We start from the raw sequence: 72,089 nt of genomic DNA, 5'->3' as shown, positions 1-72,089 counted from the left end.
CAAGATTTATTTCCCAATTAACTGCTACCTGTGAACCAATCTTCAAGTTGTTAAAGAAAGATCAGGTAATGGAGTGGAATGATGAGTGCCAGACAGCCTTTGATGAAATCAAGAGATATCTCCTAGAACCTCCAATTTTGATGCCACCAGTTGATGGAAGACCCTTGATTATGTACTTAACAGTATTAGACAACTCAATGGGGTGTGTGTTGGGGCAACATGACGAGTCTGGTCGAAAAGAACAGGAAATATACTACCTTAGCAAAAAGTTTACCGACTGTGAAACAAGATACTCACTGCTCGAGAAAACTTGTTGCGTTTTGGCATGGGCTGCTCGCCGACTAAGACAGTATATGTTGACTCATACTACCTTATTGATTTCGAAGATGGATCCAATCAAGTACATATTCGAGAAACCTGCTCTCTCCGGACGAATAGCGAGATGGCAAATGATCTTAACAGAATATGATATACAGTACACTACTCAGAAGGCCATTAAAGGAAGTGTTGTAGCTGATCATTTGGCTCATCAAGCAGTGGATGATTATCAGTCAATGAGTTTTGAATTCCCCGATGAAGACATTATGATTATTACCAAAGAACCTGGACAATATGACGGACCTGAACAAGGATCCCGATGGACTATGGTTTTTGATGGAGCTTCTAATGCACTTGGTAATGGTGTTGGTGTTGTGATCATTTCCCCTGAAGGTTGTCATACCCCGATTACTGCAAGACTTTGTTTCTATTGTACCAATAACATGGCTGAGTATGAGGCATGTATCCTGGGCATCAAAGCTGCCATTGATATGAAAATTCAGTTCCTGGACGTATATGGAGATTCAGCCCTGGTAGTGAGTCAGATTAAAGGAGATTGGGATACCAAGCATGAACATCTTATTCCCTACAGAGAGCATGTGCTGTCTTTGATCCCACATTTTGAAGAGATTACCTTTGGACACATTCCACGAGGAGAGAATCAGTTGGCAGATGCATTAGCCACCATGGCATCTATGTTTGAGATTAGCTGGGATGATGAAGCTCCCAAGATTACTATTGATAGATTTGAGAAGCCTGCATACTGCAATGAGATTGATACTGAAGGAGGAGAGGAAAATCCTTGGTTCTATGAAGTAAAAAGATATCTTGAAACTCAGGAGTTCCCTGAAGGGGCATCTGTCAAAGATAAGAAGTTTTTGAGGAGGTTTTCTGCTAAGTTCTTCTTGAGTAATGGAATTTTGTACAAACGCAATCATGATTCAACTTTGCTTCGTTGTGTGGATAAGAAGGAAGCAACAGAGATTATGGAAGACATGCATGATGGGATTTTTGGCACTCATTCTAGTGGTCATACTATGACAAAGAAGATATTGAGAGCAGGATACTATTGGTCTACCATGGAAGCTGACTGCTATCAACATTCCAGGACATGTCACAAGTGTCAAATCTATGCTGATAAAGTGCATATACCTCAGGCTCCATTAAATGTGTTGACTGCTCCTTGGCCTTTTGCCATGTGGGGCATTGATATGATTGGTGAGATCAAGCCTATTGCTTCTAATGGGCATTGTTTCATCCTAGTTGCTATTGATTACTTTACAAAGTGGGTAGAGGCAGCCTCATTCGCATCTGTTACCAAGAATGTTGTGGCTCGATTCATTAAGAATAATCTCATATGTAGGTATGGCATCCCTGAAAGGATTATCACAGACAATGGCTCTAATCTGAACAATACCATGATTACTGATCTCTGCATGCAGTTCAAGATTAAGCATCACAACTCTTCTCCGTATCGTCCGAAGATGAATGGGGCAGTAGAAGCTGCTAATAAGAACATTAAGAAGATTCTACAGAAGATGACTGTTACTTACAAGGATTGGCACGAGATGTTACCATTTGCTCTTCATGGTTATCGTACTACAATACGTACTTCAACAGGGGCAACCCCATTCTCCTTAGTCTATGGTATGGAAGCAGTTCTGCCCATTGAAGTTCAGATCCCTTCCTTAAGAATCATGAAGGATGCAGGCTTGGATGAAGATGAGTGGATTCAGACTCGACTCGACCAGATAAATTTGATTGATGAGAAGAGGTTGGCAGCTGTTTGTCATGGTCAGATGTACCAGAAACGGATGATCAAAGCTTTCAATAAGAAGGTTAAGCCAAAGGTATATCAGGCTGGTGACTTGGTAATCAAGCGTATCATACTACCACAGGGTGATCCTAGGGGCAAGTGGACTCCTACATATGAAGGACCATTTGTGGTCAAAAGAGTATTCTCAGGAGGTGCCATGATGCTTACTACTATGGAGGGTGAAGACTTTCCACAGCCTGTAAACGCAGACATAGTTAAAAAATACTACGCATAAAAAGAGACCCGCTAGGTTGACTGGCCTAGGCAAAAATAAGGGCATCCCGGCAAACCAAAAGGGTTCGGGCAAAAATTAGGGATATATATTAAAAAAATGTACACCCGGCAAGTCGAAAACCTGAAAAGGCGGCTTGGGCAAAAAAGGGTATCCCGGTGGATTGAAAACCTGAAAGGGCAATCCAGGCAAAAGTTAGGGATTAAAGCGTATGACTATGTCTCGTTTGGATCACTCATGTAACTTCAACTGATGGTGCTACCTAAATCAAGTTCAAACAGATAAAGATCAATTCAATCGTTTCTGTCTCAACAGCAGAAGATGAGATATTTGAAGATAATGGCAATAGTAGAATTGAAACTCAATAGGATCATTTTTCACATAGCTGTTTTCTTTGTTTTATAAAAAATTTACGACGAATTCCTCTTACTAGGATTTCTGTCTCCTTGTACAAACTTGCCTATGTATAGGTCACTTTGTGATATAAATAAAATTTCATCTTTGAATCCAGATTTACTTTTACTCTATTTACATAAGCGAAAACGTTCATTGGTTGTGTTTGAATGTATGTATGCTTTTGAATACGATTGATGTTTACCAGAAATGCATAAAATGCAGTAATAGTATTTACTAAGGACGAACGAGGGTAGTAGTTCAACGAAGCTTCGCCGGTTCATCCCCACTACAAATCCCCAGTAGAGCAAATCTATCTTTATAGATGCTTCGAATTACGTCTCCCCTTGAATTTATGTCCATCTCTTTTATCCTCAGTCGGGATACTCAGGAACTTATTCCTTCAATAGAAGTACGACGAACGAATACGGGAAGTGACAAATACTATACTATCAAACAAGACGGGAACGAGTTCCTCATATTCTTCAGCAACGAATCGGGATTTATTTTCCCTAGCCAGCAGTTGTTATACAAAGATATCCGGACGCTTCAGGCCGCATGATTCATACATACATCATTTACATCATACCATGGCATATCCATAAGTGCATAATACATTTACTTAGATGCACCATGCCATGCAAGCATACATATTGCATAAACTAACCTTTTCCTTGCAGGATGGTTATATACAGATAAAATACTATCAATAATTCACAACAGGTCAGAAACGATCTATACGAAGATCTAGTGCTGATACTTAATCATTACTCAAGGTGTCCTTGGATAGTAGGCAAACGGTCTATACGAAGATCTATTCCCTAGTCCAGGATGTTTTCAGGAGAGTTAATCCTGATACTCTTTTGTCCTCGGATAGTAGGCAAACGGTCTATACGAAGATCTATTCCCTAATCCAGGATATTTCCAGAAGAGATAATCATCACGAAGATTTATTTCTACTGGTCTATTCAACAATTCAAAACAGTTCAGAGACGATCTATACGAAGGTCTAGTGCTGATACTTAATTCAGAAAGAAATCGCCACGAAGATTTGGTTTTGACACTTAAATTAAAAGTATGTTCTTAGATACGATTCAGAGACGGCCTATACGAAGACCTAGTACTGATATCCAGTATCAACATCAAGATATTATCACCTCCTGATATTATGGATGGCATCTATAAGCCCATCTCCAGTTCTTCCAAGTGGCATTTTCAAGCCCACTTAAGCATATACAACCAGTCATCAGTGTTACTTTACGCACCGGCGAGTGCAAATTTTTGGGCTTTTGTGTTCAATCCCCTTCAACCTTCCAAGTCACGAATGGCACACAGGCCAATCTAACTCCTCAGGTTTCAGGAAATTGAACAGGGGCAGCTGTTGCACCCCAAAATTTTCCCTCTATTTTAAACTCTAACCAATTTTTTGTTTCACATTCATTTGCATCATCTTCATAGCATAATATTTTTTTCTGTCTTAATATTAGCCGGAATAATTTCTCGGAATTTACAAACAAACTGGTCAAATTAACTTTTTAACTGTGCCTAAAATTAGTCAACGAAAAAATGTCAAGTTTAAGTTTGCCAATGTCGGTAACATTAATCTGCGGTTCACGTGTTTTAATTTGACATGCTAAAAATATTTTTACGACTATTTTTGGTCATATGTTGATCAGTCTGAGCAGTTTAAACGGTCATAATTTTTATTTCAAAATCCGACCAAACGCTGTATTTTTCCGAGTCATTTATTTCGCGCTGATTATTTTGACGTGTTCATTTGATTTTTTCGAGCATTTTGGTGCCCGACTTTTATTTTTTTTGAGTCTATTTATTTTTATATTGGGTCTAGAATAAATAAATAGGTTAATTAGTTTTTATTTTAATTTTAACTATTTTAATTATTTAACTTTATTCAGTTTTTAATTTAATATTGGGTTTCAAAATAAACTTAGGCCCATTATCATTAACCTAATTTGTTCCTATATATATTTACTAGCATGACTGATAGAGGGGGGCCAAAGACAGAACAAAAAAGAGAAACTGAGAGTGGCTGATCTATACTATCGTACACACAGTTTGCTAATAGTTTATATATGATATATACTTTATCTATTTTGTTGATATATTTGTTACTGTGTTTCAAATACATGTTCATATGTGTGACTGTGTTATGTATTCCAGATACATGCGGTTTGGTTAAATATATCAGGATATCGCCGTTTTGCTTTTTTATGCACATAAGTATAACATGTATAATAATTTGGTTCATTGTATTATGTATTTGATGTGTTTGTTTTTATATAAGTTTTACATGTCTCATAATATATAATATAATATAATAATAATTTTGTTGTTAATAAAAATGCATATGGATCATATAATATATAATTTATAATATGTAACTAGTGTGTTAAATATATATATATTTCTATTTTATATTATAATTTGATTATGTTTTCGGATCGGATCGTGTCAATACGCCGTTTTCACATATACGTGTATGAGGCGTGACATTTGTGTTATCCGATCCAGTTGCGATGATCGCAATTTTGCGCTAGCAACGCCGTTGTTTTTTTTTAATTCATATTTTTTTATTTTTTTTATATACATATATTTAGATCTGCACATTTTTTTTCATAACTAACTACCCTGATTTTTCCTAAACCCTGACAATTTCGCCACAAACTCTAAATTTCAAACCTAAAACTTTAACCGTGTTATTTCCTCTAAACCATAAACTTTTTCTTAAACCTTAACAAACCTTATTATTATTTCCTATTTTCACTCATATTTATGTTATTCATACACTGTAACTGCTTCGCCCTTGTAATATTTTAAGTTTTAACTTGTAATATTTTCAGTTTTACTTTTCGTCATCTTTATTATGTAACTGCACCAAAGCGTTGTAATAATTAGGGTTTTATTTTCTGCCATTTATTTTCTGACATTTTATTTTTCTGCCATTTATTTTTCTGCCATTTAAATTCCTGCCATTGATCCTATATTAACTGCGTGGTTTAGTAATGTAGGGCGTGAAAACTTACTAAATTAATTATTTAATATTTTTCTATAACCTTTATATTTTTTGTAAATAAATAATAAATACTAACTATTTTAATAACTTTTTTTTATTACTTACTTATAATAATAAATCCTTATATATTTTGTAAATAAAATCTAATTGACCATTTTTCTAATTGAATAATAATAATAAACCTATTAATCTAATAATTTGATATTTTCTATAATCTTTATTTATTTTGTAAATAACTAACTTAATATTTTTCATATAACTCTTTTATTTTATAATTTGTACATTAATGTATTTTAAATTCTTTTATTATTACTAATTTATTTTAAACTCATATTTTTCTAATAACTTCTAAAAAAATCTAACTTGTTTAACCTAAAATAATTTCTTTTAAAATTCTAACCTTTTTATTATCACTTTATTATTATTGTTATTTTATTATTGCTTTATTACCATTGTTTATTTATTATTTTATTATTTCTTGCTTTTATCTATTCTATTTTTGCTTCATTATTTTCCTTATTTTAATTTTGTTTTATTTATAATATTAGGAACAAATGTATAGGTTGTAAATTTATTCTTTCTCGCCTGATTATTGTGTATCTGTCCCATAGCCATGTAATAGTTTAGGAATTTATTTTTCTTGCTTTTATTTTTGTAAATATTTATTGCGTGGTTAGTAATTTAGGGAGTGCAAAAAACTAACTGTAAATAATTGAACTTAGAAAATTAAATTCAAGACAAATATCTGAAAAATAACACTCACACACGTAAGTCGATCTTTGATCGCCATCTGTACTTCCTAGGGTATTCCTCTTGGTTGCCTTCTTTAAATGGTCAAGTCCCTCGAAAATAGGGGTGTCTTAAGCAAAGTCCCTTCAAACAGAAAAATCATCAAGTCCCTATAAACTTAAAAGATCAAGTCCCTACGAGGTTGCCTACGATATAATGATCTTGTCCCTTCGGTAAATATGATGATAGTCCCTACGAGTTGCTAAAGACACCCCTTATGTTGCCTTCATTGACCATACGATGACCCTACGCCCGTCCCTTAAATACATCCAAGGTAATGACTACCTATTCCTTAATAATAGGGACAGTCTTACAATTGAAAGAATATACGAGAACACGAAAGACTTAATCTAGGGTAGGTATCTCATAGTTACTTGCTCATCCTTTTCAAAATTACTTTTACACCTCACAATTTCTAAACTAGGCTTTGTATACACCCATACGAGGGTCATTACAAAGTACTTAAAGAAATTTTTCTAATCACACACTACACTCTTGCAAACAAACAAAGTGAGCTAAGTAACTAAGAGCCCATGGATAACCATGGATATAAAGGGTGTTAATACCTTCCCTTTGTATAACCTACCCCCCGAACTCAAAATCTTTTTAAGGTCTTTCCTGTTCTTTTATGTCCTTTCCTTTTGGATAAAATAAAAGTCGGTGGCGACTCTTGCTATCCGCAACATTTTACTAAAGTCAGTTCTCCCACCGTGTTACACTACCCAAGACACGAAAATATCATGTGATCTGACAATTCCTTCTGTGATAATACTTATGTGTATAATTACCCTTTTGCCCTTATGTCTATATTGAACACAAGGCATAGACCGTGTCATCCTTGTCTAGTTCAATATTGGGCCCATAGACATTTATCCTGTTATGAAGGATGGGCAAATTCCATCTAGGTCACTCATGTCCCTCAGCATGCTTCGTGGAGTACCCATCAACTGTCTTTATGGTTATCCAGTTACGGACAATGTTGGATCAGCAATAAAGCACTCAACTCTACATCTAGGATCCATAGTGGTTTCAGGTCGAAGAGTGGTATACACTATTATCACCATGAGAATAACTTATGACACTTTGCATAACTTTCTATATAGTATTCTCATAGCGGGTCAATCTGGTATAAATATTACTCCTAATATTCATACCTATGTTTAAGACTTGATAACTCTTTATCCATGATCCATGAGATGTGATCATCAGTCTACAAACATAATAGTCTTAATGCTTTAATGTTATCCCACTTCACACTAAAGCTCGACTACGGATACTTTAAGAATAGTGTCCTTATGTTTAATGTGTTCTCATGATTAAGTCACACTTAATACATTAAACGGACTATCTATTCCAAGGACTTTATTAATCAACCATAATAAAGAAAATGCCTTTTATTATTATTAAATAATTCGATACAAGTACCAAAAGTATTGGCCTCTAGGGCTTACACCAACACTAAGAACCTGAGATATGAGTTCCTCGATGAAGAGATGAACCGTTCAGTTATAGTCAGTGCTACCTTGAGCCAAGAGGAAACAGACCAACTCTTAGATGTTTTACGAAGATATCCCTCAGCCTTAGGATATAATATCTCTGACCTGAAAGGTATAAGCCCATCCGTATGCATGCATCAGATTTTGCTCGAAGAAGATTCAAAGACCTCCAGAGAACATCAGAGAAGAATAAACCCTATAATGAGTGATGTTGTTAAAAAGGAAGTTCTTAAGTTACTTGAGGCAGGTATAATCTATCAGATCTCGGATAGTAAGTGGGTGAGCCATGTGCATGTAGTACCTAAAAAGGGAGGCATCACAGTCGTGCAAAATGATAAAGGCGAACATGTAGTAAAACGGATAGAAGGAGGATGGCGGATGTGCATAGACTACAGAAATTTAAATAAAGCAACCAGGAAGGATCATTTCCCTTTACCATTTATAGACCAGATGTTGGAGCGTCTAGCCAGACACTCTTACTTCTGCTATCTAGATGGATACTCAGGATTCTTCCAAATGCCTATCCACCTGGAAGATCAAGAAAAAACTACCTTTACATTCCCTTATGGAACTTTTGCCTACAGACGAATGCCATTCGGACTCTGTAACGCCCCAGCTACTTTCCAACGCTACATGATGTCAATCTTTGCAGATTACCTAGATGGTATCATGGAAGTATTTATGGATGATTTCTCGGTTTGTGGATTTGATTTTCAAAATTGTCTTTCTAACCTTGAGAAAATCCTGGAGAGATGCGTGGAGGTGAACCTTGTGCTAAACTGGGAAAAGTGTCATTTCATGGTCACCGAAGGGATTGTTTTAGGACATATAGTTTCTGAAAAAGGTATTGAGGTAGATAGAGCTAAGATAGAAGTCATAGAGAACCTAAAACCACCCAAAACTATCAGAGAAGTCCGAAGTTTCCTTGGACATGCTGGATTCTACCGGCGTTTTATCAAGGACTTCTCCAAAATAACTAAACCTTTAACTGGCCTTTTAATGAAAGATGTTGAATTCATTTTCGATGGAAAATGTAAAGAGCATTTAATCTTTTGAAATAAGCGTTGATTTCAGCACCCATCATGCAACCCCCTGATTGGTCAGAACCTTTTGAGATAATGTGCGATGCTAGTGATTACGTCGTTGAAGCCGTTCTAGGACAAAGAAAAGACACAAAATTACATGTGATTTATTATGCCAGTAGAACCCTAGGCGCTGCCCAACTTAACTACGCAACAACTGAAAAGGAACTACTTGCTGTAGTTTTTGCTATAGATAAATTTAGATCTTATCTAGGAGGAGCCAAAATTATAGTTTACACCGATCATACTGCCATTCGTTACATATTAAGTAAAAAAGATGCCAAGCCCAGGTTACTCCGATGGATTCTGTTACTACAAGAGTTTGATTTAGATATCAGAGATAAAAAAGGCACTGAAAATGTAGTAGCTGATCACCTTTCTAGGCTAGAACACTTAAAACCAGACTTCGTACCCATAAATGATGATTTTGCCTATGATAGACTGATAGCTAAACTAGAAGCCATTGAAGACGATAGCCTAGGCCCTCATGAGCACTTCCAAAAATCCTTAGATGTAAGTAACGTACCATGGTACCATTGGTATGCAGACTTTGTTAATTACCTAGATGCTGATATCATACCCCCTGATCTTGACTACCACAGGAAGAAGAAGTTCTTTAACGATGTGAGAAACTTTTATTGGGACGAACCGCTCCTTTTCAAAAGGGGTAAAGACGGCATTTTTCGCCGTTGCGTTCTAAAAGAGGAGATAAAAAGTATAATTGAGCATTGTCACTCTGCACCTTATGGTGGACATGCGAGCACCTCTAAGACATACGCCAAGATTCTTCAAGTTGGCCTATTCTGGCCTACCATGTGGCACGATGTCCATGCTTGCATGGTCAAATGTGATAGATGCCAACGCACGGGAAATATTTCAAGACGTGACGAAATGCCTCTAAGAAACATTCAAGAAGTAGAACTCTTCTACGTTTGGGGTATAGATTTCATGGGACCTTTCCCACCATCCTTAGGAAACAAGTAAATCTTAGTAGTTGTGGACTATGTGTCTAAGTGGATTGAAGTTATAGCTGCACCCACAAACGACACTAGAGTAGTGATCAAGTTATTTAAAAACTACATATTCCCCAGATTTGGAACACCCCGTTTAGTCATAAGCGATGGAGGATCGCACTTCATATCAAGAATATTTGATAAACTTTTAAGCAAATATGGAGTTAGGCATAGAGTAGCAACACCATACCACCCGCAGACTAGTGGCCAAGTAGAAGTATCCAATAGGGAGATAAAACAAATTCTAGAAAAAATTGTTTCTATATCTAGAAGAGATTGGTCTCAGAAGCTCCAAGAAGCATTATGGGCCTACATAACCGCTTTCAAAACCCCTATAGGAACAACTCCCTACCAACTAGTCTATGGAAAATCTTGTCATTTACCTTTTGAATTAGAGCATAAGGCCTATTGGGCCATTAAAACTTTGAATTTGGATTACCTGACCGTTGGCGAAAAACGTATCCTTGACATCCACAAACTGGAAGAACTCAGGCAATCTGCCTACGAGAATGCCAAAATATACAAAGAGAGAACAAAAGCTTGGCATGACAAAATAATTGTGAAAATAGATTTCGATATAGGCGACCCTGTTCTCCTGTTCAACTCTAGGTTACGACTTTTCCATGGGAAGCTGCGTTCAAGATGAACTGGCCCTTTCAAAGTATCTAAGATTCTGAGATCCGGAGTTGTAGAAATCAAGAACGAAACCTGTAGTCCATTCATTGTAAATGGGCAAAGACTGAAGCTCTATGAAGGAGGAGACATTCCGACAGACTACTCCAGTCACACTCTGATAGATCCACCAATTCCTACAATAGATGTATAAGTTTCGATCGTCAAGCTAACGACGTTAAACAAGCGTTGCATGGGAGGCAACCCACGGTTTTCTTATCTTGTTTTACTTTTTTTGCATTTATTTACTTTATTTTATTTTTAATCATATTTTCGTCAGGACTAAATATCATTTGCAATGTTTGTGTTTTCAGGATCCTTTTCCCTAACCTTTGCAGGATGCAGAACTTTGATGACATGCACGTGGCTTTCAGAGATGACACCCAGAGGGAGCGTTACATAGTTCTCTACCAGCGCCCTATGGCACCTACATGCTATCTGGACCAGGATTGCATGGAAGCCCTAGGCATTGAGCCGAGCATCAGATTCCTGTGCCACCAACTCCAATGGGATGAATTCACTTATGAGCTGAGCAACACCTACAGGAACTTGACTTTGCAGTTCCTCAGCTCGTCTGATTATGATCCTTACTCCGGACCAGATGGACATGCTGTTTTTAGGCTATTCGAGATTGAGTACTCTTTCATCCCGAAGGAGTTTGGTGACTTATTAGGTTTTCAGACTACCCCCAACGCTATCTCTGAGACGCCGATGGGATACTTTCTGAGTAAGGAAGTGGAGAAATTCTGGAGCGATATCTCTGGTGGAGGGAGTCAGAATCCTTCCACTCAGTTGTCCTAGGTTATCCACAACCCTGCTATGAGGTATTTCCATATGATACTGACGCACTCTTTTCTTGGAAGACCAGATGCTGAGACTCTGCTGAGTGAGGAGGAGATATTTTTGTTATTTTGTGCATCCCAGTCACGCCCTGTGGCATGTGGGAACTTTCTGCTGTGTGGCCTTAGCAATGTTGCCAGATCATCCGAAGGAGTTATTCGTGTAGGAGGGATTGTCACGCAGATTTCCATTGCCTTAGGCCTATCCCGCAAGCTGCTCCATCTCAGGACTTTCTGTGGCTATACTACTATGGATATTGATTTCTGCTTGACTAGAGGATTGATAAGGAGATCCTCCTTCAATCCCAGACAGTTCAGATTGTTGATTGATAGCGAGATAATACACTACTTTACACTGCCAGATCTGATGATGACCAGTGTTCATGACCCAACTAACTGGAGTTATGCTTTGGAGGGTCATGGAGAGACTGTTGAGGAGCCTAGATCCCCTCCTGTTGCTGATTATACTCCTACGCCGCTTTCACCCAAGATTAATGTGCTCTCTAATAATTTATCTTTGCAGACCCCAGATATCCGCACGCAGATTGCCGAGTGTCGCACAGAGACTGTCGAGCTTAGGCAGGAGGTGGCTGACCTTACTTTACAGATGGCGGTATCCGATCTTACACATGCTATTGAGGCTGATTGTTTGTACCAAGAGATAGCAGAGCTTCGTCAGGAGATAGCCGTACTTCGTGGATCCAGTCAGGCAGAGGAACCCCCTGTTGTTTGAATTTACCGTCTCGTTTATTCTTTCTTATTTATGCTTATATTATTTTTCGTATTTCCCAGACTTATTTTATATTATCGCATTTGGTATATTTTCTAACTATGTTAGCACATTGATATTTCCATATATATATATATATATATATAATATATATATATATATATATATATATATATATATATATATATATATATATATATATATATATATATATATATATATATATATATATATATATATATATATATATATATATATATATATATATATATATATATATATATATATATATATATATATATATATATATATATTATGTGTGTTTATTTCCTTTATATTTATATTATAATCTAATAGTATTATTTATTTATTTATTTATTTGTCTAATGTTTAAATTTTATTTTTATAAAATTGTGCAAGCCTTATTTCATTAGAAAAAACAATGAAAATGCTATCCGGACCCCCAGACCAAAAAGAGCATGGAGAAGCCCATACCAAATGAGTCAAAATTCAGCCCAACTCAAATTACCCTTGTGGTGCCCGCCATGGATACTGTGGCGCCCGCCACAGCGTCTGATAAAACTCGGGGAAGATTCACATATTTCACCATTTTCAAACCTTCAAACCTCCAAAACCCATTTTTTCCTCTTCCAAAAACTCCCTTGAACCCCATAAAAGCTCCTATATTTCTCATCTTCCCACCATATAATTTACCTTTCCAACTTCCATTTTAATTTTCATCCATCAATTTCCATAAAAATCCCACCTTTTTTATATAAACCCATCTTCATCTTCTTCATCACATTCCAAGAGCAAAACAATGGAGTTCAACAGATTTATTCTTCGCGGAGGGAAACCTGGGGATAGGCAGAGAAAGATTATAGAAAGGCTGCAAAATCGGGAAATTCTCCCAACGAGGTACGTGGATGATAACTGTCTTTATACTTTGGGTACCTACCATAGTGTTTTTCATTTGTTAGATTTTTTAGGCTTGCACACTATCTTTTCAAACAGAGAGCCTACCTTTGAGCGACTGACAATCGAGTTTTTAAGTTCTTTAATTTATATTGTCAGTCCTAACACTGCTAGTACAGTTGGTACTGTTAGATTTCGAATGTTTTCTGTTGAGTATGAGTTTAGTACCGACGAACTAGCAAGTTTGTTAGGAATTCCTCATGGGGAAGGTGCTATTTGTGAGGGCCCTTTGGATTCAGATTGGTTGGTCGAGGTGTTTTCCTTCTGGCAGAGATTGTCTAATACTTCAATAAATTCTTTTGAAGGAATTCTTGCCTCGACCATCCATAACCCGGCCATCAGAGTTTTTAGATATCTGTTGGCATGTACTATTTTTGGCCGGAAGAATCCAAACAAGGTTAATGCTCGGAAGCTTCTATTTTTACAAGGAAGCCTCACAAATAGGAGGATTAATTCGGTCCCGTTTATGATTGCTCATATGGCTTTAACTCTTAATAAAGCGGGACCTATTGTTTTTGGAGGACTCATTACGTCTATTGCTCGGGCTCTTAACCTGAACAATGAGATAGCTACCTTAGTTCCCTTAGCTCCTCGCACAATCAACCTTAAATTTCTGAGAGATATGAAATTGTGCCAAGTGAGAAGAGAAGGAGGTTATGTGCTTATGATTCATGGTATAGCTATCCCATCTGTTGTCTTACCGTGCACTAGATGTACTGATGTATGTAATGAAAGGAACTGGACCTATGTTTTAGATGCTCCACCTGTTTCAGGCCCACTTCCTCCTAATGTTCCTGATGAGGAGGGACACGAAACTGATGAAGAGTTTGATTGGAGAGAGCAATCTCCCGTACCTCATATGTCCCCCCATCACCCTTCACCATCACACACCGCACCATCTTCTTCTTTTGCAGGTTCTTCTCCTGGATTCTATATTACAGAGGAGATGTGGCACGACCACATGGCTAGAGAACAAAGGCGTGATGACCTACTCTCTACCATTCAACAACAACTAGAGGACAACATGAGCTTCATGCAAGAATCCCAGCGGAGGACAGATCGATCCTATGAAACTATTGCACAGACCCTACTTGCGATCACAAACGAGCAATCTCGTCAGCAGAACTACCACCGTCAGCATTCTGCACTGATAGAAGCCACTCAGGGTTCCATTTTAGGCAACCTTCGAGAGATGAGGACTGCTCAGGATGCCTTACAAGCCAGGATGGATCAGAGAGACCGTCGTCGCAGCTGATCCCGTCGTCCACCTCAGGATGGCGAAGGAACCAGTGGTCAACAGTAGTATGACAGGTTACTCTCCCCTTATCTTACTTTGAAACATTGGGGACAAAGTTCGATTTAAGTGTGGGAGGAGATTTTATCGCTTTCTACTTTTCTTTGTTGTTTTTAGTTAGATTGTTTATTTTTTATTGCTTTTTAGTTGTTTACTTTGTTTTATTTTGCTTTTAGTTAGAGTGCTTTAGAAAATGCATGTGTCTGACGAGTCACCAGTATAGTGTATCTTTAGTACATCCTAATCTCCCCATTCCTTTAGCCCTACCAAAAAAAAATTTGCAAAAGAAAACGGTGTTATTCTGAAAGTTTTTGGGCTTTAAGAGAGGTTTGAGTTAGGATGTGGTGACTTGGGAGAACTTTTTGAAACATTAGTATCGTTTTAGCACCATAGACTTCATGAATATAGGAATCACTCCCGAAACCCCATATACCATGGCCTTAGTTATTATTTCAGTATAGTCCTCAGTAGTTTATTCCAGCAGTCAGCTCCGGCCTAAGCATCCTCTACGTAGGGGACCGATGAACATAAGTGAATGATCCAGTGAAATAAATAAAAGAAAAAGGCAACTCCGGGATAGGTGACCCTCACAAAGTCATTTAAACCAAAAAGTTATAAAAAATTTGCTGCAAAAGAAAAAGAAAAACTCACCCGCTGTTAGTTGGTTCAGAGGTATCTGGCGCTGAACTCGGTAGGGAGGATTACGATCCGATCCCCCACAACTGCATTTGGGTCAAATAAAAGGGTTTGCACAAATTTTGCATTTTCGACTCCGATTTCGCATGAATTTTAGTTATTTTATTGTTATTTTGTTATGTTATTACTATGTTTTTCTTTGTTTTCAGGTTTTCAATCTAATCGGAGCCCCGATCGAGAAAAGGAGCGAAAATGAGCTAAAAAGCCTAAAAATCAGCATTTTACACTTGTGGCTCCCATTGTGGCTGGCGCCATGGGTCCAGCCATGACGTGTCCCAGTTCAACTTCTCCTCAACTTCCACATCTCCCACTATCTCCACTTGGGCGCCACAATTTCCTCCTGTGGCAGGCGCCATGATGTTGTGGCGGGCGCCACAAGAACAATATGTTTCCCTCCCATTTTCAAACTGAGGGGCATCCTTATCATTTCCATTATTTTTCCTTGCCTATACATAGAGCCTTGATTTCATTTGTTTCATCACCCAAACTTAGTTACAACTAGGCATATATCAGCATTGTAAAAGTGGTAATCGCTTCACATTGGAGTGTTGCCACACTGTGTAATCGAGTCTGTAATCGAGTTTGGAGCACTTTGGAAGGAAGTTAATCCTGCCGCCATTTTTATTTCTGTTACGCACTTTATTCGACCCTCCGATTGGAGCAGGTTTTATTGCTTTACCTTTGCCCATTTTACTTTCCCGCACTCGCACCTTACTTTATTTATTTCTCGCACTGCCTTTACTTTGTTTACTTTCCCGCACTGCCTTTACTTTATTTATTTCTCGCACTCGCACTTTATTTTATTTAATTCTCTCACTCGCACTACTTTTATTTATTTCCCGCACTCGCACTACTTTTATTTATTTCTCGCACTCGCCTTTACTTTCTTTATTTCTCGCACTCGCCTTTACTTTCTTTATTTCTCGCACTCGCACTACTTTTATTTACTTTCCGCACCCGCACTACTTTTATTTAAATTAAAATGCATCTTTACTTTACCATGTCTAGATAAACCTATAAAGGTTAGAATGTAAGGATCGTAATTGAACCGATAATCCGTACAATTGTTCGTAGAAACACTTAAGGGCTATTTTGACTTTCAACTTAAGTTTTCGCGCACTTCATTTCCGTTGGGTAAGATCGAAAGTCGTCCGACGTCTGTTTAAACTTAGTTGTTTTTAACTATTTCAAATACAGCGAAAGTGCTTTGTTTAGTTCATTAAGAGTTTTTAACTGAAAAAGAAAAGTGATTTTAAAACTATTTTCGGACGCGTTTATAAGTTTAGAGTCTGGTTCGTGAGAACCTCTTTTGGTTCAGAAATCCAGGTCAAAATACTTTTCAACTTAGTCAAGATACTATATTTCTTAAAAATAGGTTTACTACTCTAACGCAATGCGCACCTTTTTATAAGTGACAATAAGAGGGTTTGATTAGGGAGTACAACTCGGTTCTGAATACGCGAAAGCGACAGTTCCCGTTAAATTGGTTCTTTTCAAAGTAGGAAACACTGCCCATAAGTAATTCTATTAGCAAGTACTTGGATTGTTAATTTATTTCGTGAATTACATTCGAACCTGTCTTTATTAATTGAATTTTATTTAATACTTTATTTTTCATTGTGCACTCTTAAAACCCCTATTTCAATTACCTTAGATAAACACTGTAACAATAGATAACGATAGATTGACACTTGGTCTCTATGGATTCGACAATCTTTTATATTACTCTGACGCGTTCGTATACTTGCGAAAAGCACGCATCAAGAGACTCATCTATTGATGTTGACTCTATCATGGAAATAACTCCAAGCACAAAGGATTTAGTTATGAAGGAAGATCTAATCCTCATAAGATCATATTTTCTTCTAATGATTTCATCTTTAGTATGCAATGATTTGTAGTTCCATTGATGCATATGACAAGATGAATCTTCATTATCAGTATTATCTGCCTCACCAGATTCATTTGGAGTGGGTTTTACTTAATTAGAGAGAACTGACTTTAATTCCTCTACAATTTGTAAATCAGAAAATTCTTGCATTAGCTTTCACTTATTATGGTCAAGTTATTTGTAACCAAACTTCACATGTAATGCTTATTCCACGGTTAATGTTTATTTTTTATACAATATGTATCCTAATAAGATACACATTTATTCTTTTAAAACAGACTTGTTAAGGTAATTCTTAGTGTTTAAAGTAAAATATGTGTAACCAAGTCGATGGAAACACAAAATGTTAGACTTTCTACCTTTCCATAATTCACAAGGAGACTTATTCAAAATAGGTTTTGTTACGTTCTAGAATCAGAAATGGATACAGTTGAGAAATAATGATATTGAACGATGGTAATGCACAAACTACTATTGGATGTGTGAGCAAGTATCGTCATAGCATGCACAATGTTGTTACTAACGCCAATGATGCCTTTTCAATCTTATGGTATAGTGGTTCTTCCCCCGACAGAGCTTTAGAATGAAGTACACATGGATCTGGTTTTCCCCATATTCTCTTATAAAAATGAAAGTGGTCGGGTAAGTATTAGGGGTGTGGATAAGGTTTTCTTCAAAGATTCAAACTCTTCTTTACAATCATCTGTATGCTCAGAATCAGACTTTTTTCTTAACAATCTGTAAAAAGGCAGGGTGTATTGTGCAGATTTTAAAATGAATCTCTTCAAGGCATTCAACATACCATTCAACTTCTACACTTCCCTTTTCGTTGTCGGCGAACTCATTTGGATTATAGCCTGGCATTTGTCAAGGTTCACCTTGATTCCTTGCCCTGTAAAATAGAAGTTTAGAAAATTTTTGACCCTTACCCAGAAAGTGAACTTCTCTGGGTTGAGTCGTATATCGTATTATTGGACCTGCTTGAATCCTTGCTGAAGGTGATCAGTGTGAAACTCCTTCCAACCATATTTTACGATCATATCATCCATATACACTTCCAACGCCTCCCGTATTAGTTATTGGAAGATGTTGCTTGTCATTCTCTAGTAGGTCACACCGACATTCTTTGGCTTGAAGGGCATGACGTTGTACTGATAATTGGTCTGCTCGACCATGAAGGGTTTTTTTACCCAGTCGGGTCAGAACATATGTATTTAATTATCCCCCGAATAAGCATCCATGATTTAAAGGAACTAATATATGGATGAATTATCTACGAGCTTGTCAATGTTTTTGAGCATATAAAAATCCTTCATACACACTTTGTTAAGACCTTTGTAGTCAACACACATCCTCCATTTTCCTGAGGCCTTCTTTACCAAAACAATGTTGGATAACCACTTTGTATATCTAGCTTCAGAAATGAACTTGGCATCTAATAAGTCCCTAACTGTGTTATAGGTTGCTTCAGCTTTTTCTGAGGATTACCTCATATGATGCTAAGAGACGTAGTGAGTTTTGGTGTCCATATTTAACTAGTGGCATGCTACACTAAGATCAATGTCGAGCATATCATGTAGGGTTATAGTGAAAAGATAGGCGTTATCCTGGAGGCATTCAAACAAGGAAGTTCTTACTTCAAAAGGAAGTTTGGTGCCTATTTTTATTGATCTGACATGATTCTTCCAGGGCTGAATGGACTCGAAATCACCATCTAGAACCGGTTGAACCTCGTTTTTACGTTATTCTATGTTTAACGCATCATGAATCCCTAGTTATCCTTCTATTTATATTTTTGAGGCTACATCAAATGCCAGAAGGCCATTCTAGATGATTTTCCTGATCCTTATGTGATTGGCCTTCTTTCTACGTTGTGATAAGTCACTTTCAAGTGGACCAAGAATTTCACTACATCTAGTCTCACTAGGAAATATCTCCCTAGGATATCTCTAAAGGTACTTTGACATAGTATTATCAAGAATTTAATTATTATCTTTATTCCAGACGCTTCTTCTCCAATAGTCACCATCAAATTTGTAGTTGCTTAAGGACGAGTTATCAAATCATTAAAAGCTAACATATCTCATCCACTATATGGACTCAAATCCGTTTGTTGGATATCTAACAGATTCTAAATTGACTTTATAACAAATTATTTTTATCTCTATAGGTTAATGGTTCTTAAGGATGTTTATTCCTAAGTCCTTAATAAATAAACTTTTAACTATTTAAATCAATTTTTATGTCCATAGTTAATTGTAACTGAATTTGAGCATGTAATTATCAAGAACATATCAATTTTATACGGTATCCTTGGTTCTAGGTGATATTTAATATAAAATACTTCAATCAATCATTATTGTTGAAAGTCCTTTCTAACAAGTAACCGTAAAAGAATCTCAAATTGTAAAAGAGAGAAAGCATTAAACGCAGAAAGAAATAAATCATGTAGAAAATAAAATATAAGGCATTACAAAGATCTTTATAAAATCAAACTCATTCAAGAACAGTGACCCATCTCTAGCATTAGAGGGTTTAGGTACGCATAATATTGATAAAAGTCATGATAAAAGTGTTTACACATTGCACAATGACTACAAATAAAGAATCTTCAATGGAGAAATCCCTTAATTTTGATGCTCCACCTTACTCATATTGTGTTATTCTTCTTCTAACTCACAACTTGTCGTCAAAAATCAAGATCAAACCACAAAAAAATATTCTCACTCATTAAATACTCAAATTGAGCCTTATTTGCAATTTTGGGCGCCGATAGGAAGTACACGCGTATGGGCAGGGGGATTTCACGTTGTTTTCTTCCTCCGCGTATGGATACACGTATGATGCATTTTGATACCTCACATACGTGTATGCATACACGTATGGACATATGTTATTTCCTTTGATAGGTCTGATACGTGTAAGGTTGTGTATTTGAGCTGACTTGGCTGAGTGATATGCATATCGGCATAAAGGTTGTTATTTTTTTGCTTTGTGCGTATACATATGCGCATTATCCCAGAGCTTGGTCTTTTTTTGCTATTCTCTTTGTCTCCAAAACCTATTACATACATATGAGCCTTTCCAGATGATCAAATGGCGTATGAAATACTGTTAAACATGAAAAACTTCTTAATGTGGTCAAATACCTCTAAATCACTCAAATGAGGTAAGTAAGTGTTGATAAACTCATACAATTTATTGTTAAAGTGATGATAAACATAGAAAAAATGAAAAGTAATTAGTCCCATATTTCCCTTGCTGCCAAGAATGTGGAGATTTAATCTTCTCTAGAGGTGGAGAAGAAGTCTCGCAAATAGGCTACCACTATTGTTACAGTGATGTCATCTCGCACTGACAATGCTCTGAAGGGTTTTTAGTATGAGAAGAAGTCTTGGGAAAGGAACGAGAGGTCTACGAGGGATAATTAATCGAACTGGGGAAGAAGGTCAATGAGATACTTGACTAGACCCTTAAAAGGGTGTACAGTGTTTTCAACCAAGTAGGTGACCAGTTGAAAGCGCTTCGTCTAGGTGTTCAGGTTCTCTGCTAGGAACTTGACCCCTAAAAGATGGTTTGGGATAGATATTTACTAGAGGATGACGGTGCTTAGCCCCTAGGAGGGGATGCATGACTTTATGTTTCTGTATAAATTGTATTGGGTGTACATGTCATGATGTCTCCCTGTAACATGCATATGAATAACAATATTTATTTATTTAATTATCTTTGTTTGGTATCTTAATGCTCATCATGTTTTATTTAATATTCCTCGTAGTCTTCCTATTATACTAGCGAGGTTATTCTCGACTCTGTCTCTTAGCCTTGAGTAAGCTTGCGATTGTCTGCCATAATATGCTTTGATTTATTTAATTCTTTTAATCTAGATTTGCGCCATTTATGATGTCTTGTTTTGGTTTTTCCCTTGGGAAGGAACCAACAACGCCTTTGGAACTCATGGTAACCATCCCTTTGGTGAGTAATTGAGTAACCATCAATTGTTATTGTTTCCCATCCCGATCGATGGCAGCTGATATAACCACTAAGCTTTGTTGTTACCCGTCCTAGTCGAAAGGTGCTCCTGTAACCACAAAGTTTTGTCGTTATATGTCCCAACCGAAGGTCGTTGGGGTAAGTCTTCAGCGTCACTAGGAACTGTTCTCGACCAAAGGGTGGGGTTCTCATCCATGCCTCTAGGTTTTTATCCTGGTTCGAGGTGGACATCTGCTAGGCTCCACCACCTACGCTCTTGGAGTGGCTAGTTCCTAAGAGGGGGTGCGCCAACTGCACTTAGTGCGTTCCATATAGTAGGACACTATTTTACAAAAAAAACTTATGTCACGTTGTCGATGATTACAATGTTATTCGCACGAAAATTATTTGGTTAAACAAAATATCTGAGTGATTGTCTCTACCCGCCCTAGTGTGAAAATGACTATCTCCATCATCTCTGTCGTCTCCACCCGAGGTTTCTACAATAGGTCTTTCGCTCAATCTAAGTATGATTTTGCCATCTCTTCCTATTCTCCTTACTAAACACATAAAAGACACAAAAAAAACAATATTGTAAAAATCCGATCACACTCCTACATATACCGCGCTTTTAAAAAGTTCAATGTCAAAATATCCATTGTTACCGACAATTTTAAAAAAATTGATATGCACTATGCATTTTTACCAGCAATTTTGAAAGTTCAGTATGCAATATTCACTTTTAACGATAATTTGGCAAAATCTAGTAAAAACCCGGTGTTAATGTCGATTTTCTATAAAAATGCGGTAAAGTTTCATCCACATCTTTTGTATATATCGGATATTCCTAAAAATTTAGTATATCCCATAAAATTTAATGTCGGCTATTTCAAAAAAAATGGTAAATATTCATCATTTTTATGAAATATCCAATGCTTAAGAAAAAAAATATTGATAAAAACTCATAAGTTTAAAGAAAACGCTACTCGTAAAAATCTGGTATTTTTTGATAAATTTCCGAGTCAAAACATTGTTGTTTGGGAAGAAAGAAATTCCAAAATATATGATTAAAATATTAAATATTAATATTTGTGCATATTATGATGAATTTGCTTATTATGTGGGGGTGTCTGGTTTACCTAGAGGGTGCATGTTAGATTCCTCCAAAGTCAGGCCTAAATCACACCCTACACAGATAAGCCCATTATTCAAAACCTGTATCCTAACGGCTAGTTCATTGTAAATTGTTTTCTTGACCAAAAAAAACATTGTAAATTGTTTTTTGTTCTCCAACGGTCATATTTTATGCTATCTACTCTCCTTTATAAACTCCACTTTTTGCCCTAAAATCACATCTTCTTTTATCTTCTTACAATCATTCCTGCGCTAAAATCTCGCTCCGTGTAATAACACTCAACATTTCCCTACTTTCAATCAAATTTCATCCATGGAGACTCCTTCATCGACCGCAAGAAGAGTCACAAGATCACAGGCTATTGCCATGTCCGCCTCCAACACCAACAACATTCCAATTTCAAGTAAGTGGTCGTTTTCTTTTATCCAAATATTGATTTTCGAAATTGGGTTTTTGATCAATTTCAAGTCTATTGTTTTTTGGATGATGGGTTTCAATCCTTTTCATGTGTGATGATTTTTCTTTCTTAAAAATTGGGTTTTTCGAAATGGGTTGTAATAATTTTGTTTTCTTGATTTCAGGAAAGATCGAGGACTCGGAGATAAGCCTCTCGAAATCAAGACAAAGAAAGGGGCAAGTGCACCAACAGGATCGGTGTGCACTGATTGACATATCAAATGATTCTCCAATTGTCGGGCTTGCGAACGGTGAGATCGAGACACCGTTGTCGAGTGTTGCGAAACAGCGGGGAAGTCGGATGAAGAAGACTCCGGGTTCTGGTGAAGCTTTGTTGAGGGGTCAAGTGAAGACCCTTTTGCAGAAAGTTGAAGAAGAAGCTGAGATTTCAAAACTCACTATGGATACTCGTCCCTTTCCTCAGTTTGTTAACTCTCCAATGCATCTTCTTGCTCCAACTCCTGCAAATACCCCTCAAATCCCCAATATTAACAACAGTGTCACTGGGTTCACAGAGTTCTCACCTTCTTCTGTTGTTCAAGAACAACTCATTCCTCAGGTTTGTCTCAGTCTTCCTTAATTTTTTCAAGCGAATGATACATTTTTCAGGAGTTTGAGTTTTATGTAGATGCTTCTGAAAAAATATCTGTAGTGTCTGAAACTAACACTCATGCTTGTTATTAAAATATATGTGTAGTGTCGTGTTTCTGGTGTCCCTACTTTTTAGATTGAGTTTGATCTTATTTTTTACTTCAATTTTGTTGGTAGGTGGTGAATGAAGGAGCTGTTGGAAAGAATGAAGAGAAGAACATTGAATCTGAAAAGAGTGTGTTAAGTCCAGTGCTGTTAGATTTCTCAGACAAATCTGAGGTTACAGAAGATTCTAAGATGGGGTCGACAGAAGATGATGGTGATTCCATTTGGTCAATTCAAGTGAATGCAAGTACACATGATGATGAAGATGAAGATGAGGAAATAACCGAAGTTGAATATGATGATGTGGAAGATGACTACTATGAAGATGTTGATGAAGAGGAAGAGCATGATGATGGAGGGTTGTTGATTGATGAACTATGTGAGGGTTTGCGCAACATTGGTGTGAACGAAAAGGTTGTTCCAAAATTTGCTGGGAAACATACTAGGTTTGTGTATGGTAGTGATGATGATGAGATTGTGGATGAGGTTGTTGAAGAATCTGGTGGTTGTGATTCTGAGGTTTTGCATTTGAAAGGGTTGCCTACTCCAAAAGGAAAGCACATTCGTTTTGAGGAAGAGGAAGAAAACTGAGTTGTGAGTTGTGTTTTTTTAGTGTTTTGTTGTTGCTTGGTTGTCTCTCTTTTGACACCTGTTTTTGGTTTTTGATTCTTTTAATCTGTCTGAATGGAGCTGGTGATAGGACCATAATGTGTGGTTGATTGAATGCTCCAAATAAAAATTGTTTCTTTTTGCATTACCTTTAAATTGATGAATTGTTGGTTCAGTTACAAACAATTCCGCGAGTACATGTTTTAGAGGTGGTTAGAAAAGTACTGTAAATTTTCTTTGCATCAACATTATATTATAGAGTCTACGGTTAGAAAAGTACTGTAAATTTTCTGTGCATCAACATTATATTAGAGTCTACGGACGGGTTTATGACCGTTTGACTGCGTTTGAGTAAAAGGCACTCTTTTTGGATTATAAACGTACAACAAGCAAACAAACACACAAGAACGTTTGCACCAAGTTCGATTTGACGCACCAGATTATTTATTTCTCCTTTATTTTTTTCTTTTCATCTCCGACCAATTTTTGTTTATATCAAATCATAGTAGATAGTAAAAGACACTCTTTTTGGATTGTATAACAAGCAAACAAAACACACAAGAACGTTTGCACCAAGTTCGATTCGACGCACCAGATTATTTATTTCTCCTTTATTTATTTTTTTCATCTCCGACCAATATTTGTTTTATATCAATCATAGTATGTTTTTATATTTATTTAATTATTTATACACACGGGTCATCGTCCTCTTTATATAAGTCTGTTTATTACCTTTTTATATAAGTCACCTTGTGTCAGGAGGTGTCGCCCGAAGTGAAGAAATGATGTCCTTGTTTTTAGTAATAGTTCTCCAAAATAATAGTTGATTAATCGTCCACTCTCACTCTCGCATCCTTTCGGGGAGCTAGGATCCAGCCAAGTCTAGCATATCTCCATGTTTAGAAGGCCAATATGTTGTTTCTCACAAAGAACATCACATATTACAAAACTTCTCACCCTAAGTGAGGTAGCTCTGAATTCTATAACACCTTTAACAAGTACAATAGACGTCCACCATGAGGCCCACCATGAGGCCCACGATAAAACTGACCCGGGTCACCACAATACCCTGTCGGATTACTATCCACAAGTTCAACCTCTGACCATTGTGGTGAATAAAAAGACAATTTAACAGTGAAGAATATGAAGGTCATAGTTAATATGCATGTTGCTATGGACGATCTACGTTTCTAGAACCAAGCTTTGAAGGATAATGTCCTCCATATCCAACAATGCCAACAAGGAGGTAAACCCCATAGACGAGGTGGAGTGTCCAGACACGCCAACATCTCTTACGAGATATGGGAAGCGTCTGTTCCATATAGTTTTAAGTCGGTCTTATTAGCTAAGTTCGACGAGCGCGGCGACCTTATGAACATGTCGCCTCCATCAACACGCGGACAACCATTATCGCAATCTGAGGTGGTATATGGGTCTGCCTCGGCTCTCTATCACCATCTACCAGGACTTAGTGAAGAAACTAGCCAACCTATTTGCAGCAAGCGGTCACCAAAAGATGGTCGCCCAAAGGTCAAAGACGTCTTTAGCTGAAGTAGTGGCGATGGCATAATGTTACATCAAGGGTGAGGAAAATAATGTTGAAAAGAAAGCCTGGGATGCAAAAGAGCGCACATCCAATGCTGATAACTCACAACACTCGCAAAGAAATCAATTTACGTCGTCCGTCATAGACAAAACAACATTCAAGCAAAATGGAAAAAACACTGAAAGTTTCACGCCTCTGAGCACTCACCGGGAGAAAAAAAAAGCAAGAAGTCTTCCAAATGCATAACACCCCTCAACCACCAACTCTAAAGGCATACGCTATGGGACCAGAGCCTAACATTTAGTGTAAGTTTCACATAGTCAATGGACACCATACTGATGCCAAAATGGGCACTTAAAGAAGTATGTAAAGGGTGATTCTTCTTGAAGGCTAGACAAATCCAACTCTCGAGGGAAAGATGCTTTCAGGTAAGGGAGGCGACGATATAGTTGTTCACCATACTCTCAATAAATTCGCAGAAGGATTTGTCGGGGAAGAGAGACTAGTTCCTCCCGTAAAAGGTACGCTCCCAAAATTTTAACCATTAAGGGTTCACCCACTGACTCTAATTTAGGTGAACTAGAAGCCCCAAAAGTTGAGATCGCCTTTTCCTAGAAAGTCGTAGCAAGCATCCATCCACATAACAATGATTTCATGGTCATCATCGTGAGATGCGACAATTCAGAGATTAAAAGGGTCTTTATTGATCAAGGGTGGGAGGCATTTGAGAGGTTGTGTATAGACTTAGATGATCTTAAGCTCTTCCAAGGATCGTTGGTGGGATTTTCGGGCGAGCCAGTAAAAGGTTATGTAACATTGAAGACTACCTTTGGAGCGGAAGAAAATGCTAAGCAGATTAATGTAAGGTACCTTATCATTAATGTGTCTTCCTCTTATAACATGATTATATGGCATCACGTCTTTAACCAGTTGGAAGTCGTCGTATATACACTATATCTTTGCATGAAGTAATTGCTCCCAAATGGGTGAGTCGGGGTTATCCAAGGATACCAAGAGACCACCAAGAAGTGTTACATAGAGAGACTGAAGCTGGAGAGGATATATCGGTGGTTGTTAACATCGTTGGCGTGGAAGTAGAGGCAATTAGGGAAAGCTCTCAGGGATGAGGGCTTGGTCACTCCAAGCCAAGCAGACACGAAAGTTGCAAGAAAATATCTCTTGACAAATAGTTATAATTGTTAAGGCATTAAGACTCATTTAGTTTGTTTTATGTGTTGTTTTATTTAGGTGAGTTATAATCTCTACCGATTGTAAGAATAATTTGGTTCCATTCTTTCGCTGTGGGGGATCCCACTTTTCCTCGTGTCGCCAAGGTGGCATAACGGTTTTTAACAAGGCCCCACATTTTATTATATTTGGACTATGGTTAATTTATTATCAAGGAATTAAGGAGCAAACAGATCTTATCTAGATCGCACTTCGAGGCAACTATACATGTCGGATCCTTATATGGGAACCTTTTCCTCCCTTTGAGGCTATTTGACATGGTGGATCCTTATAAGGGAATCCTTGCCTCCCTTTGAGGCTATTAAACATGTTGTATCCTCACGAAGGAATTCTGGGAGAAAGCCTTTGTTCCTAGGAATAATAGCTAAGGTCAGGGTACAAAGTAATCCACAGAGATAAATTACAAGTATACAAACATTTCATTTAATTAAGAGCCATGCAAAGCAAAGGAGTACAAAAATATTAAGGTAAAATATTTACAGAACCCCTCCATTTAGCATTGTCACAAAAAGGCCGCTAGAGGCACAAATAAATAAAGGCCTTAACTCATTGATCCTTTAAAAAATCCTTAGAGTGAAGGGTATCTTATATTTATTGGGAATGATTCAAGGCGACTTCCACAATAGGTGAGACCTCTTCTTCATCCACTAATTAGCCTCCACAGACAGCCTTAAACAAGTCCATCTAACTTAAATCCAACATTGGGTAGAAAAAGGATATTTGTTCCTTCGCTCGCTTGAAGTGTTTATCGTAAGTCTCAACTAGGTCATATTTGAGGGAAGATATTTCCTCCTCAATTATTTTAAGAGAACTGAGGGGTCCATCTAGTGATCCCCTTAGTTTTGTAAGGGCGCTGGCATGCGTTCACGCCTCTACCTCCGCCGTCCTAAGTAAGGTCTTTTAATCCTATTTCTCCTTCATTAGGGTTCTTATTGTTTCCCGACATTAAGTGATAATTCCTTGAGTCGTGGAAAGCTTTAACTTCAAGTCATCAACGAATTTATTATGCTTCTTCTGTTGGACCCATTCTATCAAAATTCCCTTTAAAATGTGAGTTTCAGCCATCTTTGACAGCTCAAGGAAAAAAATATCGTCACCCACTAAGCCCCTCAGTTGTTACTAGAAATGGGAAAGATTACTCGCGTTGGATACACATGTAACAAGTAGAATCGAGTTTGGCTTCCCAAGGAAAACCATCATTGATTTCATTTAATGAAACATAATCTTTCACCAATGGATGTTTGATTTCCTTCAGCTGACTAACGTTTCATCACCTGATTTGCATTTAAAACCACTCATCTAACACGTGGATCAAATCATTGACATCTAGAGACATGTCCCAGAGTCATCCCACACATAAGGGACTCGCATTATGCATATAGGAGTCACCTCATACTTGAGGGACTCATTTGGATAAGAAGATCAAGATTAAATCACTTCACCCTTTCCATGCCCTCGTGCTTGAGGAATTGTGTATTGGTATATTTTTGAGGATAATGTGTTATGTCGTCCAAACCCTCTTGGTCACCTGTCATTTGTATCGATCGTCCGTTTTCTAGATGTGCTCCACCTTTATTGAATATGTCACCTTCCTTTATGATGGGTTGACTGAGGTGGGAAAGTGTGAAAATGATGTGTCTGTTGGACCAAGATTTATTTAATCCCCTAAAAGGTTTTGATGATACAAAGTATTTAAAGAACAAAAGGGTTTGCTAACATTTTATTTAAGTGTGCAAGATCACAAGCATAGAACTAATCCAGATTGTTAGTATATATGGAGAAGTAACTTAAAGTCTGATTCTGATTGATCATAATCTGAACTAGTTCATCGCCTCTGAAGGCATCAGACTCTGGCCTCATGACCCAGCTTCTGACGATAGCTCAGACTTTGAAGGTGTGGAAAGCAGTTGATTCGTACACTGATTCAAATCAGTCTTGTCTAATCAAATCCCCAGATTTCTAAACAAAGTCAACTAGGGTTTTAGCTTTGCAAGGCTCAAGAAAAAGTGATGTGACATCTTCAGATCGTTCTACCTTTTGGTAGATACCTAGTACAATGAAAGATGCTAAAATCAATTATATTATTCAGTGGATAAAGCTTCAGACTAGAAGCAACTCTCCAACGTCTCTCTTGGCATACTTCTTCACTAAGTTTTATGTTGTTCAAACCTCCAACGAATCTTTTTCTATCTCTATAAAAGTAAGTTGATGACTCAAAGGAAGGTGACAACATCACAACATATAGAAAGATCTTAGCATAACTCTGAGTTGTTATTGTAACCGTTATAGCATAAGATCTTAAGATTTCTTATATTAGATTTATCTTAGAAAGGTTGAAACAATTTTTTATTGTTGCACAATTGTTATACTTCTGACTGTGTATCAAAGTATAGTAGTTACTTTATCTACTAAATAATTTGTTTAAAGTAGAAGAAGTCTCTCTCCTGCGTGCTTGAGCAAAGAAGTCTTCAACCAGAGGCTTTAAGCCGGAAGTCTTAAGTAAGGGCTTAAGCAAGGAAGTCTCTCATATGGGGGTGTTTGAGCATGAAGTCTTGAGCAATGGCTTAAGCATTTGGAATCAGTTTGGTTATAGTGAAAATATCTTATTAAGGCAAGAGGACTGGACTACTCCTAGTTGATGAGAGGAACCAGGATAGTCTTTGTGTGTTGCTTGCATTTACTTATGAACTTTATATTTTTCACTGTTGTGTTTACTCTATATCAGACTCTGGACGTGTTGATTCATAAGTGAAATCAATTTTTAGCATACACAATTACCTCCCCCCCCGGCCTTCTTGTGTATTTTTTTCACCTTCAGTTAGCATCAGAGCACGTTCTTTGCATTAACACTTAATAGTGGCACAGAAAAGATCCTAAGAAATGTACTAATCTCATCATGCCTAGAACTTCCTCTGTTACTGATGGAGATTCACCTCAAGGAATAAACAATCACAATCAAAGTACATCTGGTTATACTACCAAACCACCAATATTCAGTGGTGGTTCCAATGAATTTGAATGGTGGAAGAGCAACATGTACACTCATATCATTGGGTTGTATGATAAGTTATGGGACATCCTTGAAGATGTCATTGGTTTTCAGGTCAATGGTTTTGGGATGGTTGCTGATAGGAAGTCTTTCACTCCTGATCAGAAAAAGATCTATAGAAAACATCATAGAGTGAGAGACATTCTTGTTGATGTATTACCTAATTCTGAGTATATAAAGATTATTGATAAGTCCACTACTCTGACTATATTTAAATCTCTATATGCTACCGATGAAGGTAATCAGCAAGTGCAATAGGCTAAAGTTAATCTTCTGGTTCAACAATATGAGATGTTCAGAATGAAGGAGGATGAGAACATTGAATATATGTTCTCAAAATGTCAAGTTCTTGTGTCTGGACTTCAAGTCTTGAACAACAGCTACACTACTACGAATCATGTCAAAAATATTCTTAGGAGTCTTCCTGCCAAATATAAACCCAAAGTAACTGTTATTCAAGAAGCTAAATACTTAAACATTATAAGTATTGAGAGCCTTGTTAGCAACCTCCAAAGTCATGAAACGGAGTTAAATAAAGTTGAGCCTGAAAAGCAAGTTAAAACATTGGCTTTAAATTCTTTTAAGAGGCCTGAGAGATCTTCTCAAACTAAAAGGCTCAAATAAGCCACTAATGGTGAAGAATCTGATGATGATGAATTAACTTTTATCATAAGAACATTCGACAACTGGCCAGAAGGAAAAACAAATTCTCTGATAAGAGAGATAACTTCAAAGGGTCAGGATCTGGGAGTAATGATTAGGATGGTTATTTCAACTGCAACAATCCTGGTCACTTCATTGTTGAATGTTCTAATTTCCACCAAGACAAAATCAAGAAGTAAAAATTCCAGAATAACAACTTCAAAAGTAAGTTCAAGAAGAGTCCCGTGACAATATGGGAAGAACTTGACAATGAAGTAAAAGATGAAGAAGCCAATCATGCCTTGATGATCAGATTCAGAATCTAAGGTTGATTTTGATCCAGAGTCAGAAGATATAAATCAGGTACTTCCTAAACTCTCTATATCTGATTTGGGTGCTCTCTGTCATGATTTCATGAAAAGAAGTTAGTAGAAATCCAGGCATGTGAAAATGCTAACAAGGAAATGTGATCTTTTGAAAGATGAGTTAAAAATCTCTAAATAAAAATTTGAAAAACTTGAGAAAGATCAAATTGCTTTAGCGCAAGACATGTCTGGCAAAACTCTGGATAAGAATGAATTAGCTCTTCAAAATTTCATTATACATGGGTTTGAAAGAATCAAACTTGCTCCATGATCTATGGAATAAGTAAGATCAAAGGAGAAGTCATTGGATATCATCAGAAGCCTTATAATCCAAGGACTAATGTTTTGGTAAAACCATCAAACCTTTCTCCTTTAAGTTATGCTCAAAAGGGGATATATGCTTACTTTATGTCTACTGCTGAAAAGGGTAAAATTCTGAATTAATATATGGCAGGTGATTCTTTAGCTCTAAGAGAACCAAGATCTCAGACTCAAGAGTCAAAGGTCCTAAGTAAATTAGAATCTAAGACTCCCAAGTCTAAGGTTTTGAAGAACTCGGAACCAAAGGCTACTGCATCTAAGGTTTTGAGAGATTCAGAAGTCAATGTTAAAACTTATTTTATACAAGATGTCAGAAATGAGTTTAAACCTTACTATAAGGTTAAGGCACAAAGGAAGAAGAAGCCCTACAAAACTAACTTCAGTGGACCCATAAGAGTATAGGTACCAAAAAGGAAAATTGTTTTTTATATAAATGCACTTAAAGGAAAGTACAAGGCAACATCTGATTGCTTTTTGGATTGTAATGGGTTGAATACCCCTTGTACTCTCTTCAATATCAATTGCTTTTAGAAGAAGAAAAAATAGTTAATCAATTAGGTATTTGCAATAATCGATTATTACGATCCAAATTGAAAGGTTTTGATAGAGATTCGTTACCATTCATTAAGACACTATCATAATCAATTATAGACTTGATTCAATCTCTTCTAATTGAATATGTAATTATTCTAATCGATTAGACAGTTCAAAAATGTGTCTGAATCAATTTGATAAATCCCAATTCATCTAACTAAATTCCAAAAATATTTTTGGGGATTTTATTTAAAATAAAATAGGCTTCAAATATGTTTTTAAATGTGTCTGTTTTAGTCATATACCTTTTAATATTATATATAAATACTATAGTGTTTATAGTCACTCACATGTTAAGTTTGATATGCTGCAACTTTTTATGGTAAAAGTGTTTTCTTATTATTATTTTGATTTATAAATTTTTTGGATTATGTTGCAAAAATAAGTTAGTTTTCGTTACTATTTTATTTTATCTTTTGGGATCAAATTTATCAATAAAATAGAATTATTTATTTAATTATTAGTCCTTTTAGAAATAGGTTCAATATTCCTTTTGAAAAGTCTTAAAACAAAATAGGTTTTTTAATGAGCTAATAGGCAGATCCATTTTTTTAAGAAGTTCAGACCATATTATAAAATTAAAAAAATATCTATATAATTGATCAAAACAAATTCAAAATTTAATTTTTTTTTAATAGATCGGACCTATTTAATCCTATCGTTGACAACCAACATAAAATTTTGATAAATCTTTATGATATAGATCAAATGCTAGATCATTATGATAAAAATTAATCTATATAACTGATTCTATTTAATGAGATAAGATTTGATTATTGTTATCGTAAACCTGATCTATTTAAGTAAAGATTAGTCTGACCAGATATATTATCACTCTTATCAGTGACTTCGAGATTAAATTTTTTGGAGTGCATACGAGATTAAATTTTTTGGAGTGCATATACCCAAAAGTAATTTTAAAAAAAGATTTTTTTTTTTAAAATCAATCTCTAAAAGAAAGAAAAGGCTCAATAAAAAAGAAATAAGGGGTACAGAAAACAACTCATTCCAATTCTCACAAAAAGCCAGGTCCAAAAGTTCCCAAATTAAGTCCAAACCAAGTTACTTTTGGACGAGTTTACATCCACTACTGAATCTTATTCCAAATTGTCTATTGGCTAGCCCCATGACAGGATAATGATAATTGAAAGGAATGAGAAAAATATAACCACACAACACATTATCTTCGTCACCATATTTCATTCTACCAAGAAGAGAGATGGGAACCACCTCCCTCTCTTCAAACTCACCTTCTCTCATCAACTTCATTCTCACTAGACGTTCAACTTCACTACCATCAACCAGACACAACAATTTCCTCACACTTCAACCTCACACTTCTCTCCCTTTTCATTCCATCACATGCAGCAGCAGCAGCGGCAACAGCAACGCTGCCGAAACAGACCAGGATGAAACAAACTCAATTCAAGCACCAACTACAACACCGGCTAAACTGGTTGAGCTAAGGCTCAGGAGAAGAACAAGGAGACAAGCGAAACGGCAGAGGGAGAAAGGAACTGTTACAAATAGCATAGAGCAACCCAGTAAGGCAGATGCTCCTCCTAAGAAATGGGAGGAAATGAGTTTTCAAGAGAAGGCAATGGAGCTTTATGTGGGAGAGAAAGGTGCTCTGTTTTGGCTTAATAAATTTGCATATGCTTCGATCTATATCATGATTGGAGCTTGGATAGTGTTTAGGTTTGTGGGTCCTGCACTTAATATTTATCAGTTGGATGCACCTGTACTGACACCTAGTGATGTATTGAAGGGATAACAAGTTTGTATTGTAATTTTAACATATGTATTAAACTTTTTTAAGATCACAAAAATCTATCATTTTTTTTAAATGAGTTGTAATGATAAAGTCTTATATGTTTCTTTGTTCAATAGATTAATTTATATTTAGCAATGTATCAAACATGAGTACCCAGTATGAAGAGACCTCCAAGCCTTTACACAGAGGTCTCAAACCGCAATTGCATTTGCAGACCACGGTTTAAAACTTTGGCTGCATATAAAAAGTAAGTTGTGGTAGTATTGCAAACTTTATGGCAACTCTCCAGGTTATTGTTATCGACAAATTACATCGAAACTCGCCGAACGCCAATGATTAAGTTTGGTCACATGAATTGAGGGACATGAAGTGAAGATACTAGTGAACCAAAAGGTTGTACCAATATAAGTGAGATTTCAGAAGGATGTAAACAAGAGCAAACTATGAACAGAATAATCACAACTTTCCAAAATCATCTATATTGCATAGTATTTATAATAAGCATACAGCTTTCAGAAACTGAAAAAAATACACTGCCCCCTAAACACGGACCATTTATGTCTTTGGTGAATATAATGAGCCTGTCGTGAAAATCAACGTTTTGCTGGCAAAGTACATGCTATAAATTCAAAACAAAACTAGGGCAAGCAACAAAGATACAACTGATGAATTCAGCATTACACAACATTGACAGGTTGCATGGGCGCCGCTCTGAGTGTTTTACACCTGTAAATGATGAAACATTGCTCAGTAATAGTGTGAGGGAAGATGCAAACATACTTGATAGATTCATAATGACTAGCATAATTTTGCCTTCAATTGGAGGGCATTCAATTCTGCACTGCTAAAAAAATAGACTACATGAGAGAGAGAATCACCTGTTACATTCTAGTCTGGAAGCATAATTATGATTGTTGCAATTTGTGCACATCCAATCCCCACTTCGCCATTGCTTAGCTCTAATATATCAAATAGATAAAAGCATTTAAATAGTGAGCCTATGAAAGTATAATAGCATAAACGAGACCTATAAGATGATAAATTTCTCTCCCTCTGTGTATGTGTGAACTCACATGAAGCTCAATGGAGAAGAATTAGTTACCCTTTTCCAAGGAGTGCTGTAGAGGAAAATTGAGGTGGAATTGGAAAGAGCGGGGGCATTGGAAAGCTTGGTGCCGAACTAGAGTTAATGCTCGCGTACGCCGGAACAAGTGCCAATTTTGGTTCTGCACTGGTCCCTACTACTTGCTCTACACTTGAATATGTTTTCTGCTGGTCATTTGTCTGTAGAAAAAGAAAGATTGTATTATTAAGAGAAAGAGGATACTATTAAGAGAAAAAAAGTGTGTGTAAAACAACAAAAGTGGTCGGTGAATCAGAAAGTAACAAAAGAAACAAAATCCTTACAGGTCCTACATTCAATCTCTTGTTATCCCAGTCATAAACCAATTCTTCAGAGGCTAACCGTTTTGTGCCAGGCGCTTTACAGAAAAAGTGGAAACAATATGAAGTTTAACATCTTGAAACCAAAAAAGAGGAAAAATCTCAATATTAAAGAACATATAAAGATTAGAGGATCATCCATAGGACAACAGAGCAACCATAATAGGGTATATACTTAGAGCATAGTATCTGTAGAAAGATAGAGCTTATGAAATTTGAATTTTGAACATGCAATCTTCACTAGGGAAGGAAGCCATACCTGGTGGAGAAGCGTTGCATTTTTTACACTGCAGATTATTTCAACAGTGAATCAGAAAAATAATTTCATTACTTGTGCATTACAACATCATTTTAGATATAAAAATTCAAGACCATACCTGTGAGCGAGAGGAGTAATTATGGAAGCCACAGTTACAGACCCAGTCCCCACTGCGCCATTCTTTTGGAACAGATGGGTTCTGACTATTAGAATTTACATAAGGATGTCCAGCACTATAATTTGTACCTGGTAGCCATAGTGGAACGGGCTGGAGACCAAACTTTTCTGCTCCAGTAACAGGCCAATTAGTATTCAAATTCAGCGCCTGAGGTGGCACACCGTTTCCAATCAATCCAATATTCATGTTGTGTTCTGGTCCTCCTGAAGCCCTAGAAAAGTAGGGTGGATATGCAGGGAAAGATGCTCTAGTCATTGCAATTGCTGGCATGGCCGCTACCTCCTTCGGTTGTCCACACTTCTTGCACTTCTCTCTTGATGCATAATTGTTGTTAGTGCAACCTATTGTTCCATTGCATACAAACACATTCCCACAAAGCAGCCAGAGGGAAAGTTACCCACACCAACACGTCGCACGCACACCAAATACACATACAAAAAGCACAAACATCTCAACCTAGTTGATACCAAGGTCTTTATCCATAAACTAAATAATCGCATGCCATAGCATAGGGGAATTTCAGCAAAGCACCATTATCCACAACAATCAATTCAAACATATATACAATCTATCAAGCAACTACTGAATCTCATTACTCAAAATCCACACATGAAATTGAACTACCAAGACACATAAAAAATCACTATACAAATTCGATACATACAAAAAAAAAAACTATCATTGGAAAAAGGTGAAGAGAGAAAGTGGTAACTAACCGGAGCAGATCCAATCGCCGATACGAGGGAGCCATTTGGAATCAGCGGGGGTTTTGTTATCAACAAGAAGACGTGGCTGTTTGCATCGATTGCAGAATGATCGGAAAGCGTAGTTTCGGTTGTTGCAACTGCTACACTCCCAATCACCTTCTCTACCTTCTCCCATTCTTCTTCTTCTTCTTCTTCTCGACGATTAATTGATATTTTCAGTGTAACTTTCTTCTGAGAACGTAAAAACCAGAGGAAAGGGATTTTGGTTTTGGAGAACAAAGAAAAAGAAATCAAAATTGAGATTTTTGATATATATGAAAAATATAATAATTTTATGATTATTTTCGCTTTGCTAATAGTTGGGCCTAACAAGAAACAGGCTTTGCTAATACTTGCTTTTTGCACCTCCATTTTTTTTACAATGTTACTTTCAAACATTATTCAAAAGTCTATTTCATAATTTCTCAAACTCTCACAAAAATATTTATCCTTTTATTCAATTATTATATTTGAACACACTTTTTTTTTTACACCGTCAACCTTATTATCATTTTAAATTCTATATCTTTTCCATTGATTTATTTTTTGGTTCTTTCTTTAATAGCAATGTCAAATTGTCAATAAGAATTATTCTTAAGTTCTTTAAATCAATTTTATAAGGATTTTTTTCGAAGAGTGTGAATGATTGTTTGATTTTATTTCGATTACGTGCAATGACTATATTTATGGTGTATCATGATATTGACAACTTAATCAATGGAATCTAATATTATTAGTATGAATGATAAAATACAAGACGTTGGGTGAATCAGGTGTTCTTAAACCCGAGGTTAATAAATTAGTTATTGATGACATTGATAAATATTTTATTATTAAATAAAAAAGATTTATGTTACAAGATGATATGATTAAATGGGTATCTGCTAAAGCAATTAAGTTAAATTAATGACTTTAAAGCTACTAAATTTAAAAACACAAAGTGAAGATCTTCATGAATCTAAATTTGGTGAAATGACTTATTGAAATTGTTCTAATAGTGATTAGCATTGGACTTGTTATAAAGGATCACGGTAAGATCCCCGCAACTGCGTCCGGAAAGGGGTTAAAGCTACTTGATTTTTATTTTTATTTTATATTATTTTCAAATTATGTCTTTTATCAAATTAACGTGTTTTGTTAAATTTTATATTATTATCAAGTATTACGTCGTGTTGATTATGGGTAGAGCTGTCAAATAAGCCCTATATTTAAAAGCCCCAATTATTAAGTCCTATTAAAGCCCCAATATATTAAGCCCCTTATCATTAAGATTTATTTTAGGCCCTTTATATAATGCATTTTTTTAGGCCCCATTGAGGGGCCTTATTTTATTCCCAAAATTTGGATGTTGAGTTTATCACTCCATTCATTTTCTCTGTGCAAAGCTTCCGCCACCGTCAACCAATTACATCGCCGTCGACTTTTCTCTATCACATAAATAAAGGTACTCTTCTATCTCCATTTCTCTTTAATCTCTAGTTTTCTTAATATCAAATTTCATTTTTTATCTCATTTGAATCAACATGTTTATAATCCTGCTTAATATGTACACTCACAAACTGTTTGTGGAAATGCCTCAACAACCTTAGATAGACGCCTTTTGCCTCCAGAAAGCCACTGGCCATAGATTTTAAGTTCAAGTAGAAAATAAGGTGCTATGAAAGTAGAATATGCATTTCAGAATGTAGGTGATGGAAACAACTATCAACACTGCTAAGGCTAATAACCATATTAAAAAACTGATATTTGGTGTAATATGAAGAAACCTTGTGGCAGGACTTGTTGCCAGATTATGCCATAAAACCGCTTGACTGCTTAGGCCGAGACAGATACCAAAACATCCTATAGGAAACCGAAGGAGAAACGGCCACTGCTCATCTGTCGGGAGAAGGATGTCCTCATAGTCCTGTGTCAAATGTATGCACAACATTATAATTGATCATTTATTATTATGCACATCCATCTCTTACTTGTTTCTACTACATACAATGATGAACTTATTTCGAAAACCTGTTATATTTTAAGAGGTAAAGTTAGTTTCTTAATGCGTGCAACTGCAAATTATGCAGAAATTTATATGCAAATATCAGTTACGATGATTTAGCTCTTTGACTCATTCTGAACATCGACTACCTCTATTGTCACCGAGAGGCTGCCAGGGGTTTTATGCTCCTTATTTTCTTGAATCACTTTTATCTGAAAGATTAATTCAATTATTGGTCAAACTAGATTAACATGACTTTACATGCAGGTTTTAGCAAATAGAAGTATCTTTTCTAAACATCAACACTAGTACTAACTTTGCCGTTTTTCTTTTGAACTCTAAATTCCATATCTGCCACAGAATCTTCAATCTTCTTCATCAGATCTTTGGCTGAAAGGTTAGTTGTAAACCTTATCTTCCTCTCAGATACATCCTGTAACTCAAACCACATAGTATGCGAAAAAATGAGTGAAATTTTCTCGGGAAGTGGTGAAAAATTCTGCTCAAAATATATAACAATGCGAATTTCCTGCTAAGTAACTTGAACTCTCACCTCGTTCTCAAAAAGTCCAGACAGGTCTAGGCTTGAAGACATCCCTATCAACTCAAATGCATTGATACAGATCGGAGTTTCCGATCTCCTTTTTTCTTCTTCATGTGTCTGTGACCAAGAGAATAATTTCGAGTTACAACAAAGAGAAAAAGGCAAAATCACGGTGGCTGCCAAATTTACTGTCATGGACACACAGTTATTAGTTCAGACATATACCAATTAGTCCTCCTTGAAAGCTGGTATAGTGGAAATGACAACCGTTGTCTCACATTGAATCGATGACTGCTTTGTAATTGTGGTGTATTGACCTTCAATACAGTTTTGCGGGGAACCCGGTGTGATTTAAATGGTTTATTCTGGACTTCATTTGTTGTTGTGTGCTTTTTAAAGCCGAAACCTTGCACAGGCAGAGGGAATAATGTAGCAGCTACCATCATTGACATTAAAATTAGCATGCTTAAACCTAGTCCTTGTCTAATATTCTGAAACATTTTTCTCTGCAATAAACAAAAGATAGTGGTAAACATGTTATATGAAGAATACCATGAAAGCCTTATGCGTAATTATTGTGTGTGAGAATTAGAGGGTTACTTACCAAAGTGAAATTTTCATTGGATTTTTCTATGTTCTGCACATCAAAAGCAGTAGCATTCTCTCCCTTCAATTTATCCATAGTTATTATCATTTTTCTGATTATGTGCTAACAAGTTAGTTATGTATTTATTTAATAACTTTGTGTTTTGTAGTTGTTCTTTGATGACAGTATCCGCAATATACAGACAGGAAAATCCTTGGGCCTTCATACAGTCTTGGTAGGTAGTTCTTGCCGTTGTTGATGAATGGATAAAATATTAGTAATAATATTATATGGAACTCTCATGTACTTATGAGCTTATGTTGTGTTCCAGGCCATTGAGAGTTTGCTCAGCAAAAAGATATTCCTTAATATAGAGGTTAGTCCTGCTTTTCTGTTTTTCAGTTCCCAGCTCACAAAAGCATATCAAACTGCTGCAGCAATATTGCTGTTTTATTTGAGGTCTTAATATATAACCATGACATAACAGTGTTATGATAACACACATTCTTTTTGTTATAGTATGGAGTCAATGGATACGAGTGAGTATGCACAAGGTCAAGATGAAACTCATAAGGAAATATTGTCAACACTTTGGATTATTTTCACTAAAATCGGCAAAGGAAAAGATGGAGTTGAAAGAGCTGCATGCAATTTTTGTAGTACTGATTTTGCCATTGGAAAAAACCCCAAGTCTGGTCAAAGTTATGGAACTTCACATCTAAGTCGTCATGTTTTTATTTGTAAAAGTTTCCAGTTGAGCCTTCTTAGTCTAGAGGAATCGTCAAGCCTAACCCAATCAACCAAAACACACATCGTGAATTACTTGGAGAAGCCATTATTGCACATGATCTTCCTTTTAGCTTTGTCGAGTATGAAAAAATTCGAGTTTGGGTGAAATATTTGAATCCATGTGTTGAAATGGCCTCTAGGAATACCATGGTGTCATATATTGAAAAAAATATGATAAAGAAAGGATCAAGCTTAAGGAAATCATGGGTAGGATTCCAAATAAAATTTGTCTAACATCGGATGTTTGGACAGCATCTACTAGTGAGGGTTATATCTGTTTGACTGCTCATTTTGTTGATGAAAATTGGAAGTTAGTTAGTTGTCTTCTTAACTTTCTTCGAATGAAGCCCCCCCACACGGGTATTGCACTGGAAGCTACTTTATTTGATTGCTTAAAGCAATGGGGAATAGATAAGGAAATATTTACTATTACGCTGGATAACGCATCTGCCAATGATAACATGCAAGACCACTTGAAAACTCATCTTCGAGTGCAAGGCAATTTGATGTGTGATGGTGAATTTTTTCATATCCGATGTTCGGCCCATGTACTCAACTTAATTGTCCAAGAGGGTTTAAAAGTTGCTAGTGAAGCCCTCCATAAAATTAGAGAGAGTGTCAAGTATATTAAAGGATCTGATGGAAGGATGCTTAAGTTCAGAGATTGTGTCGAGGATGCAGGGATAAATGTTAGCAGTGGTTTAAGATTTGATGTATCTACTAGATGGAATAGCACTTATTTGATGCTTGAAAGTGCCTTGCAATATAGGAAAGCTTTTGAGTTTTATAAGGTGGCGGATAGAAGCTATAAATATTGTCCATCTGATGAGGAATGAGAAAAGGGGGAAAGGATTTGTGAGTTTTTAGAACCTTTTTATGAAATTACCAATTTGATTTCTGGTTCATCTTATCCAACTGCAAATCTGTATTTCATGCAAGTGTGGAAAGTCCAGTGCATTTTAGAAAAACATCAAAAAAGTATTGATAAGGTGATAAAAGATATGTCTGATAATATGAAAAAGAAATTTGACAAATACTGGAAAAACTATAGTATTGTGCTAGCATTTGGAGCTATTCTTGATCCACGCTTGAAGGATAAATTTTTGAAGTTTTGCTATACTACACTTGATGCCTCAACCTCTGAAGGGAAACTTAAGAATGTAATGGATAAATTCAAAGGGCTTTATGAAGAATATATGAGTTATTCTACCAATCAAAGTGTTTCTCTTTCTCAACCATCTAATGAGTTCAACACATTGGCTAAACTATCTAGAGAGGGGAATAAAGCTAAAAAATCAAAGATTATAACCGTAAGTTTTTATATTAACATATTTATTTCACCCCATTTCCTCTTTTATATATATACTTGTTTGAAAACTTTAGGTTGTCTATTATTTTTATTTTATTAGTATTAGAAAAAGAGAAGGATTATTGCATGAAATTGTTAGTAAGGATTATTGCATGAAACTTTGTGTTGTACTTTGTATGTGGCTTTACTAGTAAAATTATGTTATGTTGTTTCTGTGAATATTGAGAGTAAAATATGTCCTAACTATTTATATATATCGCAGGATTTTAAAACATGGAACTCGATTGAGAGTAGGTTTGTTCTTGGAAAGAATGAATTAGATATATACTTTGACGATGAATTACTGGAGCTAAATGAAGAACACTCTGAAGATTTTGATGTACTTCTTTATTGGAAGTTTAATGAGAAAAAGTTTCCGATACTCTCCATAATGGCACGCGATGTGCTTAGCATTCCTATCACGACTGTAGCATCTGAGTCTTCTTTCAGTATCGGTGGACGTGTTCTTACGAAATACAGAAGTTCTACTCTTCCTGAACACATCCAAATGTTGATTTGTACTCGAAGCTGGTTGCATGGATTTTCGGAAAATATGAATGGTAATACTACTTTGTATTTTATTTATTTTTATTTGTTCATGTTTATGATATACTCATGTCATTGTTTTGTTGCATCTGCACCTAAGTATGATTTATTGTGTTTTTAAGATGAGGAAGATATCAACACTAATGATGAAGGCAATACTGAGGTGACAATGACTCAACATACATTTGGATTGCAAGATTGAGGTGGAAGACTAATTTTAGTGCCATATACTTTATTCTGGTTGTTGAATTTATCTTTTCATGTTTTTTTGGTTGAATTAGTGTCTTTGTTTATGTGATATGTGGTTCATGTTTGTATTGATTTACTTCAATTTCGAATGTTGAATGTCCGAAGTATCGACATATATCTTTCAGTGATATGCTTACATAGTATTTTTCGTGAATTGAGATGGATAATAGTGTTGTTTGTGTTTGAAAAAGAACATAAAATCCTACTCAAGTGTATAAATATTAGCAAGTCACATAATTGAACTGGTTTGTGTAATATGTTTTCTTTTCTTTTCTTTTTTTGGAATTTTATGTTGAAAATTTTATTTTTAATTTTTATTAAAGTTGTTTTTTATTTTTGAAATTTTTAGCAGATTTATTTAAAAATTATTTTTTTATATTTTGAATTTATTTTATTTTGGTTTTCAAAATAAAGTTTTTTTATTTTTTGAATTTATTTTATTTTGTTTTTCAAAATTAAGTTTTTTTATTTTATTTGGGGCCTTATGGCCCTCTTTTAAATTTTGGGCCCATCTAACTTTAGGGCCTAAGTATTTGAGGGCTTACTATTCTTTAATTTTTTTAGGCCCTCTTATTTTGGGGGTTGGGGCCTAAATTAATTGGCCCCTTAAATTGACAGCTCTACTTATGGCCCTCTTTTAAATTTTGGGCCCATCTAACTTTAGGGCCTAAGTATTTGAGGGCTTACTATTCTTTAATTTTTTTAGGCCCTCTTATTTTGGGGGTTGGGGCCTAAATTAATTGGCCCCTTAAATTGACAGCTCTAATTATGGGTGACAATGCATTAAGTCCGTAAAAAAAAAAGGCGTTGTGGACAAGTCTGCCAATAAAGTTGGACTTAAAAATCTATCTATCTCCGCCAAGGTGGTGGGTTGGCGAACGCGGATTTCCTCGCCTATTTATTTTTTATTTTTTTAATAGATTAATAAACTTTTTTATGTATTTTAATTAGATTTTTCATTTATTTTTTAGAAATATATTTTATAAAGCATCGTTTAACAAATTTTATTTAAGAAAACATCGCATATATTCACAAATAAATATATAAAATAGAATCATCAGCAAGTATTTCAAAACTATAGTTCAAATATTAACATTCAACCAACCAAAATAAATATTTTGAGTGTTTAATAACTAAGTTGGCGGGGGAATCCACCCGTTTTTTGGGAGGGTTTAAAGCAGAGTGGGCTGAGCGGGTAGACAGACATAAAATCCCAACCTAGTCCGCTACTTTTTGCCGGGTGCGCGGACCGACCCTGCGGGTCACAACTCGTTTTGTCATCCCTAATGTTGATGGATTTTATTAGATATTATATGATATGTTTTATTGAATTTGAGTGTTATAAATGAGTATAGTTGTATTGAGTTGTGTTACATTTTTTTTAAACTGACAAAAAGAATCATAAAAATATAGTTTTTATTTGAAACACAACCCGCAAATTCAATCTCAAACCATAAATGAATGGGTCGGTTCGTGTTGGTTTTAACAATGAAATTACGGATTAGATGAACAACTTAATCTATTAAAATTTGAACGGATTCAATAACAGGTTATGACAAACTCGGTCCAATTCAACCCATGTACACTCCTACGGTCTAGTAGGTTGGATATTGATGGTGAAAAAAAGGGTGAAATGGTTAAAGAAGGAGCATATAAAAATGTTACTTATGAAGATCTTTTATTAGAATGTTATAGAGAAATTGTCAACCTATATACAGGGTTGGTGTTTAAGAATTTGTGTTCATAAACCTTTATTTGTTAATAAGTTATGGAGTTGGATTTTTTAAATTTCTTTAGATCCAAGATTAATATTCTTCTACATGTGTGATAAGGTTTGATCTTTGCAATGTAGTGATGTTATTCTAGCATTTTTATCATTGGTTTTAAAGCTAATGCTACTTCTATTCATGAGTTTCAGAATTTAAAAGTTTTTTTTTTTGTTTTTGTGAATGTTCATTCTCTTAAGGAGTTTTTTTTATAAAAGAAGTTAATTGACAACCTCGTAAGGATTCTTAGGTCAAATGTAATACAAATGACTTTGCTGGTTATCCTAATTTTGCAGCTTGTGGAGGTCTTTTCACAAATAATGCAGTCTCTTTCCTTGATTGCTTTGCTGTTATTTTTCGAAACATAACATCTCTTCATGCTTGGGATTATGTAAGCTATTGAGATAACTTATAATAGAAGTTTGTACTATTATGGATTTAAATTGATTCTCAACTAGTTTCCATAGCCTTTCATTCTTACAAACATGTAAGCAATCGAAAGATAAGTTCGTATTATTGTGGATTGAAATTGATTCTCAACTAATCTCCAATATGTTTTCCATACATGATCTTTAAAAACTTATTTAAAACCCATTTATGTGTCTATGTTGTTTCATCGCAAACTAAAGCACGTGCAAAAATGGTCGTTTTTCCATGGTGGTTAACTCCATAAACAATTACAAGATGCTTGTGATATTTGTTCCTTATATAAGTAACCACATCATCATAGTATTAATAGTAAAATCTGCAGGCAGAATATGCTTAGAAAACATTTTCTATTCGTCCATCATTTATAAAGGTAATCTCTGGAAAAAAAAAGAAGTTAGAATTGCTATCAGCTTTTCCCTAAAGATAACTTAAGTTAAAACATATCTTCACCTTCGGTTGTAATCTTTACTTGATGATGTGTATAGTTACATAGGTTACTAGGTTGTAATCTTTACTTGATGATGTGTATAGTTACATAGGTTACTAAATTACAACGGTATTTTTGTTATTTTTGTTAACTGTGGTAATACCTCAACTGTGGATGAGTTTTTATTTATTTATATTTACGAAAATATATTGGATTATAGTCAAACTAATAAACCGTGATTATACATTTATGGAGTGACAAAGTTTGATTCTCAGCTCCATCAATTTCTACTTTTTTGTTATAATTGATGTTGTCCTTATAATTATAATATATAAATTAAAATTGAAATACCTATCACCATGGTTGATAATGAGAACCGTTGTGAAAGTCATTACATTTCATCATGGTTTTTTAAAAAAAATATGGTGAAATTGTTTACTTATTTATAATATAACTGAATTAGCTCTTGCTTATTGACAGTATCGTCGTATATATCATAGCAAAATCCTAGCACACATTTTTTCTCTCTTCCTCGTCATTAGCTCTCGCTTCATACATAAAGGTATTTTTCTTCTTCCTTGTTCGAGAGTTTATGTTTTTTTTTATGTTGTTATAGTTTTATGTTGTTGTTGTTGTAGTATTTTCGGATTTTAGATTCTTCTCTCATCATGAATAGTGGGGGCAATAAACTTATCCACAAGATTTAGGTTACAAAAGAGGTTATTGATATGGTGGGGTTATGGTTGAACAAAGACAAGGAAGTTGAATCTGTTAAGGAACACATTACTACTGTTGAACCTTCTTATGGAACTGGCTATAAGAAGATTCATTTCAAGAATCTTAACCCTAAAAAGATGAAGAAGGTAGAAGTTATTATGAATGACCTTATGAATCTGGATGTAATTGATTCCGAATCAGATGAAGACCTTGATAACTATGAATACCTTGGGAACTTCCTGAATTCAACTAGGCATGAAGATTGAAGATCTTGTTATGTTTTACATAATTTGTTGTTAGTTGTTGTTGTTGACAAGTTTTTGATTTGTTGTGGGCAGTTGTCGTTAGTTATTGTTAACATCCTGCTTTTTTTGTGACATGATTTACCATCTTTTTGGGTTAATAATGTACTGCTGGTTGTTAGTGCTTGGTATGTTACAACGTTAATGGTAGTTATGTTGTGGTTGTTGTTGCTTGTTATGTTACATTGTACTGCTTATTTATGTTAACATGCCGTTTTTTGTTGTGACATGATTTACTTCCTTAATGTTTTGTTGTTGCTTGTTATGTTATAATATTAATGCTAGTTTATATTTTCAAAACAGGTCAACTCATATTATGGGTGGTTCATAAATATTTTGTTTTGCTATGGAGAAACAGTACAAGAAGTATGAATCAATTTTGGAAGCTTCATCCGCCTTGTACTTTTTCTTCATGGCAACACAAAGTAGATCAACCCCAGATCATTCCACGAATCTTTTCAATAAAATGTATGTTGTTTCCGTTTTATTGATGTATATGTTGTTATTGATTTTATTATAATGTATGTAGATTATTTGTTTCACTCCATTAAACATGCATTCATTTAAAGTGATTTAGAAAATAATAATCTGAAAATTAAGTTATATTTGAAATACAACTTATATCAAACATGATTTTTGAATTGCATCCATCTCGTAATTCATCTATATTGCTCTTTAACACGTAGAACTTGGTTTATTGCCCCAAATTCTTTAAAGCAACGATCCATTCTCTATTAATTTATATTGTAAAATATCAAAGTTGTTTAGAAATTGGATCATCTCGCTATCATCATAATAATCTTCACCATTGATTAAAATAATGATGTTGATAGCGATGATGATCCCAAATTAGTCAAAATATTGATGCTTTATAAAATAAACTAGGAATGAACCGTTGTTTTGAAGAATTTGGGGCACTAAATCAAATATTGCATGTTAAGAAGAAAGAGGTCAATTACGATATGAATGCAAATTGAAAAATAGTGGTTTGTTTAAGTTGTTTTTCAAGAATAATTTAATTTTTCAAATTATTATCTTCTACATAAATTTTTTGATTGTATATGTTTAGTGAGGTGTAAGGAAAAACAAACAATTTACATATTTTATAATAAACTTAGGTTACTTTTCACAACAATTATATACTGTAACCGTGGTGAAATGTTAATTGTTTTCAAATAAATTATTGCTATTGTTGGGTTTAGAACCCATGACCTTAATATATATCACAACAGTTGTTTAATATAATTGTTGTGATAGATAACGCACTACCTTGCTTTTAACAACGGTCACACGCCTGTTGTAAAAATCAACATACATACAACCACACACTACCTAACAACGAACGTGCAACCGTTATTATATGTGTTTCACAACTGTCATTATGTATGTTTTTCGTAGTAGTGTCTATTTAAGATCAAGATATCAACACCTAATATCAAGTGGGGTTTGGTGGAGTCCCTGATGATCTCTGGTCAAAAAATATCTGATGATGGTTTCCATTAAAAATATTTATCAAGCTTCATCAGTCAGAAGAAGTCGAGTCCCTAATGAAGTGTTGAATCAATGATGAATCTAGTAAGGGATCTTGAAGCTCCAAAGATTTCAAAAGAGATAGAGCAAGAAATCTCACCTGGTTCGTGTCTGAGTTATCAGTATATTGTAAAGATATAAGTAATTCTTAAATTATTAAGGCAACATATCCACACACTTAAAAATAATTTTAAACCTCTCACTTTTGTTAAAACACCTTAAAACCTATATAGGAACTATCAAGGTGCTTATGGGATTGGCCAAGAGTGTTCCTCATTACTTAGAAAACATTTGTACACTGTATAATCGATTACGGGCCTTATCCAATCAATTAGAGTAAGAAAAAAAAGGTTTATTAGTAGATTAAGAATACTCTTAATTGATTAAGACACATAGTCATTGTAGGATCTCCTTTTTGGAATTAGGCTTGCTATACTTTTTAAGCTCCTAATCGACTAATTATATGGCTTAATCAATTAGTTCATTTAAAGGCCCATAAATGTTTTTCTTTTTGAACCAAACTTTTCTCATATAAATAGGTGGCTTCTCTTTATTTCAAAAATACCAGAAAATATATTTCTATAATACTTTATCACTTTCTATTATCTTTATTTCATATATTTATTTTTCACGAAATTTCCTTAGTGCTTCGAGAGTGAAAAATATCATTGAGGCTTTTGTTGCTCTAGTACTGTGGAAATTTTTTAAGTTACCCAAGAAGGATTATCTCTTGTACAATATCTTTCAAAGAAGTCGTTGTTTATTTTTTGAGGTAAACCAGTTAAAAGCTCTGTTTGATTCTTGAGATAAGCCATGTAAAATCTTTGTTTGGTTCGTGAGCTCATCCCATTAAAACCTCTTATTTGGTTTTTGATTTTACCTGTCAAGAAACTAACGAGCCCTTGTTCATAAAAGTTCTCCTAAGAGGAGCGCTTCAGGTAAAACAGATTAAGGAACAATCCAGGGGATGGTTTCCAAGATTTATGCTATGCACACAACTGTAATACCCTCATGTAGGCCCAAGACCTCATATGAAACTGAGAAGTAACACTTTTAAATGTTTTAGGATGACCACTTTGAAGTCGGAGAAAGGTAGTTGTAGTCATATCTGAAATTCTGGTATCAGATATAAGATGTCGAGGGTAATATCACGACACTAATATTTGTTAATAAACAATGGATAATTAAACAGAATTGTAAAGCAATCAACACAAGCAATTGTTAACCCAGTTCGGTGCAACTCACCTACGTCTGGGGGCTACCAAGCCAGGAAGGAAATTCAGTATAATAGAATTAGTTCAAAGACTATCCGTACACTTCACCAAGTTACAGTCTTTCTCACCTAATCTCTACCCGTGCAATTTCTACCTAAGCACTCTTAGATATGAGAACCCACTCACTTCCCTTACAATCACACACCCGTGATTTTAAACAACAATCCCTTGTGAAAAGAAAATACTTTTCAATTACAATATTCTTGATTTTACTTCACAGTTTCAATCAAGAAGACACACTCTTGATCTTGCTTCAAAGCTTTGATCAAGAAGACAAATTAGTCCAATTCAATCATCAATGGATGACTTGAATGACCTACAGACACAAACCCTAGCTCTCTCTCTAAATTTCACTCAGTCTTGGTTGTGTGTTCAAACAGGTTTTCTGAGTCCCTTTTTATAGAAACATTGGACAGCTTGAAAACCCTAGATATATTTTCCAATCAAATCTTTTCATATCAGCTGTAAAGATCTCCTTGGAAAATAAACAAATCTGGTTGATATCCCTGATAGAATGCGCCAGCTAGCCATATCTTTAATCAACCAATGATTGCCACCAATTGTGCAATCACAAAACACCAGACATTCATACTGAATGTTCTGTGTACAGGATGTCATGACATCGGGTCTGACATCTGGAAAAAATCTTGCATAATCCAGTTTCCTTTTATAGCAGGTACAGCCATATCAGTTACCATGACAATGAGTATGTCAACTGAAACAATCCTGCAGCATATGTCTTCCAATTTAGCTCCAGCAGGTACATCCAATATCAGAAGCCTTAGCATTGTAAGTGGCATTCTGAAACAATCTTGCTTACATATGTTCTTCAACTCCAGCAGGTACATATGATATCTCATGTTAAGACATCACACATGACATCTTGTGAACACTTTTTGTTTTACCAAAATTGCTGCCAACTCTTAGAATCAACAAACTCCCCCTTTGGAAAATTTTGGCTAAAACATATATCTGTCCTTTTTGTTCACAAGGCAAACTATCAGCAGTTAAACCACATAACAGTAGTTTAATCAGCAGCAGAAGCAAAAACAATTACTAGCTATGGCTACTAGTAATACACACATGCACAAGGGTACTTCTCCTCCCCCTTAATCTGTGCAACAAACAGAATTACTAGTTATGGATGCAACTAGTAAGATACACAAATGCACAATGCACCAGGGTACTTCTTCTCCCCCTAAATCTGTGCATTCATAAAATAACAGCTACTGAACTTCAGCACCTGTACCAGCCAGAATGTCATACTGACATCTGCTTTAACATCAACACCTGTGCACCATCTGCCAATCATAGTTGTACTTCTGTTCAGTCACAACCAACTTCCATATCAAGCACTCCTCCCCCTTTTTAGTCAAAATTGACCAAAGGTAAATAAATCTCAACGAATCTTTATACCCATCACATCTTTTGCTACACCATACCTCACAAAACTCCATACTCTTTTTGTGAGAACTATCCCCAGACTCCATTGATTGCTATAGATTCTCATACACACAGATCCCCAATTTTCCTCTTAAACATTCAAATTGATTGGCATCCAAGGCTTTTATGAATATGTCAGCTAATTGCGTCTCTGTAGGAATATGCTCCAGTGCTATGATCTTTTCTTCCACAAGTTCTCTGATGAAGTGATGCCTGATATCAATGTGCTTTGTCCTGCTGTGCTGAATAGGATTCTTGGAAATATTTATAGCACTCAGGTTATCACAGTATAATGTCATGACTTCTTGTGTGACATTGTATTCAGACAATATTTGTTTCATCCAGACCAGTTAAGAACATCTACTTCCCGCTGCTATGTACTCAGCTTCAGCAGTGGATAGGGATACACAGTTTTGTTTTTTGCTGAACCATGAAATCAGATTGTTCCCTAAGAAGAAACATCCTCCTGATGTGCTCTTCCTATCATCAGCACTTCCAGCCCAGTCTACATCACAGTATCCAGTCAACATAGATCCAGATCCATGAGTATATAACATCCCATAATCACTGGTGCCATTGACATATTTTAGTATTCTCTTTACTTGGTTTATGTGACTGACTTTTGGTTCAGCTTGATATCTAGCACATACACCAACAACAAATGCAATGTCAGGTCTGCTTGCTGTGAGATATAGCAGACTGCCTATCATGCTTCTGTATAGACTTTGATCTACGCTGACACCATTTTCATCTTTGGAGATTTTTACATGTGTAGGAGCAGGAGTTCTTTTATGGCTTGCATTCTCCATGCCAAACTTCTTCACAATGTTCTTGGCATACTTGCTTTGAGATAAAAAGATAGAGTCTTCCATCTGTTTGACTTGTAGCCCAAGAAAGTAAGTCAGTTCTCCAACAAGGCTCATCTCAAACTCAGATTGCATTTGTCTAACAAAGTGTTCAACCATCTGCTATGACATTCCACCAAATACTATGTCATCTACATATATTTGTGCCACCATGAGCTTTCCTCCTTCATTCTTCACAAACAGAGTTTTGTCAATACCTCCTTTCCTGTATCCATTGTCAGTGAGGAACACTATGAGCCTCTCATACCAAGCCCTGGGAGCTTGTTTTAACCCATAGAGGGCTTTCTTCAATCTGTACACGTGTTTTGGAAGATTTGGATCTGTGAATCCTTTAGGTTGTTCAACATATACTTCTTCATTTAGGTAGCCATTTAGAAAAGCACTTTTTACATCCATCTGAAATAGTTTGAATTTCATAATACATGCCACTCCAAGCAGTAATCTAATGGACTCAAGGCGAGCTACAGGAGCAAAAGTTTCATCAAAGTCAACTCCTTCAACTTGAGTATATCCTTGAGCTACCAATCTAGCTTTGTTTTTAGTAACAACCCCTTGTTCATCAGATTTATTCTTGTATACCCACTTTGTACCTATGACATTTACTCCTTCAGGTCTAGGAACCAATTCCCATACTTCATTCCTTTTGAATTGACCTAACTCTTCTTGCATGGTATTGATCCAAAACTCATCTGTTAAGGCTTCCTTGATATTTCTAGGTTCAATCTTAGACACAAAGCAACCATGTGAGATTACTTCTCTTGATCTAGTAGTGACTCCTTTATCTGGGTCTCCTATGATAAGGTCTTTGGGATGATCCTTCTGAATTCTGATAGAGGGTCCCTTGTTGATTTTGTCATCTTCAGGTTCAGCTTGAGGTGGTTCTTCTTCCTTATTCTTGTCTGAGGAGTCAGCTGGAGAATCATTCAGAGATGTCTCGACATCGTCTGTGACATCAGTCTGTTGATCATCAACCACAACATTGATGGATTCCATCAACATATTAGTTCTGGAATTGAAGACCCTGTAGGCTCTGCTGTTTGTTGAATAGCCCAACAATATTCCTTCATCACTTTTGGGATCCATCTTCCTTCTTTGCTCACGATCAACTAAGATATAGCATTTGCTACCAAAAACATGGAAGTATTTTACTGTAGGTTTTCTTCCTTTCCAGACTTCATAGAGAGTCGTGGGAGTCCCTTTCTTTAATGTCACTCTGTTGTGGACATAGCAAGCTGTGTTCATGGCTTCAGCCTAAAATTGATAGGGTAATTTCTTAGCATGAATCATAGCTCTGGCTGATTCTTGCAGAGTCCTATTTTTTCTTTCCACCACACCATTCTGCTGGGGAGTGATGGGAGATGAGAACTCATGATGAATTCCTTCTGAAGAACAGAATTCAGCAAATTTGCTGTTCTCAAACTCCTTTCCATGATCACTTCTAATTTTGATAACAGGACTTTCTTTTTCCCTTTGAAGTTTCAGACACAGCTCCTTAAAGACTTCAAACACATCAGATTTTTCTCTTATAAAATTGATCCAGGTGTATCTGGAGAAATCATCCACCACTACATAAGCATATTTCTTCCCACCAAGGCTTTCTACCTGCATGGGTCCCATCAAGTCCATATGAAGTAGTTCCAGGACTTTGGTAGTTGTGTCATGTCTGAGCTTCTGGTGTGACATCCTTGTTTGTTTTCCAATCTGACATTCTCCACATATTTTTCCCTCATCAATCTTTAAGTTGGGAATCCCTCTAACTGCTTCTACTGATATGATTCTCTTCATACCTTTCAGGTGCAGATGGCCCAATCTTTGATGCCATATCTTCACTTCTTCTTCTTTGGCTAAGGTACACATTGAAGAGTATCCAGTTTCTTGAGAGCTCCACATGTAGCAGTTGTCTTTGGACCTAACTCCCTTCATGATTACTTTATTTTCTTTGTTAGTAATCAAACATTCAGTTTTTGTGAAGCTTACACTCAGACCTTGATCACATAGTTGACTGATGCTTATAAGATTAGCATTAATCCCTTAACAAGTAGGACATCATCAAGGTCAGGAACTCCAGGGCAATCCAGTCTACCTATTCCCTTGATTTCACCTTTTGCACTGTCACCAAAGGTAACATAACTCATGGCATGAGGATGAAGTTCAGTCTGCAGGTTTTTGTTCCCGGTCATATGTCTGGAGCAGCCACTGTCAAAATACCAATCTTTCTTGGCTGAGACTCTGAGGGAAGTGTGGGCTATTAGACTAATGACTTTTGTCTTAAGAGCCCATTGCTTTCTGCTGACAGTCTTGTGATGTTTGGACCTAGATTGGTGTTGAGACTGAACAGGACCAGGATAGCCATATAGCTTATAGCAGAAGGGCTTTAGGTGGCCAAATTTTCCATAGTATTGGCATTTCCATCTTTGATGATTCCTTTTCTGCTGTTGTGACATCTGATGTGACATCTTAGGTTTGGATTTAGATTTGCAACTGTACTCAGCCTTGAATCCTATGCCCGATTTATTTCCAGTTATTTGCCCAGTCTGGAGAATCTTGTCTAGGGTGGCAGATCCATTGTTAAGCATTTTTACATACTTAGTCATCTCATCTAGTTTGGAATTCAAGAAAACAACCTCAGTTTCCAATTTTGAGATGGTTTCCATATACTCTTTCTTCTCATTTTTCAGCTGAGCTATCACTTGCTTCTGTCTTTCAGCTTGTCTGCACACTCCTGCCCTTTTGTGGCACCACTCTTTGTAGGTAGTGTCCAGCTCTTCAACGGACCTTTCATCATCAATAGACTCTTCCTCAGACCCCCATCTTCCTGTCAAGGCATTCACATGATTTGTAGCTTCTTCAGTTTCACTTCCATCAAACCAAGAGGCTACAAGGCTTCTCTTTTGTTTCTTGAGGTAGGTCCCACATTCAGTTTTAATATGACCATATCCATTACACTCATAGCACTGAACTTCTTTGGGCTTTTCTTCAGACTTTGTGGTCTTACCAAAGTTGTTGGGTTTATTGATGTCAGGTATGATGTTTTTGACATTGCCCTTAGCTCTGACATCTACCCTTTTCATTAATTTGTTGAACTGTCTTCCCAGCATTGCTATCTCATTTGCCAGGTCCCCATCAATATCTTGACCACCTACCTCATCTTCCTCTTTGGTGTTAGACATAAATGCTATGCTCTTGGCCTTCTTTTCAGCTCCATCACATATTCCCATCTCAAATGTTTGGAGGGACCCAATTAGCTCATCCACTCTCATATTTGAGATGTCTTGAGATTCTTCTATGGCTGTGACTTTCATAGAAAATCTCTTGAGAAGTGATCTTAATATTTTTCTTACCAGCTTTTCATCTGACATCTTCTCGCCCAAAGCTCCAAGGCATTGGCAATTTCAAGGATGCTCATGTAGAATTCATGAATATTTTCTTACCAGCTTTTGTTAAAACACCTTAAAACCTATATAGGAACTATCAAGGTGCTTATGGGATTGGCCAAGAGTGTTCCTCATTACTTAGAAAACATTTGTACACTGTATAATCGATTACGGGCCTTATCCAATCAATTAGAGTAAGGAAAAAAAGGTTTGTTAGTAGATTAAGAATACTCTTAATTGATTAAGACACATAGTCATTGTAGGATCTCCTTTTTAGAATTAGGCTTGCTATACTTTTTAAGCTCCTAATCGACTAATTATATGGCTTAATCAATTAGTTCATTTAAAGGCCCATAAATGTTTTTCTTTTTGAACCAAACTTTTCTCATATAAATAGGTGGCTTCTCTTTATTTCAAAAATACCAGAAAACATATTTCTATAATACTTTATCACTTTCTATTATCTTTATTTCATTTATTTATTTTTCACGAAATTTCCTTAGTGCTTCGAGTGTGAAAAATATCATTGAGGCTTTTGTTGCTCTAGTACTGTGGAAATTTTTTAAGTTACTCAAGAAGTATTATCTCTTGTACAATATCTTTCAAAGAAGTCGTTGTTTATTTTTTGAGGTAAACCAGTTAAAAGCTCTGTTTGATTCTTGAGATAAGTCAGGTAAAATCTTTGTTTGGTTCGTGAGCTCATCCCATTAAAACCTCTTATTTGATTTTTGATTTTACCTGTCAAGAAACTAACGAGCCCTTGTTCATAGAAGTTCTCCTAAGAGGAGCGCTTCAGGTAAACAGATTAAGGAACAATCCAGGGGATGGTTTCCAAGATTTATGCTATGCACACAGCTGTAATACCCTCATGTAGGCCCAAGACCTCATATGAAACTGAGAAGTAACACTTTTAAATGTTTTAGGATGACCACTTTGAAGTCGGAGAAAGGTAGTTGTAGTCATATCTGAAATTCTGGTATCAGATATAAGATGTCGAGGGTAATATCACGACACTAATATCTGTTAATAAACAATGGATAATTAAACAGAATTGTAAAGCAATCAACACAAGCAATTGTTAACCCAGTTCGGTGCAACTCACCTACGTCTGGGGGCTACCAAGCCAGGAAGGAAATTCAGTATAATAGAATTAGTTCAAAGACTATCCGTACACTTCACCAAGTTACAGTCTTTCTCACCTAATCTCTACCCGTGCAATTTCTACCTAAGCACTCTTAGATATGAGAACCCACTCACTTCCCTTACAATCACACACCCGTGATTTTAAACAACAATCCCTTGTGAAAAGAAAATACTTTTCAATTACAATATTCTTGATTTTACTTCACAGTTTCAATCAAGAAGACACACTCTTGATCTTGCTTCAAAGCTTTGATCAAGAAGACAAATCAGTCCAATTCAATCATCAATGGATGACTTGAATGACCTACAGACACAAACCCTAGCTCTCTCTCTAAATTTCGCTCAGTCTTGGTTGTGTGTTCAAACAGGTTTTCTGAGTCCCTTTTTATAGAAACATTGGACAGCTTGAAAACCCTAGATATATTTTCCAATCAAATCTTTTCATATCAGCTGTAAAGATCTCCTTGGAAAATAAACAAATCTGGTTGATATCCCTGATAGAATGCGCCAGCTAGCCATATCTTTAATCAACCAATGATTGTCACCAATTGTGCAATCACAAAACACCAGACATTCATACTGAATGTTCTGTGTACAGGATGTCATGACATCGGGTCTGACATCTGGAAAAAATCCTGCATAATCCAGTTTCCTTTTATAGCAGGTACAACCATATCAGTTACCATGACAATGAGTATGTCAACTGAAACAATCCTGCAGCATATGTCTTCCAATTTAGCTCCACCAGGTACATCCAATATCAGAAGTCTTAGCATTGTAAGTGGCATTCTGAAACAATCCTGCTTACATATGTTCTTCAACTCCAGCAGGTACATAGGATATCTCATGTTAAGACATCACACGTGACATCTTGTGAACACTTTTTGTTTTACCAAAATTGCTGCCAACTCTTAGAATCAACAATATCCTTGTGAACAGACACTCATAGAGTGGGAGGACCACTTTGATGACCACGTGATGAAGCTTATTCCTCCAAGGAATCCCCAAATATCCTTGTTGAGTTGGACTTGTCAGATAAAGGTATGACTTCTAGCTCCAAACGATCATGATCAAGATGAGGGAGATGAGAATCAGGGATGTCCCCATTCTCGAGGCAGAAGAAGTTTCTCTCTTAGAATCGTTCACTAAGGTAACTGTATTATAACTTATCCTGACTAGAAAATAGGAAATGCTGAAGAAAAAGCTTGAGTCTATGGTGGTACCTAAAATGTGAAGATGATGAAGTGAAATGAATGAAGAAAGCAGAGATTTAGATTAAAGAGTTGTAATCATCCAGATTAGTGCTTTCAGAGAAGAAGAAGTAGTGGTGTTTACTAAGACAGTGAATACGAACGAACTCGAATGATAAGGATTGCAAAAAGTTTCTGAAAGGCTCAAGTCCTTCTATTTATAGGTGAGAACTATTGGACGGCGTAAATCAGCTAAAGAAAGGAGTTACAAAATCAACGACTAGATTCCTCATCGGGCATACATGCAAACTCGAGTGCACTATGAATCGCATCATGCCCTAACTTGTCACATCAACACACATTTCAAAAAAAGGCGACAAAACGTCTCAATGATGAAAATACATTTAATGTGTTGTTTCCCACTACTCTTTCAACTAACTCCAAATATTTCAGGTCTATCTCACCTCAAACAACGTCTTAGAGGCCGACCAAAATCTTTAAAGGTTTTCCCGACTCACTTAGTGTCCAACAAAGCCTTGGGGGAAACTGTTATGGGTTGGCTAAAGACCCAAATAGCCAAGGCTCAATTAATCTTAAATTCTCTCCACTTGACCCAAAGTATAAAGTCAGTCCATACAATAAACAATGTACACTTCCTATTTTCCATTTTCAATATACTCATCTTGAATCTTGAAGTGACTTTGGCGTTTGAGTGCTAACCATGAAGGTTCATCTTGCGCCGTCATAACGGAGATCAACACCACATGTTCAAGATATTCAGTTCACCAACTGCATTTATTTATTTTTCTTGAACGAAACATTATCATTACCGCATCTTTTGATGTTTTGCAACAATCTATAATTTAACTTCTTAGCTTCGAATTTGCTATGAAAGATTTGGAACACCTGAGCTACTTCTTGGGTATTGTAGTCACTCACCACCAAAAAGGTTTATTTCTCTCACAGAAAAAATATGTTGAAGAAATTTTTACATGCGCTGGAATGTCTTCTTACAAATCGTGTCCAACCTCGGATGATACAAAACCAAAGATGATAACACTCCATATAAGGGTAGCCTTTTCGGTGCCCTTTAATACCTAATTTTACCCGACCAAACATTTCACATGCGGTACAATAGATATGTCTTTTCATGCATAACCCGATGGAAGACCACATGCAAACTCTCCGATGTATCTTGTGTTACGTTTAGAGAACACGAAATTATGATTTACATATTTATCTCTCACCTACTACCTCATTAATTTCATATATAGATGTCGGGAGGGTGCTCGGATATCCAAAGATCTATCTCTAGTTATTGTGTTTTCCTTTGTGATAACTTGCTCTTTTGTCATCAAAGCGACAACTCACGTTATCTCACTTTAGTGCTGAAGTTGAATATTGTTGCGCAACCTTCTTCTTGAGTTACACTGTCTCATTCACAAGGCCACCATGGTCTACTATGACAACGTCAATGCAATATATCTCTCCAATAATCCAGTTCAACATCAGCGAACAAAACATATTGAGATATATATTCATTTCCTTTGCGAAAAGGTAGCTCGAGATCATGTCTGTATTCTTCACATCACGATATCAAATTATAGATATTTTCACAAAATGTCTTCCCTTCATATTGTTTCATGATTTCAGAGACTGTCTTAGCGTGTGTTAACTTTCCGTTACAACTATCGAGAAATATTAAAATATGTCTATATTCATTGGATATATCATATTCATTAGTCTTTAATTGTATGGATCAATTATCAATTATATTTACTAGCTATTTTCAGTATCCATGTAGAATTTGAAAAGAGTGATATATAATTTACAAAGCATATCACTGAGAGGCAGAGAATTATATTCTTACATTTGTTAAGATTTTATTTTCTTAAATTTTTTTAGTAAGATTTTTAACTAGAGGAATTGGTTATCTTGGATTTTTCAATATGAAGTTATAAAGTAAACAGTTTACAATGGCAAACAAACCTTGAGACATGACAACAAGCCGTCTTTAGTTTCTACTATTCTACTTAAAGTGAGCATAAGATGTTCGTTTGTATTGGACTGTTGGAGTAGCACTTCAATTCTATCGAACAAAATGCTTTTACATGTAATATTTTATTGAAATAGTTAAAATCACTCAAGTTTCAACTAAGAAAAATCTACTATAGATTCTTTTTATTAATCTGTAGAAGTTTTCAAACTAAAATAACTCTAACAACAACAAAAACAAAGTAGTTAGTAACATAATTACATAACCTCCTTCTTTGTCTCACTTTTCACCATTTTTCCATTTCTTTGCAACTTCAAATACAAACACAAATCACCATGACTTTTCATATTCCTGTTGTTCACTGAGAATCAAATGGAACTAAAGGTTGGTGATGATGGAAACAGACAACACTATGGAAGTGCCTTGTGTTGGTGGTTAACAGTCTCTGTGGTAGCTATCCTCGTAGTTGGTGCTGGTGTTTTTACTATACTTGCCAAGTTTCATCATCATTCTCATTCACCTCAACTCTCCAACATCAATACCAAATATGTCTCTTCTCTTCAATTAGCCCTTCGGTTTTTCGATGTCCAAAAGTGTAACGTAATCTAACCTTATCAATTGCATGATATGAAAATTTGTAATATAACTAAAAGTGGTGTATGTGTATGTGTATGTATATGCAGCTGGTAAGGTGGAGAATAATAGGGTTTCGTGGAGAGGGGATTCAGGGCTAAGAGATGGGAGAGAAGAGAATTTGGATTTGTCTAAAGGATTATATGATGCTGGTGATCTTGTGAAGTTTGGGTTTCCAATGGCTTTCACTGCTACTGTTTTGTCTTGGGCTATTCTTGAATATGGACATCATATGGATGCAGTGAAGCAGCTAGATTATGCAATGGAATCTCTCAAGTGGATCACTGATTATCTTGTTAATGCTCATCCTTTCGCTGATATCCTTTACATTCAGGTCATCTTTTTGATTTCAGGGTGTAATTGATAAGGAGTCTCTGTAACACTGACACTTTTGAACAAATGCGTGTTAGACACGTGTAACTGACATATGATTATGTCTAATTTTTTAAATTATTACTGGTGTCAACGTGTCAGTGTCAGTCGTGTCCAGTGGCTAGGTTGGTGTCAGTGTTTCATTTGTTATGACTTTGATCTTAGAGTTTTTTGTACTTACGAATTTGTGTGATTGAAGGTAGGGGATCCTGAGGTGGACCACAATTGCTGGGAAAGGCCTGAAAACATGACTGAGAAAAGACCAGTCATTCAAGTTAACTCATCTTTCCCAGGAACAGAAGTTGCGGCAGAAACAGCAGCTGCACTAGCCTCGGCGTCTCTAGTTTTTAAGGAAATTAATCTCACTTACTCTCTGATTCTCCTTGAACATGCTCAGCAACTGTTTACTTTTGCTGATACATACAAAGTTTCCTACAGTGTCAGTGTTCCTCAAGTTGGGAAATACTATAACTCATCAGGTTATGAGGATGAACTTTTATGGGCAGGTAGCTGGCTTTATCATGCAACAAAGGATCCATCATACTTAGATTACGTGACAGAGAAGAACGAGAATGAATTTGGAAGTTTAGGAAGTGTATCTTGGTTTAGTTGGGATGATAAGCATGCTGCAACTCAGGTATGAACTACGAAGTATAGACTCAATTGGTGATAATAATTTGGTGAGATTGAAGATGTGTCTGGTATCTGACCAACATGAGTTGGTGTCTGATGCCGACATAACACTGAAATATATTGTAACATTCTAAAATTATTATCATTGTCGATGTGTTTGTGTCAATGTCGTATATGTTTTGCGTATCTATGTTAGTGTTTCATAGATTAGTTATTGTGATGAATTTTCTCATTCTTTTTGTGACGTTGAATTAGGTTCTTTTGTCTAGAGTAAACTTTTTCGGAGCTAGAGATATACCAGATGTAGAGAACCTTGACCTTCAAAAGTATAGAGAAACCGCTGAAATACTCATGTGCAAGCTTCTACCAGATTCACCAACAGCCACAACCAACAGAACCAAAAGTAGGATTCCTTTCTTCCCTATACCATTTCTTTAGTCCATGTTCATTCATTTTTTTAGTTAATTCATGAAAGAGACTCTCATTTTAAGTCAATTAATACAAAGTATAAACAGAGACACCAGACACAACACTGACACTGTCATATACTGACATATATCAGAACCCAGACACATCTTCGATCTAAACCATCAGTGTCAAATAAATTGTTACTCATACAAACTTTGATTGCAAAACAGGTGGATTGATTTGGGTGGTACCATGGAACTCTCTGCAACATTCAGTGGCGTCTGCATTCTTATCTGTTCTTTATAGCGATTACATGTTGACATCTCAAACTGAAAATCTATATTGTAGCGGGAAAATGTATAAGCCAATAGACCTCCGAAAATTCGCAATTTCTCAGGTATGTGCATGTCCTACAAAATTGCAACAATTATATTCTCATAATATTACAACAAATGGCAAGTTAAAACAATATTTTCAGGTAGAGTATGTGTTGGGAGAAAATCCAATGAGGATGAGTTATCTTGTAGGATATGGAAGTGAGTATCCTAGATATATACATCATAGAGGATCTTCAATTCCAGTTGATGCTAAAACTGGTTGCAGGGATGGATTCAAGTGGTATGATTCACCCGAGCCTAATCCTAATGTGGCATTTGGAGCTTTGGTAGGGGGTCCCTTTTTCAATGAGACATATGATGATTTTAGGAACAACTCAATGCAGGGTGAGCCAACTACTTATAGTAATGCACTTTTGGTTGGTCTTTTATCTGGCTTGGTTGCCACTTCCTCTGTAGCTTGGTCTTTCTAAATCCACACATATGTAATATATTGATCCAATTTTGGTGTGGCATGTGTAAATATATGCCCCCATATTAGGGTTGAGTTTCTGATATGATAGAAGAGTTGTACTATACTTTCTTATGTATTTGTAATCCCGTCTCAAGTTTTTGAAGACTTAGATTAATTACAGGTTAATCATGACAAAAATATAAGTGCGGTAGTATGTCTTACACGTCCTTAAAGACACTCTTGATTGTAACTAATTTATATGTGCTTTTAAGTAATTTGAGGAACAAGAATGCTATTAAGATTTTTTTAATGTTTAAACTTTCGTTAAATCCATTTAATAATTATTAAAGCATGAATTTCTAAATATTATGTCTAATAGATTAGTTCAATGTGTCTATTAACTAAACTATTATTTTAACGATTGGAATTTCATTTATTAAATAATTTCACAATTTAACAAATTGAGATATATTTCTGAGTTGATTAGGCTTGAAACAAATATATTGTAACAAAAATACAAATGTTAAAAATGTATAAATAGCATGAACATCCGTATGAATAATACTAAGTTGACATTAAATACCATGTGATCTAACACAAATGATTTTTGTCTCTCGTGATAAATAACTAAAGAGTATCAAAATAAAGAGAGAGAAAACATATTTAGGACACACCTCTTAGAGGTTTTCGTCATCTGTTTTACGAGTGTTGGACAACGACGCATGTCGGACACGAATAGATGTGCATGTCGGACATCTCAGGTGTAGCAACACTCAATAACATTTAAGAACACTACAACTCTACGATTAATATTTATTTATCACTATAATTTTTCTCAGCATATTTAAAACAAACAAGTGAAATCCAACAAGAAAGTGAAGTTGCTATGCCTCTTAGAATTTATCCGCTTATATTTTATTGTTTGTCAATTAAATAGTTTGGTTTATTTGTCGTAATTGAGTATCTTCACATAATTGTGCATTCTAGAATTGAGCGCTAAATCATTTTTACGTATGCATAAATCGAACTATATATTTGATTAAGGTCAATATAATATATTTCTAGTCAATTAGTTTGAGGTTTAGATAAAAAAATATGAGAGCATGGTTCAAATCGTGTCAACTCTTGATTCAAATCAACACTTCATTTTTGTTAAAAATTTAAGTTTTTAAAAGTGTGATCCGAGTCCGGGAATTGGCTTACTTGAATCAAATTGAATGTGAAAATTAAAATTTGCTTATGAGTTTGATTTGATTCACAGGATAGTCTGACTCGAATCAAATATCATTCTGAGAAAAAAGATTTTGCTTATGTGTTGTTTCATTCGAACCATAGTAAAGTATGACTCAAATCATGAAGGTTTTGATTCGAATCAAGAAAAGGTCTGACTCGAATCAAACCTTGATTGCGGATTTTGGATTTTGACTTTGTAATCTTGATTCGAATCATGGAGTTAGGTGACTCGAATGTCATGCATCAAATCATAAAAAGCTTGATCCAAATCATAAGAGTAATTTTTCTAGGTTTTTAATTCTTGATTCAAATCATTCATTCTCTTGATTTGACTTATACCATTTGCTTTTGACTCGAATCAAATGAATATTTTCTCTCATTTTTGTGTCTTATCTCCGGTACATATATAAATCATGGATTAAATATACAACACCCATGCAATGTAAGCGAGATTTATTTTACACCTCTGTAAAAGAATTTTTTTTATTCTCCCTTGTAATGCGAAGATTTATTGTCTATGGCCCCTTGTACATTTTTTGTTGACATGGCTTGTCTACGTGTCATTTAATTTAATTTTTTATTATTTTTTTAAAATTTATGTGAATTTTATTTTATTTTCAGAAAAGTAAATAAAATATTTTTTTTTATAAATATTTTTTATTACGAGAGATAAATGAAAATTTGCTCACATTGTAGGGGTCTCACACCCTGATTTTGACTCTGAAATCCGATTCAATACATCCATCATAGTTGTTGCACCTCTGCATAACATAACATATATTTCATACCGCATAATGCCTAAAATATATGTCGGAATAAATTTTCAGATTTACAGACAGATCGGTTGAACTGATTCTCAATTGTGCGTAAAATTAGCGGGCTAAAATTTTCAAGATCGATCTTGCATACGTTAATTTTTTTAATCTACGGTTCGCGTAGTTTAACTTGACGTGCTCGTTTTAATTTTTCGACTACTTTTTCGATCGCATTTCGGTCAGTCTGAGCCTTTTAACCGATCAAATTTTATTTCAAAATTGGTTCAAACGTTGTATATTTCCGAGAGGTTTATTTCACGCTGATCATTTTGATGTAGTCAGTTTAATTTTCCGAGCATTTTCGTGCCCGAATTTTATTCATCTTGAGTGATTTTATTTTTACTTCTTTGTCAAAAAGTTCATAATAATTAATTAGAATTTTTATGTTTTGGTTCCGATTTAATTTTATTTATTTATATTAGTATTATTTTTATTTAATCTAATTTATTTATAACTATTTTTATACTAACAACACTCTGAAGGGCATTGTTGGTATTAAATAAAGTTGCAATCCTAAAATTTATGCTATATATTGCTTCATTGACAAATGTAAGAGGGGACCATTTCAAACCTTTACACACGGCGGATTTGAAAAAATGATTCATTCTTATTTTTGGTTGATAGTAGAAACAAGAGACATGGTTTTCTTAGATCAACTTTTTTTTGGCTCCTTTAGGAAAAAAACTGACCCTTAACCTCCATTACACACACATGCTACATGAACATAACCTCCCTCTCTCGTATTCGAAAATGGAAAAAGAAGAAAAGTGAAAGAGTGAGTAGAAACTTGCAGTAAACTCATACCATTGAAACAACACACCATGAACTTCATCCATAAATCTTCTTCATTTCTCCTCACCCCCATCTTCAACCTTCTTCTTCTTTTCACTTCAAAAAACTTGCAGTAAACTCACAACAGGCAATATACAAACTGACACTCATACAACTATCACATATCCATTTCGACCGCCGGCAAAAGCACACAACGATGGTCAATCATTTTACTTCACCACTATCGATTCGGTAACCTTTATTTTCTTCCTTTTTCTTTCATTCTCATGTTTTTATTCTTGATCTTGTTTAAAATGTTAATGTGGTTGGTGGTTTAAATAAGAGGAGGGAGTTTCTTTTACTTGGTGTGAGGGAGAGTTGGACGAGAGGAAGGGAGATTGTTGAGGTGGGGTGCGCTTCCGCCGCCACCGTCGGGCTGCCCCGTCGGCCGTCACATATGTATCACGTCTAAACCTTTGCTGAGACAAAAGAGTTCTTCCTTTTCATTATGTTTCTTTCTTCCCGAGTTTGCATTTTATAGAAATTTTTACCCAAATACCCCTGATTTTAAAAAATAATCCCAAAATAACCCTGATTTCAAAAATAATCTCAATCCAATTGGCGTTCATGTGTTAAGCTTTAAGGGAGGCATTGTAACACCCCAGACCGCTTTCAGGATTATCGACTGACCCCATAAACCAACACAAGTCTTTTCAGCATGCTTTTTCCTTACTCACACGCTTTTCGAGAAACTTCCCAGAAGGTCACCCATCCCAATACTACTCCAAGTCAAGCACGTTTAACTATGAAGTTCTTATCTGTTAGGCTACCAAAAAGAAAATGCATCTTGTTGGTATAGGTAATACCAATTAATCCTTATAAGCCTTCATTCAACCATGCAGTCTCATACCTGCATAGCCTTAGGATCCCTCTCATTCCGATGTGAATTCGGTTTTTCTCCTAGAAGTTGCTATGAGTGTCTCATTGTCATGCCTCATGCATCGACAACCACTCCTATCGCCCTCGGATGTTACATGTAACCACTCTTTGGCCTCTCCGACTTCGGGTGTTACATGCCCACCAACTTCCGCTTGGTTCGTCCCCGAACCACATCGTACTGGGAGAGGTATGGATTTGATACCATTTGTAACACCCCAAACTGCTTTTAGGATTACCGACTGACCCCACAAACCAACACGGGTCTTTTCAGCATGTTTTATCCTCACTCACACGCTTCCCGGGAAACTTCCCGGGAGGCCACCCATCCAAATACTACTCCAAGTCAAGCACGCTTAACTATGGAGTTCTTATCTGTTAGGCTACCGAAAAGAAGATGCATCTTATTGGTATAGGTAGTATCAATTAATCCTTATAAGTCGTCATTCAACCATGCAGTCACATACCTGCATAGCCTCAGGATCCCTCTCATTCCGATGTGAATTCGATTTTCCCCCTAGGAGTTGCTAGGAGTGTCTCATTGTCGTGCATCATGCATCGATAACCACTCCATCGCCCTCGGGTGTTACATGTAACCACTCTTCGGCCTCTCCGACCTCGGGTGTTACATGCCCACCAGCTTCCGCTTGGTTCGTCCCCAAACCACATCGTATTGGGAGAGGTATGGCTCTGATACCATTTGGAACACTCCAGACTGCTTTCAGGATTATCGAATGAACCCACAAACCAACACAAGTCTTTTCAGCATGCTTTTTCCTCACTCACACGCTTTCCGAGAAACTTCCCAGAATGTCACCCATCCCAATACTACTCCAAGTCAAGCACGCTTAACTATGAAGTTCTTATTTGTTAGGCTACCGAAAAGAAGATGCATCTTGTTGGTATAGGTAGTACCAATTAATCTTTATAAGTCTTCATTCAACCATGCAGTCCCATACCTGCATAGCCTCAGGATCCCTCTCATTCCGATGTGAATTCGGTTTTTCCCCTAGAAGCTGCTAGGAGTGTCTCATTGTCATGCCTCGTGCATCGACAGCCACTCATATCGCCCTCGGATGTTACATGTAACCACTCTTTGGCCTCTCCGACCTCGGGTGTTGCAGGCGCCAATTAGATTGCCACCTCTGTGTGTTTTGTATTTTTTTTTGAAAAAAAGTATACATGATAGATAAAGTCGAAATCAAACCAATTCATATTAATATTAATTCCCGTTTACACAAAAAAGACTAATGTTGATGACCGAGATCACCTAACCGACCTCCAGTCCCATATCCCCTAGCTACCCGAACCCGTGGCCCTAACCCACGTTGATGATTCACCCCAGGTCTTTGAGTATCTGAGGGCCCAGAAACATCACTACCAACTGCAGGAGATTTCCTGAGATAGTCAGACAAATCATCGTAGTCTTGTGTATGCATCGAAGGTGTACCACCATAACTGAGTTCATGACCTATGCCAGAGTAATTGGGTTGTGTTTGAGTTGTTGGAGGGCGATCGAGACGATTGAAGGGAGACATTGGTGTGAACGATGCATCGAGGAAAGGTTGAAATGATTGTTGTGGTGTTTGGTAGACATATGATTGTTGAAGGTTTTGCTTTTGAGATGTTTCGGCTTCTTGGATATGGTAGGAGGAAAGACGATTGGTGTTAAATGATCATTGAGTGTTTTGACTAAGGCGACTTTGGTAGGGTGATGTGTTGGGTGTGAAGCGACGTTGGGTCTCTGGATGATAATCTAGTTGGTGGTGGTGGTACGGGGGTATGCTCTTGGTATTATGGTTGGGTGTTATAGAATTTTTTATCCAAATACCCCTGATTTTCAAAAAAAACTCAAAATAACCTTGATTTCAAAAAAAAAAATCCACCCCACTTTTAAGAGGAGGCGTCAGACCAATTGGCACCTCCTCTTAAACTTAGAGAGGAAGGGACAATTGGATTGACTAGGACTTCTTGTGTTGTCAATCCAGTTGGGGCCCATGTGTTAAGCTTTAAGGGAGGCGCCAATTAGATTGACACCTCTGTGTGTTTTGTAATTTTTTTTTTGAAAAAAAGTATACATGATAGACAAAGTCGAAATCAGACCAATTCATATTAATATTAATTCTCGTTTACATAAAAAAGACTAATGTTGATGATCGGGATCACCTAACCGACCTCCGGTCCCACATCTGCTAGCTACCTGAACCCGTGACCCTAATCCACGTTGATGATTCACCCCAGGTGTTTGAGTATCTGAGGGCCCAGGAACATCACTACCAACTGCAGGAGATTGCCTGAGATAGTCAGACAAATCAGCATAGTCTTGTGTATGCATCGAAGGTGTACCACCATAGCTGAGTTCATGACCCATGCCATAGTAGTTGGGTTGTGTTTGAGTTGTTGGAGGGTGACCGGGACGATTGAAGGGAGACATTGGTGTGAATGATGCATCGAGGAAAGGTTGAAATGATTGTTGTGGTGTTTGGGAGACATATGATTATTGAAGGTTTTGGTTTTGAGATGTTTGGGCTTCTTGGCTATGGTAGGAGGAGAGACGGTTGGTGTTAAATAATCGTTGAGTGTTTTGGCTAAGGCGACTTTGGTAGGGTGATGTGTTGGGTGTGAAGCAATGTTGGGTCTCTGGATGATGATCTAGTTGGTGGTGGTGGTACGGGGTATGCTCTTGGTATTGTGGTTGGTTGTTATAGAATTTTTTTACCCAAATACCTCTGATTTTCAAAAAAAAAATTCAAAATAACCCTGATTTCAAAAAAAATAACAATCTACCCCACTTTTAAGTGGAGGCGCCAGACCAATTGGCTCCTCCTCTTAAACTTAGAGAGGAGGCGCCAATTGGATTGGCTAGGGCTTCTTGTGTTGTCAATCCAATGGGGGCCCATATGTTAAGCTTCAAGGAAGGCGCCAATTAGATCAACACCTCTGTGTGTTTTGTAACTTTTTTTGAAAAAAAGTATACATGATAGATAAAGTCAAAATCAGACCAATTCATATTAATATTAATTCCCGTTTACATAAAAAAGACTAATATTGATGATCGGGATCACCTAACCGACCTCCGGTCACACATCCCCTAGCTACCCGAACCCGTGGCCCTAACCCACGTTGATGATTCACCCCAGGTGTTTGAGTATCTGAGGGCCCATGAACATCACTACCAACTGCATGAGATTGCCTGAGATAGTTAGACAAATTAGCGTAGTCTTGTGTATGCATCAAAGGTGTACCGCCATAGCTGAGTTCATGACCCATGTCAGAGTAGTTGGGTTGTGTTTGAGTTGTTGGAGGGAGACCGGGATGATTGAAGGGAGACATTGGTGTGAATGATGCATCGAGGAAAGGCTGAAATGATTGTTGTGGTGTTTGGTAGACATATGGTTGTTGAAGGTTTTGGTTTTGAGATGTTTGGGCTTCTTGGCTATGGTAGGAGGAGAGACAATTGATGTTAAATGATCGTTGATTGTTTTGGCTAAGGCGGCTTTGGTAGGGTGATGTGTTGGGTGTGAAGCGATGTTGGGTCTCTGGATGATGATCTAGTTGGTAGTGGTGGTACGGGGTATGCTCTTGGTATTATGGTTGGGTGTATGGCATGTTAGGGTTGTATGTTTGTGTGTTTGTGGAACGGAAAGTTTGACGGATAAGGGGTTGTGAGTAGTCGGTCTGACAATGTTGTTAGGGATTAGATGTTGAGCCTTCTGGTGTGTAAGTTGCCTGACGTGGGTCGTATAGGTACATATCCTCGGTGATGAACTCAAAACCAACCGATATGTACCAAGCCATATAATTACGACTTGGTTTTTCTTCAGTTGGCATCATAACGTCAGTTAAGACATGGTCATGGCAGTGCTTCCATTTGCGACACTCAGATCTAGCGAAGCTTTGCCATGGGTTAAAGTTCCATTGTTTGTTAACTTTGCGTAAATGCCATTCTCCTAGGTTTGTTGGGGGTCTGGGATGTGTTGAAGCACACCGAACTGTAATTTAACACGATCACTATTGTGCATCTCTACAGTGGTGAATCTTATGATCGGTGTGCATGCAGTCCAAACGGCTACGTCTTGTTCGTTGATTTCATGGTCATGATCCAAATTTAGATATGGATATCAAATGAACTGAAATATGAACATATGTTAGATTATAAATATGGTAGAAGAAATTAAAAAATTATTACGAAATAGTTAGGTTAATAGCCATACATCTGTCGGTCGAAGGTGATCCAAGAGATTGCGATATTGGGTAATACAGTGTCTATGACATTTGTTATAACTCATACCACGTGCCGACCATCTGCACCATAAAGGTAAAAATATTATTTAGAGATAATAATGGGTAAAGTAAGTAAATATTGTCCATTTTATCTACATGTCTTAGTAAAGGTAAATACATAACATGCATACTAGAACCACTACCTTCGGGAAATAAAAAAGAACCAATTAAAAGCATAATGTAACACCTAGTTTTTATTATTTGAGTCTCTTCGGTAGAATTCTCATCTAACTGTAAGCTTTTATAATATGCCTTAAGTCGTGAAAGGAGTATACCTTGACCTCTCGAGTTATCATCTAACAAATCAGCATCCAAGAGATCCATGCAAATTGAATTCACATAGTTGGTTTTACCATTTACGACTTTACCTTTGATAGGCAGTCCCAATAGCCTGTAAACGTCTTCTAACGTCATGGTACACTCACCGGTTGGAAACCAGAATGTGTGTGTCTCGGGATGCCATCTTTCATATAACACAAGAATGAATTTATTATCCATCGACCAAGACATTATTTTGCTTATATGTCAAAAATCGGCGAGTTCGACATACGGTTGAATCATCAGGTCCATGTGTACATATTTGTGGACCCGAGTTCGAAACCTTGAAACATCCTATAAAAGAAACAACAAAATACGTTACTTTATAAAATATAAACAACAAATTAAGTATCATTATTAAAAGGTATTCTAGAGAAATAATAGAAGAATTAAACGCTTACATAAGTTGTTATGTTTGCAACTGTTCCTCTGTGCGATTCATCCATTGTGAGGAGAGACATCTTGTCGGAGTAAATGTTGAAAAAGTGTTTGTTGTAGATGAAAGAAGTTGTTGCAGATGAAAGAGTTGATGTTGTTGAGGAAGAAGTGAGTGTTGGTGTGGGGAAAATGTGAGAGTTTCTTGCCTATTTATAAGGTGTGACATGTAAAAGTGTGGATGCATGGAAATTTGTGATTGCATGTGCTAGCCAAATGGTTTGGTGCCCATGTGCATTTGCCACATACTAGTGCCAGTCATATTGGCGCCTCCCCTATGCTCATGCATGCTACATCTTGACCTAGCCTGGCGCATGCATGGCTCTACATGCTTGATTACGAGGTCTGCATGCAAGACATGGTGTCGCCAATTGGACTGTCACCCATGTGAAAGCATTACAAGCTAGCGTCAATTGGATTGGCGCTAAGGCTTGCATGTTTGACACATGGCTTCCCTCTGGCTTGCATGCTTCACACATCACTTCCGTCTTGCTTGCGTGTTTGACACATTACTTCTGACTTGCTTGCATGTTTGACACACCACTTCCGTCTAACTTCGCATGTTTGACATATCACTTACCTATTTAAGTGTCTTACTATCTACATCCAACAGTCAACACAAATTCATCTGCATCAAAAAATTAATTTTCATCTGCACAAGAAATATTACAACGTCATCTTCACCAAAATATAGTATCAATGTTCACTGCAATGGTGAGACATATGAGTCTGAGTTATACAGGTTTTATTTTCGAAACACCAATACTATCCGACTTACGGTCAAGATAAATTCAAATTTCTTGCATTTGAAAAAACGAATTGAATCCTACATAGGATCTGGTATTGTGTCAAAGATTACGTATCAAAATCCATTTTTTTAGAACAATCAATGCAATTTTTTCCCGCTGAAGGTACGAGATCATGAAGATGTTGAATATATGTTTGTTAGTCACAGACATTCTGGTCGCAACTCTATTGAGTTGTATATTACTCTTCAACCAGGTATACCATCTCAGCAATCCCAAATAACTAATCAAGTTGAATCTGATGAATTTGATTCAGAAAACTCAGATGACGCCGACCCAGAAGCAGAAGCAGAAGTCAACGTCGTTGATGAAGAAGAAGAAGAGACTAAGACACAGATCGATCATATGTTGAACAACAACATTGAAGATGATGATCAACCAATGCCATTACCTCCAAGTCATGTATACAATCAGCCTCAACATATGACAAACATGGATCTGTATGACGATGAAACATCCAAAAATGTTTTTTATAACCCGTATCCATGATCAGAATGCGAGTTAAAGGTGGGCTACATTTTCCGCACTAAAGAAGAATGTGTGCGAGATATAAAAAAAATTCACATGAATAACTCTATTGATTTCACTGTGAAACACTGATTCTAGAAGGTATGTCATAGAATGTCGTAATATCCTTTGTAAGTTTCGGTTGGCTGCGTCTCATAAAAAGAGAAGCGACTCTTGGGAGATAGCTTCTATAGACCCACCTCACAGTTGCATTGTAACTAACGTTGAACAAGATCACCATAAATTAAGCGTTGCATTGATATGTCAAAACATTTTGCCGCTTGTTAACAAAGACCCATAAGTGAAGCTGAGTATAATAATATCTTATATCGTCACAAGATAT

General features: G+C 36.2%; 5 protein-coding genes across 6 annotated transcripts; 3 read left to right on the top strand and 2 right to left on the bottom strand.

Annotated features, from left to right (window-relative positions):
* Positions 1 to 22,597: 22,597 nt before the first annotated feature.
* LOC127074667 (probable ubiquitin fusion degradation protein C12B10.01c) lies at positions 22,598 to 24,286 on the top strand. Its single transcript, XM_051016012.1, has 3 exons — positions 22,598 to 22,780; positions 22,959 to 23,392; positions 23,602 to 24,286. The coding sequence occupies exons 1-3, from the start codon at positions 22,690 to 22,692 to the stop codon at positions 24,118 to 24,120; spliced, it is 1,044 nt and encodes a 347-aa protein (XP_050871969.1). The 5' UTR covers positions 22,598 to 22,689; the 3' UTR covers positions 24,121 to 24,286.
* An 8,612-nt stretch (positions 24,287 to 32,898) lies between these two features.
* On the top strand, positions 32,899 to 33,790 carry LOC127074666 (uncharacterized). Its single transcript, XM_051016011.1, has one exon. The coding sequence runs from the start codon at positions 33,123 to 33,125 to the stop codon at positions 33,675 to 33,677; it is 555 nt and encodes a 184-aa protein (XP_050871968.1). The 5' UTR covers positions 32,899 to 33,122; the 3' UTR covers positions 33,678 to 33,790.
* Positions 33,791 to 34,121: 331 nt separating this feature from the next.
* Positions 34,122 to 36,555, bottom strand: LOC127074665 (RNA-binding protein involved in heterochromatin assembly dri1). 2 transcript variants are annotated; one of them, XM_051016009.1, is made up of 7 exons: positions 36,274 to 36,555; positions 35,498 to 35,898; positions 35,380 to 35,407; positions 35,085 to 35,158; positions 34,780 to 34,961; positions 34,556 to 34,636; positions 34,122 to 34,403 (listed from the first exon to the last, which is right to left on the bottom strand). In XM_051016009.1, the coding sequence occupies exons 1-7, from the start codon at positions 36,437 to 36,439 to the stop codon at positions 34,355 to 34,357; spliced, it is 981 nt and encodes a 326-aa protein (XP_050871966.1). In that variant the 5' UTR covers positions 36,440 to 36,555; the 3' UTR covers positions 34,122 to 34,354. The 2 variants fall into 2 exon arrangements, with proteins under 2 accessions (XP_050871966.1, XP_050871967.1); XM_051016010.1 differs by having other exon boundaries at positions 35,094 to 35,158.
* Positions 36,556 to 37,764: 1,209 nt separating this feature from the next.
* On the bottom strand, positions 37,765 to 38,948 carry LOC127074664 (uncharacterized). The gene is made up of 5 exons (XM_051016008.1): positions 38,841 to 38,948; positions 38,604 to 38,720; positions 38,437 to 38,499; positions 38,070 to 38,209; positions 37,765 to 37,920 (listed from the first exon to the last, which is right to left on the bottom strand). Exons 1-5 carry the CDS (start codon positions 38,880 to 38,882, stop codon positions 37,794 to 37,796), a joined length of 489 nt encoding a protein of 162 aa, XP_050871965.1. The 5' UTR covers positions 38,883 to 38,948; the 3' UTR covers positions 37,765 to 37,793.
* A 20,230-nt stretch (positions 38,949 to 59,178) lies between these two features.
* On the top strand, positions 59,179 to 61,660 carry LOC127074663 (endoglucanase 2). Its single transcript, XM_051016007.1, has 6 exons — positions 59,179 to 59,401; positions 59,490 to 59,773; positions 60,011 to 60,448; positions 60,700 to 60,847; positions 61,083 to 61,249; positions 61,331 to 61,660. Exons 1-6 carry the CDS (start codon positions 59,179 to 59,181, stop codon positions 61,658 to 61,660), a joined length of 1,590 nt encoding a protein of 529 aa, XP_050871964.1.
* The last annotated feature ends 10,429 nt before the right edge of the window (positions 61,661 to 72,089 follow it).

This window comes from Lathyrus oleraceus, chromosome 4 (assembly GCF_024323335.1).
Source record: "Lathyrus oleraceus cultivar Zhongwan6 chromosome 4, CAAS_Psat_ZW6_1.0, whole genome shotgun sequence".
Classification (NCBI taxonomy): Eukaryota; Viridiplantae; Streptophyta; class Magnoliopsida; order Fabales; family Fabaceae; genus Lathyrus; species Lathyrus oleraceus.
This window is presented reverse-complemented; position numbering and strand designations above follow the sequence as displayed.

What these genes read in the sequence shown, in the direction of transcription:
- LOC127074667 (XM_051016012.1), top strand. Translation starts at nt 22,690, where the DNA reads ATGGAGACTCCTTCATCGACCGCAAGAAGAGTCACAAGATCACAGGCT. An exon ending in CAACAACATTCCAATTTCAA is followed by an intron (nt 22,781 to 22,958) that starts GTAAGTGGTCGT and finishes TCTTGATTTCAG; the next exon opens with GAAAGATCGAGGACTCGGAG. An exon ending in AAGAACAACTCATTCCTCAG is followed by an intron (nt 23,393 to 23,601) that starts GTTTGTCTCAGT and finishes TTTTGTTGGTAG; the next exon opens with GTGGTGAATGAAGGAGCTGT.
- LOC127074666 (XM_051016011.1), top strand. Translation starts at nt 33,123, where the DNA reads ATGGGAACCACCTCCCTCTCTTCAAACTCACCTTCTCTCATCAACTTC.
- LOC127074665 (XM_051016009.1), bottom strand. Translation starts at nt 36,439, where the DNA reads ATGGGAGAAGGTAGAGAAGGTGATTGGGAGTGTAGCAGTTGCAACAAC. An exon ending in AGAGATTGAATGTAGGACCT is followed by an intron (nt 34,962 to 35,084) that starts GTAAGGATTTTG and finishes CTTTTTCTACAG; the next exon opens with ACAAATGACCAGCAGAAAAC. An exon ending in ACAGCACTCCTTGGAAAAGG is followed by an intron (nt 34,637 to 34,779) that starts GTAACTAATTCT and finishes TTGATATATTAG; the next exon opens with AGCTAAGCAATGGCGAAGTG.
- LOC127074664 (XM_051016008.1), bottom strand. Translation starts at nt 38,882, where the DNA reads ATGTCTTCAAGCCTAGACCTGTCTGGACTTTTTGAGAACGAG. An exon ending in TTCAAAAGAAAAACGGCAAA is followed by an intron (nt 38,500 to 38,603) that starts GTTAGTACTAGT and finishes TTAATCTTTCAG; the next exon opens with ATAAAAGTGATTCAAGAAAA. An exon ending in GCAACAAGTCCTGCCACAAG is followed by an intron (nt 37,921 to 38,069) that starts GTTTCTTCATAT and finishes ATCTATGGCCAG; the next exon opens with TGGCTTTCTGGAGGCAAAAG.
- LOC127074663 (XM_051016007.1), top strand. Translation starts at nt 59,179, where the DNA reads ATGGAACTAAAGGTTGGTGATGATGGAAACAGACAACACTATGGAAGT. An exon ending in CTGATATCCTTTACATTCAG is followed by an intron (nt 59,774 to 60,010) that starts GTCATCTTTTTG and finishes GTGTGATTGAAG; the next exon opens with GTAGGGGATCCTGAGGTGGA. An exon ending in CACAACCAACAGAACCAAAA is followed by an intron (nt 60,848 to 61,082) that starts GTAGGATTCCTT and finishes ATTGCAAAACAG; the next exon opens with GTGGATTGATTTGGGTGGTA.